Genomic DNA, 69,632 nt, shown 5'->3' on the forward strand with positions numbered 1-69,632 from the left:
TACATAGGAGTAACTTGGGGCGTAGAGTCATGTGGTGCAATCCGTTAAACCCTACACCTAATACTTTTCCCGCTAGAGGGCAGCAAAGTTCCAGCGACAGATTCGCCGGACCCCTAGGATTCCGCTGAAAATCCCTACATAGGGGTAACTTGGGGTGTAGAGTCGCGTGGTGCAATCCGTTAAACCCTACACCTAATACTTTTCCCGCTAGATGGCAGCAAAGTTCCAGCGACAGATTCGCCGGACCCCTAGCATTCCGCTGAAAATCACTACACAGGGGTAACTTGGGGCGTAGAGTAGCGTGGTGCAATCCGTTAAACCCTACACCTAATACTTTTCCCGCTAGAGGGCAGCAAAGTTCCAGCGACAGATTCGCCGGACCCCTAGGATTCCGCTGAAATAGGGGTAACTTGGTCGCCGGACCCCTGGGATTCCGCTGAAAATCACTACATAGGGGTAACTTGGGGCGTAGAGTCGCGTGGTGCAATCCGTTAAACCCTACACCTAATACTTTTCCCGCTAGAGGGCAGCAAAGTTCCAGCGACAGATTCGCCGGACCCCTAGGATTCCGCTGAAAATCCCTACATAGGGGTAACTTGGGGCGTAGAGTCGCGTGGTGCAATCCGTTAAACCCTATACCTAATACTTTTCCCGCTAGAGGGCAGCAAAGTTCCAGCGACAGATTCGCCGGACCCCTAGGAATCCGCTGAAAATCCCTATATAGGGGTAACTTGGGGCGTAGAGTCGCGTGGCTCAATCCGTTAAACCCTACACCTAATACTTTTCCCGCTAGAGGGCAGCAAAGTTCCAGCGACAGATTCGCCGGACCCCTAGGATTCCGCTGAAAATCCCTACATAGGGGTAACTTGGGGCGTAGAGTCATGTGGTGCAATTCGTTAAACCCTACACCTAATACTTTTCCCGCTAGAGGGCAGCAAAGTTCCAGCGACAGATTCGCCGGACCCCTAGGATTCCGCTGAAAATCCCTACATAGGGGTAACTTGGGGTGTAGAGTCGCGTGGTGCAATCCGTTAAACCCTACACCTAATACTTTTCCCGCTAGATGGCAGCAAAGTTCCAGCGACAGATTCGCCGGACCCCTAGCATTCCGCTGAAAATCACTACACAGGGGTAACTTGGGGCGTAGAGTAGCGTGGTGCAATCCGTTAAACCCTACACCTAATACTTTTCCCGCTAGAGGGCAGCAAAGTTCCAGCGACAGATTCGCCGGACCCCTAGGATTCCGCTGAAATAGGGGTAACTTGGTCGCCGGACCCCTGGGATTCCGCTGAAAATCACTACATAGGGGTAACTTGGGGCGTAGAGTCGCGTGGTGCAATCCGTTAAACCATACACCTAATACTTTTCCCGCTAAAGGGCAGCAAAGTTCCAGCGACAGATTCGCCGGACCCCTAGGATTCCGCTGAAAATCCCTATATAGGGGTAACTTGGGGCGTAGAGTCGCGTGGTGCAATCCGTTAAACCCTACACCTAATACTTTTCCCGCTAGAGGGCAGCAAAGTTCCAGCGACAGATTTGCCGGACCCCTAGGAATCCGCTGAAAATCCCTATATAGGGGTAACTTGGGGCGTAGAGTCGCGTGGTGTAATCCGTTAAACCATACACCTAATATTTTTCCCGCTAGAGGGCAGCAAAGTTCCAGCGACAGATTCGCCGGACCCCTAGGATTCCGCTGAAAATCACTTCACAAGGGTAACTTGGGGCGTAGAGTCGCGTGGTGCAATCTGTTAAAACCTACACCTTATACTTTTCCCGCTAGAGGGCAGCAAAGTTCCAGCGACAGATTCGCCGGACCCCTAGGATTCCGCTGAAATAGGGGTAACTTGGTCGCCGGACCCCTGGGATTCCGCTGAAAATCACTACATAGGGGTAACTTGGGGCGTAGAGTCGCGTGGTGCAATCCGTTAAACCCTTCACCTAATACTTTTCCCGCTAGAGGGCAGCAAAGTTCCAGCGACAGATTCGCCGGACCCCTAGGATTCCGCTGAAAATCCCTACATAGGGGTAACTTGGGGCGTAGAGTCGCTTGGTGCAATCCGTTAAACCCTACACCTAATACTTTTCCCGCTAGAGGGCAGCAAAGTTCCAGCGACAGATTCGCCGGACCCCTAGGATTCCGCTGAAAATCCCTACATAGGGGTAACTTGGGGCGTAGAGTCGCGTGGTGCAATCCGTTAAACCATACACCTAATACTTTTCCCGCTAGAGGGCAGCAAAGTTCCAGCGACAGATTCGCCGGACCCCTAGGATTCCGCTGAAAATCCCTACATAGGGGTAACTTGGGGCGTAGAGTCATGTGGTGCAATCCGTTAAACCCTACACCTAATACTTTTCCCGCTAGAGGGCAGCAAAGTTCCAGCGACAGATTCGCCGGACCCCTAGGATTCCGCTGAAAATCCCTACATAGGGGTAACTTGGGGTGTAGAGTCGCGTGGTGCAATCCGTTAAACCCTACACCTAATACTTTTCCCGCTAGATGGCAGCAAAGTTCCAGCGACAGATTCGCCGGACCCCTAGCATTCCGCTGAAAATCACTACACAGGGGTAACTTGGGGCGTAGAGTAGCGTGGTGCAATCCGTTAAACCCTACACCTAATACTTTTCCCGCTAGAGGGCAGCAAAGTTCCAGCGACAGATTCGCCGGACCCCTAGGATTCCGCTGAAATAGGGGTAACTTGGTCGCCGGACCCCTGGGATTCCGCTGAAAATCACTACATAGGGGTAACTTGGGGCGTAGAGTCGCGTGGTGCAATCCGTTAAACCATACACCTAATACTTTTCCCGCTAGAGGGCAGCAAAGTTCCAGCGACAGATTCGCCGGACCCCTAGGATTCCGCTGAAAATCCCTATATAGGGGTAACTTGGGGCGTAGAGTCGCGTGGTGCAATCCGTTAAACCCTACACCTAATACTTTTCCCGCTAGAGGGCAGCAAAGTTCCAGCGACAGATTTGCCGGACCCCTAGGATTCCGCTGAAAATCCCTATATAGGGGTAACTTGGGGCGTAGAGTCGCGTAGTGCAATCCGTTAAACCCTACACCTAATACTTTTCCCGCTAGAGGGCAGCAAAGTTCCAGCGACAGATTCGCCGGACCCCTAGGAATCCGCTGAAAATCCCTATATAGGGGTAACTTGGGGCGTAGAGTCGCGTGGTGCAATCCGTTAAACCCTACACCTAATACTTTTCCCGCTAGAGGGCAGCAAAGTTCCAGCGACAGATTCGCCGGACCCCTAGGAATCCGCTGAAAATCCCTATATAGGGGTAACTTGGGGCGTAGAGTAGCGTGGTGCAATCCGTTAAACCCTACACCTAATACTTTTCCCGCTAGAGGGCAGCAAAGTTCCAGCGACAGATTCGCCGGACCCCTAGGATTCCGCTGAAAATCCCTACATAGGAGTAACTTGGGGCGTAGAGTCATGTGGTGCAATCCGTTAAACCCTACACCTAATACTTTTCCCGCTAGAGGGCAGCAAAGTTCCAGCGACAGATTCGCCGGACCCCTAGGATTCCGCTGAAAATCCCTACATAGGGGTAACTTGGGGTGTAGAGTCGCGTGGTGCAATCCGTTAAACCCTACACCTAACACTTTTCCCGCTAGAGGGCAGCAAAGTTCCAGCGACAGATTCGCCGGACCCCTAGGATTCCGCTGAAAATCCCTACATAGGGGTAACTTGGGGCGTAGAGTCGCGTGGTGCAATCCGTTAAACCCTACACCTAATACTTTTCCCGCTAGAGGGCAGCAAAGTTCCAGCGACAGATTCGCCGGACCCCTAGGATTCCGCTGAAAATCCCTACATAGGGGTAACTTGGGGCGTAGAGTCGCGTGGTGCAATCCGTTAAACCCTACACCTAATACTTTTCCCGCTAGAGGGCAGCAAAGTTCCAGCGACATATTCGCCGGACCCCTAGGAATCCGCTGAAAATCCCTATATAGAGGTAACTTGGGGCGTAGAGTCGCGTGGTGCAATCCGTTAAACCCTACACCTAATACTTTTCCCGCTAGAGGGCAGCAAAGTTCCAGCGACAGATTCGCCGGACCCCTAGGATTCCGCTGAAAATCCCTATATAGGGGTAACTTGGGGCGTAGAGTCGCGTAGTGCAATCCGTTAAACCCTACACCTAATACTTTTCCCGCTAGAGGGCAGCAAAGTTCCAGCGACAGATTCGCCGGACCCCTAGGATTCCGCTGAAAATCCCTACATAGGGGTCACGTGGGGCGTAGAGTCGCGTGGTGCAATCCGTTAAACCCTACACCTAATACTTTTCCCGCTAGAGGGCAGCAAAGTTCCAGCGACAGATTCGCCGGACCCCTAGGATTCCGCTGAAAATCCCTACATAGGGGTAACTTGGGGTGTAGAGTCGCGTGGTGCAATCTGTTAAACCCTACACCTAATACTTTTCCCGCTAGATGGCAGCAAAGTTCCAGCGACAGATTCGCCGGACCCCTAGGATTCCGCTGAAAATCACTACACAGGGGTAACTTGGGGCGTAGAGTCGCGTGGTGCAATCCGTTAAAGCCTACACCTAATACTTTTCCCGCTAGAGGGCAGCAAAGTTCCAGCGACAGATTCGCCGAACCCCTAGGAATCCGCTGAAAATCCCAACATAGGGGTAACTTGGGGCGTAGAGTCGCGTGGTGTAATCCGTTAAACCATACACCTAATACTTTTCCCGCTAGAGGGCAGCAAAGTTCCAGCGACAGATTCGCCGGACCCCTAGGATTCCGCTGAAAATCACTTCACAGGGGTAACTTGGGGCGTAGAGTCGCGTGGTGCAATCTGTTAAACCCTACACCTTATACTTTTCCCGCTAGAGGGCAGCAAAGTTCCAGCGACAGATTCGCCGGACCCCTAGGATTCCGCTGAAATAGGGGTAACTTGGTCGCCGGACCCCTGGGATTCCGCTGAAAATCACTACATAGGGGTAACTTGGGGCGTAGAGTCGCGTGGTGCAATCCGTTAAACCCTACACCTAATACTTTTCCCGCTAGAGGGCAGCAAAGTTCCAGCGACAGATTCGCCGGACCCCTAGGATTCCGCTGAAAATCCCTACATAGGGGTAACTTGGGGCGTAGAGTCGCGTGGTGCAATCCGTTAAACCCTACACCTAATACTTTTCCCGCTAGAGGGCAGCAAAGTTCCAGCGACAGATTCGCCGGACCCCTAGGATTCCGCTGAAAATCCCTACATAGGGGTAACTTGGGGCGTAGAGTCGCGTGGTGCAATCCGTTAAACCCTACACCTAATACTTTTCCCGCTAGAGGGCAGCAAAGTTCCAGCGACAGATTCGCCGGACCCCTAGGAATCCGCTGAAAATCCCTATATAGGGGTAACTTGGGGCGTAGAGTCGCGTGGTGCAATCCGTTAAACCCTACACCTAATACTTTTCCCGCTAGAGGGCAGCAAAGTTCCAGCGACAGATTCGCCGGACCCCTAGGAATCCGCTGAAAATCCCTATATAGGGGTAACTTGGGGCGTAGAGTCGGGTGGTGCAATCCGTTAAACCCTACACCTAATACTTTTCCCGCTAGAGGGCAGCAAAGTTCCAGCGACAGATTCGCCGGACCCCTAGGATTCCGCTGAAAATCCCTACATAGGGGTAACTTGGGGCGTAGAGTCATGTGGTGCAATCCGTTAAACCCTACACCTAATACTTTTCCCGCTAGAGGGCAGCAAAGTTCCAGCGACAGATTCGCCGGACCCCTAGGATTCCGCTGAAAATCACTACACAGGGGTAACTTGGGGCGTAGAGTCGCGTGGTGCAATCCGTTAAACCCTACACCTAATACTTTTCCCGCTAGAGGGCAGCAAAGTTCCAGCGACAGATTCGCCGAACCCCTAGGAATCCGCTGAAAATCCCTACATAGGGGTAACTTGGGGCGTAGAGTCGCGTGGTGTAATCCGTTAAACCATACACCTAATACTTTTCCCGCTAGAGGGCAGCAAAGTTCCAGCGACAGATTCGCCGGACCCCTAGGATTCCGCTGAAAATCACTTCACAGGGGTAACTTGGGGCGTAGAGTCGCGTGGTGCAATCCGTTAAACCCTACACCTAATACTTTTCCCGCTAGAGGGCAGCAAAGTTCCAGCGACAGATTCGCCGGACCCCTAGGACTCCGCTGAAATAGGGGTAACTTGGTCGCCGGACCCCTGGGATTCCGCTGAAAATCACTACATAGGGGTAACTTGGGGCGTAGAGTCGCGTGGTGCAATCCGTTAAACCCTACACCTAATACTTTTCCCGCTAGAGGGCAGCAAAGTTCCAGCGACAGATTCGCCGGACCCCTAGGATTCCGCTGAAAAAAATACATAGGGGTAACTTGGTCGCCGGACCCCTGGGATTCCGCTGAAAATCACTACATAGAGGTAACTTGGGGCGTAGAGTCGCGTGGTGCAATCCGTTAAACCCTACACCTTATACTTTTCCCGCTAGAGGGCAGCAAAGTTCCAGCGACTGATTTAAAGGCGCGACCGCCCTCAAAGGCAGGCGCGGCCGCCCGTCCCGCAGATGATGCCAATTGTCATCTTTGCATCCCCCCCCCCCAACGCTGCCGTGCGGTCAATGACCTCGCCGAGGATCGAGGAGCTTCGGGGATGCATCGCCGAGACGAGCCACAGAAATGGGTGAAACACAAAGTGCCATCGTACGCAGATCACATTCCCTATCACCGTTCCGTGCTTCTATCCTCAGGATACTGAAATCCTTCTCCCCCACGCCGCAACCCCCCTCCGGGCTGGACAGGCAACTTTATCTCATGCGGGCTGCTCCCTTGGAGCGGCACCGCTGCTCCCGAGGGAGCGCACCCCGTAGCCGGGTGCAGTGAGTACCTTGGGGCTGGGTGGCCTGTCTTCTGGATGGGCTCAGCCCCGGTGACTCACTAGGGTGCCTGCCCAGACCAATGTCTCCCCCTATATCCTATCATCCTCTCGGCTCTGAAATGGTCCCATCGGACCGAAAGGGCCTAACCCAACAAAACCAAAACATTCTCGATCCAGACGATCTCGGGCGGTGTCTCATCGACAAAATCCATAAGCCAGTCAGACTGGAACGCCATGCTCCCGCTACCTTTCATACTCCAAATTCACATGTAAAAAAGGTCAAGATGTAGCAAAACGTTTATTCTAAATCTAAATCGTTTAGACACAAATCATTCAACACTCATCAGAACACAATTTTGCTCCGCGTCTAGCCACGAAAAGGGTTAAAAAAACTGGCATCTCCATAATTAGTGTCACCCCTTGAATTATTTTAGCTTCTACCAAGACGAGCAAACACTAGTTTTCACACGCTCACATCAGTCCACATCCAGATCTCTGTTCTATCCACACTACCGCTATAGATGTCGCTCTAACCACTGTTAGGCCCGGCCGAGTACCGTGGTGAGCAGCGCCATGCGCACATACATGCCATACTCGGCCTGTCGGAAGTATGCGGCATGCGGATCACCGTCCAGCTCGGTGCTCACCTCATCCACACGAGGTAGAGGGTGCAGCACCACCGTGCGCGGTCCAGCCAGTGTCATCAGTTGAGGGGTGAGCACCAGACGCCCGGCGCAGCGCTCGTAGTCGGCCGGGTCGGCGAAACGCTCCCGCTGCACGCGCGTCATGTAGATGACGTCTGAGTCGGGCAGCGCCTCCTCGCTCCTCCAGGGAGGTACAGTGGGTCTGCGTTACTCTGCTTCACCCCCTAGGCGGCCACAAAGTCAACCACCTGGGGAAACAGACGGGAGGCGTGTCAGGGAGGAGAACAGCGGCGACTCGATCTGACATTCATGCCGTGCGTCATCTTCTCGAGCTATGTTTTTCAAAGTAACATCTACTGTCATTTCACATGCCTATCATCTCGCTATGGGTTTTCAAATAAGAATCAGCTGTCCAATCTTGTTTGTTTGTTTGTTAATTGGGGCTTTAGGGCGCGCCGACTGCTGAGGTCATTTTGCGCCCATAACCACGTACTAATAAAACAAGTGTGTCACAAGAAAGAACCTTCTAGATACTAAGACTAGAAAGTAAGACTCGATATAAAAGAGCAAGGTAAGATAAAATAGCGTTAAAGTGTCGTCCTAGACAACTGACTAGATGTAAGGACTAGAGAGGGCTAGTTGGATTGGGTCAGGTCGAGTAAATCACTTGGAAGTTGATCGATCGGATAAAATAAAAGATGCTGCCGGATAAAACCCAGGGTGACTCGTCACCCAGTAAGCGGCGGATAGTGGTACCCGGAGCGATGCGCCCGAGGTAGCGTGTCCGGTTCGGTTCAGCGAGAGGACAAGATAAAAGCATGTGAGAGACAGTGAGAGGCACGGTACACCTGCGGGCTGCGACAGGTGGGCTGCTCTTCTCCGCGGAGGAGATGACCATGCGTTGCATACGTATGGCCGATGCGCAGCCTACATAAGACGACTTCGTTATGTCTGGTACTTTGCATACATGACGACCAAGGCTCTAGAGTTGGCTTGATATCTCTCAGCTTACTGCTCGCGCGCGAGTCCCACTCCGCCTGCCACTGCGAGAGCATGGAAGATCGTACAACGGGATAGTAATCCCGGGCAGGCAGAGGAAATCGCCGAGTGTAGGGCGCTGCGGCAGCGCGTCTCGCGGCGGCGTCAGCAAGCTCATTGCCTTGGATTCCAACATGACTGGGAATCCAGCAAAAACGGATAGTTTTTCCGGACTGCTCCACCGAAGTTAGCCGAGTTAAAATATCCTGAATGATCGGGTCGACAGGATTAAACCGTCGTAAAGCCAACAGACTGCTTAGTGAGTCTGATAAAATCAAATAGAAAAAACCGTCGGACACCTCAATAAAACACAGAGCATTAGCGTCGCCACGGGGGGGGGGGCAAGCGGGGCAGCTTGCCCCCCCCCCAACCTCGGACCGGGCACCCCCTGAGATCGATACAGATCCGATGAGATTTTGGAGTCGGGGAAAAATGGGGGTACCTTTCTGAGAATGCCTGTGAGGTCAAACTCTGTTGGAACGTGCAGTTCAAACCAAAGTCAGAGTCGCAGTCGCCAAAATCTTCAAGACTCAGACTCCAGACTCGGAAATGCCAATGCCATGATTCATGCCATGTTCCTAGTTGGTTCTTTATTACATTTTGTAGCTGATTTTCATAAATTTTGGAGTGCTGACACATAATTTTCGTTCAAAGCGTGACACGAAATCTACGGGGCCTTTCTCAACTCTCGTCAAATGTCTGCGACAGGCACAAGTACCGTTCAAGTGCCGCAAGGCTCATGAGCCTGCTTTTCACACAGGCTCCTAAGGAGCTCCACTGAGCTCTAAGAAGCTTTCGGAGGGCCCAAACCGGCCTCTGAGAGTCCCACTGGTGTCCATGTTCTCTAGAGGGCCCATACAGGGATCTTTGAGGACATTATACATACGTAGACCTCTGAAGGGCCACACGAATCTTTGAGGGTGCCTTCGAAAATTTCTGAAAACCTCAACTGGCCTATGATAGTTCAGCCGAACTTTTGAGGCGACATACTTTACTAACCCCAACCCGGCATCTGAGGGGTCACAACTCACGTGTCCCTCTGAGGGCCGCAACACATGTTTCTTATGTCCCTACCAACGTAGGGTCCTTAAGGATTAGACACAGACCGCGACGGTCCACACTGTTATTCGAGGGCTCCAGGCTCACCCTGGGCCTAGTCTCTTAGCGCCCGCCGCCCACACTGGCTTCTGAAAGCTCGTGTGCCCTAAAGGGCTTTCCGGGCCCACCTTAGGCTCGATCTCCGGGATCCTAAGCAGGCTTCTGAGAGTCCACACTGACCCTGAGTGGCCTGAAATGGCCTGGAAGTCGCAATCCTATCTCTAAAGGGATCCCTTGCCGCTATGCCGTGCGTAACTTTTGGTTCCGTTAAATATTTTTGGTCGCGTTTGCAGCGCTTCCCTTCACTCGAAAAAACCAGAAACTTTTTGTTCACACTCGAGTGAACAAAACACTTCTTCTCACTGCAGCAAAGATGAATGATGTACTTCCGATTCACACTTCCGACATTCTCTCTCTGTCTCCGCCGAATGCCCAATTCTTAGCTACAATCGGCGGCTGGGATAAGCCCTATGCATTTCACGTAAAACCTCGGCATGCATGCGTGAATGGATGTTTTAGCGAGGTGATCCGATTCAAATGGAGCGTTTTTCACCTTCTTCTGGGTAATGATCATGAGCGACGAGAGTCTGCACAGGGGCCCTCTGCAGTGCGTCGGCAATCGCAGCCACTGTAATTCTAACGGTCGTTTTTGGGTCCACGTCAAAACAGCTAGTGACTATTGAGCTAGTGACTTTTGAGCTAGTACAAAAGAGCTAGTGCTTCAAAACAGCTAGTGACAACACAGCTAGCGCCAAAATAGCTAGTAATGCAAAATAGCTAGTGCATTAAATCAGCTAGTGACTAAACAGCTAGCGTCAATATAGCTAGTAGAGCAAAATAGCTAGTGCTTCATTATAGCTAAGAAATCGCTAGCGTGGACTAATAGCTAATAAGCAAAATAGCTTATTCGTAGAGCAGCTATTATAGATTCTTTCCCGACGAAGAGTCCCCACGGGTAGAAGGAGCAGAAGAGCACCGTAGTTTGACAAAATTATTTGGAATGCTAGGAGGGCAGAGGACGGGATCCCTAGGACAAACAACAAATTAGAAGCGGGGCACCGGGGAATTAAAGAGATGGCATATCGCGGGAAATACATATTTACAGTCATAGATATCTTGCATTTTTGAAGCGAAGTGAATGGGAAGGGAACAGAGGTCCAACGAAATTGCTATTTTGACGATAGCTATTTCGTCACTAGCTGTCTTGAGGCACTAGCTCTTTATGCTTCACTAGCTACTTTGACGCTAGCTGTTTTGTTACTAGCTGTTTCTAAGCACTAGCTATTTTGCTTCACTAGCTATTTTGACGCTAGCTGTTTTGTCACTAGCTGTTTTGAGGCACTAGCTGTTTTGTACTAGTTCAGAAGTCACTAGCTCAAATGTCACTAGCTATTCTGACGTGCACCCTCGTTTTTATCCAGAAATTTCAAAATTTCGATTTTTTTTGTAAAAAAATGCATGCTATAGCTAGAAGGAAAACTTTGTCACCATCGGATTCCTCGCACCATTGCGCGTCGAATGATATGTAAAACGAGTGAGTAACGGCTGGGGAAAGGCAAGATTTAACACAAAACTTGATTTTGCCCCCCAACCGAAAATGTCTGGCGACGCCTATGACACAGAGCCTTTTCAATGGCGACTAGCTCTGAGGAAAACACCGAGGCGCTGGGTGGAAGGGAAAACGAGCGGGTGTCCCGACCAGCGACAAAAGAGCAACCCGCTCCCTCGGATGTTTTTGAGCCGTCTTTGTAGACTGAAATAAAACCATCATACGAGGCTATATGCTCCAAGGCTCTGGTTTGTGCTTCATAGGGCAGCAGGCTATCCTTTTGAACTTCGGAAAGCGAGAGGTCCACCTGCGGCGGGGCGTTTCTCCAGGGTGGAGAAGGCGTTCCCCAGATACGCCGAACGCCGCGCAAGGCTATATTCGATATAGAGAATAAACCTCTTATGCGTGCTGCAAATGGATGACTCGTCCATTACCAGATGAAGCAATGTGACGCGAAAAGACGTACGGGTACATCGGATGCGTCGGGAATTGGCGTAGTTTAAGAGCATAACGCATCCCCAGCGTCTGACGGCGGAGAGAAAGTGACGGAAGGCCTCAGCAGCTGTTCTCAGCGACGGTGAGCAGCCTGCCCCACACAACTGCTCAAACGGGCATCAGTGTTCATAAATATAGGTAGAAAAGAAAAACCACACCAACAACTTTATTACTAAAATACATGAACACAATGTTAGAGTTCCCAATGATGTGCTATCTTCTACCAATAACATCCGAATCACGTTACATTTTCCAAATTTCAGCGGCTTCTGCTCACCTGGAAGGCCTCTGTCCTGGAGTCGGCCTCTCTCTGTGCACAGTCCACCTGGGACAGCAGCTCAGGCAGCTCGGCCAGCCGGGCGCAGCCGGCCTGCTCGGCCGACACCCGACTGCGAGTGGCCTCCAGCCAGGTGACCAGGCCGTCCCGGTCGCCGCAAAACTTCTCCCACACCTGACAGTACACCGAAATCAATGAAAAACTACATAAATTGAAACTCGTACTTACGGAGTTAATCTAACATGATGCCCTGTGGTACTGAACACAAAAAAAAATGAGCAAAGTATGCAGAGCGGTGAGTTAGTTAACATTAATGACTATCAGCGTACATTTTTTATTCAGCTCCGTCATGTCAAACAGTTTTTTTTTCTTACAAACAAACAAAGAGCATGAAAGCGACCACGACGTCGATCGTGCCGCAGCCGCACCTGTTGCCGCTCGGCCAGCCGTCCGACGTGCTCGTCCAGCTGGTCCAGCAGCTGCTGCAGGTGGCGCAGCGTGTGATCGCTCAGCTCGGCCGGCGGCTGCTCCAGCTCGCCGCGCAGCACGGTCAGACCGGCCCGCTCGGCGGCCGGTGCCAGCGCCGCGGCCTCCGCCTCCAGCGCCGCCTGCTCGCTCTGAGAAAACACACAGAAGGGCGGGGATGGATTAGACGGCACGTGCTGACCGAGCGGGGACAATCCAGTTTCGAGGGTAGACATAGCTGCTGTGCCTGCAGGATTCTGGATCATGGTAGTTGATCAGGTAAATGCAATACTTCACACCAAGTTTGATGATGCTTAACCAAAAGTAACGAGTCAGCACAAAGCAGCATTGGCTTTACTAGCTGCACTCCTTTGCGAATGTTACGAATGTTCAGGGGCTGCCAACTACGATTGTCCATCGCGTTCTAACATGAACTAACACAAACCCAGAAGCAGAAACATCTACCTGCAGCCTCGTCAACAGATACTACCTTGCAGTCGACACCCACCAAAGTCTGCTCCACTCACCTGTAGCGTCACCAGATCCTGTTTGAGCTGCGGCACCTTCTCGGCGGTCAGGGAGTCGGACTGGAGTCGGTCCGACATCACCGATAACTGATCGCCCAGACGCTTACTGAAACACGTCACAGACATTTCGTCAGATTGGCTACCAAGAAAACATTCCCTAAAAAGTAGCCAAGGCGCTAGCCCACTGTCACGCTCGATTACTTGTTCAACTCGTCATATTTTCACATTACAAGTGTTAAAGTCACATTCCATCCCCCTATTACAGAGCTGTGAGAGGCCAGCTCTGCCCACAGTCCCACGGCATGGTGTGTGTGTCTGTGTCCTGTTAAACGGACCTTTGTGATGTCATGTCGGCCCACAGGCCCACGGCCTGGTGTCGGTCGGTGACGGCCGTCTGCGTCTGCCGCGCCGCTGCGCACAGCTGCTCAGAGTGGTCGCGCAGTTGGGCGTTCTCCTTAGACGGCCGCTCGTTGTAGAGGCTGGTGGCGTCCTCCCGAACAGACTTGCAGCTCGTTAATTTCTGAGGGAGCAGAGGCAGCGATACACCGTCAGCCAGGATTTACTCACCACCTGGAGGGCGCTATTCGCAGCTAACGCCCTATAAATATAGTTACCACAGGGTACCAGTCACACATAGTACCACAGCGCGCACATCATTACAATGGATTCCCGTTGATCATTTTTCATGGAAAATGGCAATATTTGAATAAGGAAATGGTAGCAAGATGAGAAGAAACAGCAATAATGACGTATGGTCCAACTAACACTTCACACAAGCCATTAATAAAATTAAAAAATCGTGGCTACTCCGGCTACATTTCGAATACGTGCGAATGCGTCCAAATCACGCCAAATATGCCATCGAAAAATAAAAACTGCAAAACACGTGAACAAATTTTTCTGGAACAAAGTTCCAGAGACCAGAGTAATGTATTTTACTCGAAGATGACAACCACAACATCAAATATTGAAAACTTCTAAACGATATTGTTCCAAGTCCGCAATTATTGTCCGCAATTGGAACACGTCCCAGTTGACGCATGATTGGTGTGCGTACGTTGCTTGCGCCGTTATTGAAGAGGACAAGCAGAACATAACGGAAATCACACAACTTGCTAATCGTAGCCAAATTGCAATGACTTATCCATAGACAGCATAAAACTATGATGTGCGAAGCCCCTTTTTCCCTTCTACCCCCTGTTCTCCCTGCCCTTCCACTTCTGGTCTCCCTTTCCATCTCCCCACCACCCACCTCTGGCTGGCGGCGTCGGCCGTCTTGGCCTGCCTCTGCCTCAGTGTCTGGTTCAGCTGGGAGACCTCGGTGCGCAGGGCAACCACGTGAGACCGGAGCGCGGCGGCTCCCTCCGGGTTCAGCAGGTCGGCCAGCTGGTCACAGCGCTGCTGGAGGCCGAGCACGGCCGACTGACGGCCCGGCAGCTCACTCACCGCCGGCTGCCGCAGCACGGGACGGGCAGACAGGAGAAGTTAGCGGGTGGAGTCGGTACGCATCTCATCTGGCACGCTGCTCTGACAAATTCAGACCATTTGCTCGCATTAACAAAAACAAAAACATGATTACCTTCAATACGATCCATTTTCACATAATTGGCATTCTTATTTCCCCACATACCACCAAACCAGCACTCACCCACATACAGTTCCACCTAACAAGTCGACCGACCTTAGATCTTTGACTAAAATACCCATTCTGACCTGCAGGGTGTCCACTGTCCAGCTCCTGGCTGGCGTCAGGCACGTCTCTCTCGGCGGGTGCAGCGGCGGCCCACCTCGTCCAGCCACTGACGCACAGAGGCCAGCTCCGTGTGGACGTCCCGGAGAGTGGTCACCAGGCCCTGGCGGACGAGAAACAATGGTCAGTGACGGGCGGCCCGTGAACCACGGGTCAGAGGCGGGCTAATGGGGAGACTGAAGTGACCACTGAACGGCCATGGCCGGGTCAACACTGCAGCAGTGCAGCAAAGCTGACTGAGCAACTGTACAGTATAAAATGAATCTAATCAATGGCCGGAGTCAGTCACCTACCTGCATCTGCTGCACCCAGGCGACCGATGTCTCGCGGACCTTTGTCCAGCGTGTGACCAGCGAGTCGGCCTGGTCCGAGACGTTAAACACCTGAACCATCTGGGCACTCTCGTCCACTATCACCTGAAAACAACGGCGATGGTGATGGTAGTGATGATGATGATGATCTGGGTTTTAGAATTAGAGTGGCAACCCAGCATACCAACCAGTTCCATATCACATCGCAATCAGTTTGAATGTGTAAGCGCGACTGAGCCGGAGAGGATATTCAGCATTTAGGTACGCCAAAGCAAAACTACGTTTTGGCCATTACACATAGACACCGTACAAGTAACCTGCAAGTCAACTGACTACAGACCACGTCCACCGTAACATATCCCTTAAGCCGTAACGGCGTAATATATCCCTTAGCCCCACAATGTGCTCGCAGTGGCACTGACCAGACTGCCGCAGCCTTTCCCACCTTGACGGCCGGCTCCTTGTCGACACACTTGGTCCTCAAAGTGCTGGCACTGCTGCAGTATCTGGGCGGCTTCCTCCAGCTCAGCGGGCCGCGGCAGGTCGGCGGCCACCTTCTCCTCTGCCCAGTCTAGCCACGGCACCAGCTCGCCCACCTGGCCGAGCGGTCAGACGCGAACTCAATGGAGTGACACGGGTGTCTGCAATGCACAGTCCCTCTCTGTTCTTCTAAAAACAGAATTGCCGCTCTCTTCCCGCACATACACGAATAAAAGTAAATACCAAAACGCGCTCCAATACGCGTTATTATGCACAACAGCACGCATGATGCGATAGCATCGATGACGAACCCGCAGCCGGCATTGATATGATATTAAAAAGTAGGGCCTATTTCTCCTATCATACTCACACCAGAAAAGATTTAATCAATCTGTGTTTCCCGAACCATCCGGTGTGGCCCACTAAACTGTTCCTGGTATTGTGCCAGGTTTGTACTCTCACCTGCTCCTGGTGCGTGTACCTGGTTCGTACTCTTACCTGCTCCTGGTAGGTGTGCCAGTGTTTGTACTCGTCCTCGAGCACGGCGCGCTGCTGTGCGGCCGCCTCGCTCATATGCTGTAGCGTGTCTCCAAGGATAGCCAGCTCGCTGCGAAACTGGCCGCCGTCGTAACCCTCTGTGGTGGAAGGGGAGCGGGTCAGTACCGCAGCATGTGATAATACATGCAACGATACATCCTGCTTTCTTCAGGTCTGATGCAATGCGATGATGGTGGCAGCTACAGACCGGAACGTAATAAATGCCGTCATTATTTACCAAACAGACTTATTTGTGATTATGGAAGCAAAGATTGATGTCATCTAACTGATCGATGTCATCTCTTATTCATATGACGAATTCGATATCACATCGCAACCAATAGGCAGTCAGATGAGTCCCATCGTGTCCCAAGTAAGGGGAAGCCTTTGCCGGGTCGCTCGCGAACACCGTTACCTGATTGTAGCGTGTCCATGAGTTCGTTCAGCTGCTGCCGCTCCTCGGCGTGCTGCTGCAGCTGCTGGGTCAGCAGCTGCAGCTGCTGACGGCGCGTCTCCGGCGGCATATCCAGGGTGCTGAGCCGCTGCTGGCTGCGCTGGGCTGACTGGAGACCCAGTCGCACCACCTCCACACGGTCACTGACCTGCAGGGCGAGTCAAGTTACAAGTCTCATACAGAGGTATCTGAAAGGTCACTGAACGTAAATAAAAAAAAATGATCCGGGAGAATTGAACAGCATTACTACACACAGGCGACCAGAAGTGTCTCCCAATGGCTGAGCTTTCAACGTCATCTCTTCAGCTTTCAAGGTTGACAGCAAATACAACTCTCATTGCTCCTACTCCGCCAGAGTCCCTGGTCGTGACACAGCGACTGCAGTGTTGCGCCTCTAGACCAGCCCAATCACTACACGTGGTCAAGTCTTCGCGCCCGTCGCTTACCTGCGCCCAGGTCTGCGCGGCACTGGTGAGGTTGTCCATCTTCTGCTGCAGCTGCTCCGAGACAGCGGCCACGTCGGCGTCACTCTCATCCACCTAAGCAAGGGTGGGATACGCTCGTCAGCACACAGAAACGCCAATCAGGGAAGCAAAAGGGACAAGCCGAATACGGTCTAGACAACCAGCAGACAATGAACTGAGGACAATAACAGTTAGTGATATTCAAACCATTCCCGACGCACTTCATCAGGACATCAGAAAACTTCTCTCGTCAGCGTTCTTCATAACCCACCTGCTGTTTCAGCTGCTGGGCGGCCTCGGGCGCCAGCCGGCCGCCGAGCTGCTGGGCGATCTGCTGCAGCCGCTGCTGCATCTGCTGCGCCCGCTCCGGCTGCTGGGTCTGTACGTGCGCGGCCAGCTCGGCCAGCGCCGGGCCCGGCTCGGCGGTGTCGGCGGCGGCGTCCAGCGCTGACCGGTGTGTCGCCAGCGCGCACTGCAGGTCGGCCCGCCGGTCGGCCAGCTCCGTCCACAGACGCTCAGTCTCTGACGGGTCGGAAGCCGGAAGGAGAACGGTCAGGCGGGTGTGACAAATGATTGCTACGCGAGTTAGACGGACGACGATTAGGCGGCCAGAAGAACGATAACGAGGCCGGTCAGATGTACAGGTCTCGCGAGATTAAGCGGTAGGTTTTGCACTTTTACATTTCCGGTTATATCTCAGAAACTAATCGATCTACGATGAAGCCATTTTACACGATCATGGCCGGCTTGTTACCCAACAAGTCGATCGCATCTTCAACACTTAAAAGTTTAAGACGACGAAGATATAGCCTAAAGTACACTAAATTTTCTAGGTGCAAAACCTACCGCTAAAACCCGCGAGACCTGTACCTCTGGACAAATAAGTACGCGACATATCATGGCCAAACAGATTGTTTGCATCAAACTGCAAAAACTTCTATTAATCCTTTCGCTAGGCCCACAGCTATGCAATGTGCATGTTATCTGCCGAACACGTGGTCGCACACCGCGTCACCCGCCCTTACCTGTGGCGCTGTCCAGTCTCTGTATGACCTCGGCGTTGCTCTCTGCCCAGACGAGCTCCAGTTGCTCCAGTGCCTCGGGCAGCAGTGCAGGCGCCTGGCTCAGGTCCCGGCTCAGGTCCCTGCCGCGCTGCACGGCCGCCAGCACGCGCGGCCGCTGCTCCTCGAGTCGCTGCACGGCGCGCTGCTGCTGCTGCCTGCTGTCGGCCAGCTGGTCGGCGCTCTTCCAGACGGTGGGTAGCTCCAGCCACTCAGTGACGCCCCGCTCAGCGGCCTCGAACCGGCTTCACGCGTCAGAGGAGCTGTTCAGCTCCTGGGAAAGGCAAACCATACGCAGGTCAGCACACAGCCCAACTCAGGAGGCCTTGAATCGCAAATCGCCCAATCACCCCCCCCCCCCCCCCCCCAGATCCCACCAGCTGTAGCCGTCAGGCCCCTCCAGTCCCCAACTTCTGAAGTGGATCCCCTCCACCTCCCAATAACCCTACCAGCACAGCTGTGGCCGAATCGTCTCTCCCAATCATGCACACCTCCTCCAGTCCTCATTTCCTCTCTCCCAGTGGCCAGTCCCCCTACCGCATCTCTGCTTTCTTCCACTCCCCACCTGCTGCATCCGCTCGGCGCCGGCAGTGAGCTCGGCGAACCGGCCACTGACGGCCGCCTGTTCCCTCTCCAACTGAGTGGTGTCCAGGGCCGGCACGGCACGCGCCGCCTCCAGCAGACCCGACACGATCTTGGTGGTGGAGTCCAGCAGGGAGCGGCAGTACAGCTGCCGGGAGAGCACCGTCTGCCGGGCGGGAACCAGCCGACAGTGAGAAAACGCTACGGGTAAGTGTGAAGTGGCCATGGGAGGTCGAATGGCGGGCTTGAATCGACATATTAGCAAAGCCAGATCTATGGCGAGTGCGGCTTATGTGAATTACACGAGCAGAATTCAGGAGTATAAAATACGTCATAAAGGACATAACACGTCCCATCTGATGGCTTCACGGTGAAACATTTAATGAAAGAACATTGAGTAGGTGACCATCCACGGCTCGAATCACGCATAAACATCATATGAAACACGCACTGCTGTTTCACCAGAAAATCTAAAAAATCCGTGCGTGAGAATACATTCACTGGCTGAAATACTTTCACCCAACAGCCATCCACCACTTCGTCAGATCCCTCTCCTACCCGTCGCCTACCACCCAGACAGAATTCCGCACCTGCAGCTGGTCAGCCCGCTGGGCCACCTGCCCGCCTCGGTGGCCGGCGCCGGTCCGTCCAGCAGCTTGGACAGCTCGTCCAGCCAGGCGAAGACCTCTGCCTGTCCGCGGCCGGCCGCTGCCAGCCGGTCGGCCGACTGGGCGCATACGTCCGCCTGCTGCTGGCAGCCCGCCTGGCCGTCCGACACCGACTCTGAGGAGCACGAGGGTGGAGTCGGTCAGGGGTGGCACATCACATATGCGGTGGTTAGCTCAACGCAAATATTTTCATAATTTACAATACGAATTTGATAGCGAAACGCAACTTATAATCACCACTAAGGGCATCAGATCTCTTCAAAACTCATAACTACGTCGACATTGCTAAATCATTTGGCAGTTAAGGACTCGGTCATTCTGTTCCGACCTACCCTAAGACAACCTGTCACCTCACGCAATGTGTCCATCCCCCAGCTGCCGCCTCACCTCTGAGCTCTCTCAGTGTCTGCGTCATCTCCTGTTGTTTCTCGGGAGATACGTCCTCGCCGAGTAGCTGGATAAGCTTGCCGGCCGTCTTCAGACCGGCTTCAACGTCGGGCAGCTCCGCTAGCAGCTCCTGAGGAGAATCAAATGAGAAACGGAAATTATTGGTGAATGGTAGACATGGTGCTGTGGAAATGTATAGAGATTATAGGATCTCAACCAGGCACTTCAGCTGCATGATTGTCTCGATGGAACAATATGTTGTTCCGATTGAAGGAAATTAGCACGAGTCAAAAGGCATACACACACATAGTCGGGTAAGATGAAAGCATCCTCATCTGCGCCTCCTATATCCTTATGTGCCCCCTAATTCTCCCCCTCCCACTTCCCACTCCGTTCCACCCGTCTTTACCTGTGCCTCCTGTCTCCCCTCCCCTCCCTCACCTGCGCCTCCTGCCTCCTGTGCGCCAGCTGCGGCTGTCGACAGTCCAGCGGCGCAGTCAGCAGCGCCTCGGCCGTCTCCGCCCAGCGCCGCGGCCGGGCCGTGGCCTCAGCAAACTCGGCCAGTCGCTGGCGGATCTGGCCGCTCTGCATGTAGCGCTTCACGTGCTGCCGGTCGACATGGTGCTGTTAGATTACTCACTCATGAGTCCGGAGCAAGCAAAGTGGGTGGTCAGGCACAGGATGGCAAGTCGGAGAACGGTGCGGATCCGGGACTAATTAGTTTCATTAAGGTAAAAAGCTTTTGCTGACATGAAAATGGATGAGACGGTTGTCATCAAAGCTGCAGTGGGACACTTAAGTACGGAAGAAAGAAAGGACACTAAAGTACGGTCCGAAACAAGATTAAACATATATTTAGATTACACACCGATGAATAAAAGTCATACTGGAGGAGCTCCACTCACTCACCTGCCGTGACCGACTTGAAAGTTGCCCAGACTGACAAGGAGGGCCTTCCAGTTGTCGACGTGTTTTATTCTCCGAAGATGAGGCACATTGTGCCGAATGGGTTCTCCATCATCGAATGTGCCATAGTAATCAGTAATCAGTTCATAATCAGTGGCTGTAAGAAGCTGTCTTTTTATCTGGTCTCTCGTTTGTGCCAGTTCCTCGGCACCTATGTCTTCTCTGGCGAGCTCTCCGGTGAGGAGACTCCGTGCGTACAGGCAGACATACAGCCCGCAGCTGATGGCGTCCTTCTGCTTCGGGATGTTGGTCGGAGAGAGGTACTTCCATTCCGACCACCTCATCGCCACTCCGGGACGGGACAAGGCCATGAATTTCTGAAGCAGTGCGACGTCGCTCCTCGTCATGCCCGGGCCAAGTGAGTCAAAACAAGCAATAATCTTCATGTCAAAGTTCACGACAACCAGAACCCAGTGGTTACCGCCCATGGTGTTCCCGGGCAGGATCCAGATGTTTCTTCTCAGCTGTTTATGTAATGTCACATGTTTTCTGGTGGCAGACGTCACGCCGTGTGTTTTCAGGATGTCCCAAAAATGACTAGCGAAAAGACAAGCCGGTGCTCCTGTTCTCGTGATTTCCGATCCGATGAACCCCGACAGGATGTTGTCATTCAACCAGTTCTCTCCGTCCAGGACGTCGATATCTTCCTGATACAGGAATCCTAGATGTTCGTTGGGTGTTGGCCTCAGCTTAGCCTCTTTGTCTTCATCTGTCTCAGTTTGCGAGTCCACTTCAAGTTGGCATGACGTGTTCATCATAACGTCTGGCTGGGGACCGGGCATAACGTCTGGCTGGGGACCGGGCCTATGTTCTCGGCTTGTTACCTTAGGCGATATCAAGTGCTGCAGGACGCGGGGCGGCGTCTTCCGCCTGAGGTACGTGGTCCGTCTTTTACCTACCAAGTTTTTATCTGACTTCTTCCACCCCTCCTCTTCTAGGTCAATGTTCGTTGCATCCAGTTCCTGTTCTTCCTTTCTTCTTTGTTTTTTGGCTACTGGGCGTGACGTTTCTTCTCCAGCGCTTGAGTGACCAGCTACAGGTAGCGCATGGTCACCCTCATCATGTTTTCTCTTTTTAACTGGATGCCCCTTCACATTGGCCTTTTTTGATCTGTCTTGCCCTGCGTGCGTCTTTTCCTTTCGTCCTCTTTTGGGCAAAGGCCGTGTCGGGATCAGGTCCGCCTTCATTCTTGCCGTCATGTCTTTCATGATGACCTTAACGAAATCAGCTGGGTGGAGGCGGCGGCGACCACGCAGCATTTCCTTCTTGAGAGTTCGCATGTAACTTTCCACGTGGGCGTTGCTTGTTGTCTGTGCTGATATCACTTGGCTCCAAAGCGGAGCCAGCGGCATCAGAGTGCCCAGCAGGTAGCTTATAAGGCGAGGGCAGTAGAAACGGTTTTCGACCTCTCCGGACTTATCCAGATGATCTTCGATCTCAAATCGCACGCGGTCAAAGTGTCGCCCAAAAGGCGTGCCTTTTCTCATGGTGGAATTTGCCTTCACATGTCCCTGCGGTGGCTCTTGGTGATCATCGTCTGGACCACAGTCGTCTGCCTGCTTTTCACTGACGTCCAGAGACGTGGGTTCTTGATGTGAAAGTGCCAATTCACACACAGCACGGAACAGTCTATCCAGAGATTCCATGGACCTGGCCTGTTGCATCTTCGCGAAAAACCACATAAACGTGGCCTTGCTTTCTTTGCTCAATTTGAGATTGGTCAGCTCCATCGACAACTGCTTGCTGGCATGAGCACAGCACAGGCTTAGGAGAGTGTCAGGTTTCTTGTCTTTTCCGTGGATATAGCGCCAGCACTTCTCAAGGTACAGTGATACAGAGCACTTGAGGATACCTTCGGCAGCCGCGTTCAGCAAGGCCCAAGAAAAATCAGTCACTATCCTTGGGGGCGTGAACTTTGCGCCAGTGACCAGCTTGAAGTCTCTCGCTAGCTGGCTGAGGAAGTGAGCTATCGTTGGTGCCGTATGACTTTCTGACAGCATGCTCGCCAAAGGGAAGCTTGTCGATGACTCATCTTCGGCTACTACCACATAGAACAAGGGGGCTTTTTCCCCCATCTTTCTTGTTACTGACCCGGTGGCGTCGATGTGGACAGTGGTGTGCAGTCTTCTGTATTTTCTGAGAAAATGCTCTCGGTATGTATGTATAACCAACGGTACCTTTCCTATGAGACGGATAGCACCAGGTAGCTTGGTGCTCAGGTGATCTTCATCCTTTGACACTTCCATCCGGATGGCGATATCAGTGCTCCAATCCTTTGAGAACCTTTTTTTGGCTCGCACCTCAGAAGCCGCCTGTCGCAATACATGAGCTGGTGGAGCTTTGGTAATGTTGCCATCCTTCAACTCAGCTTCTGGGGCGTCTTCCAACAGTTTTCCTCGGGTCTGGTGAGCGCCATACGCATCCACTTGCTCCCCAACATTTTCTCGATCGTATCCGGTCAACCAGCGATGGGCGAAGTAAGAGCCATGTTGAGGACTTCCACTTTGTAGCACATTGACCTTAAGTCGATCCGAAGGCCATGAACAGAGGGTTCCCATCGTCAGAGTGTAGGAATGACATCCTGGCATCTTGCATCTCGCTTTAGCGGTGAACATGTGACCGGTCGTCTTCCGCGATCCGGGCTTCTTCAGGCGACTGTAGTGAAACGAAAGAACACACGCTGGTTTGATCACATCAACCATCTTCTGACTCATCACTTTTGTCCAGCCTTTCTTCATTCTTCCCCTAGTGTACATACTATCCCATTCGGAAGGCGAGAGGGTCACCGTATAGCGCTTTACAGGTGGTTTCAATCTCGTTTCACCCTTCCGTTTCGGGCTAGCTGAACACCTTCTGTACTCGGGTTCTTGAAAGTCACGCATGGGACTCGGCATAGGAGTTGTATCGTCCAGTTCAGCGGCGTACTTTGGTGAGCTCTTAGGCGATCGCTCTGGACTTCTGTGGAGTTCAGGTTGATCTGGTTTACGTGCACAGTGCTTCTGTTCGAGGTGTCCGGACTCGTCAAGACAGTCATAGGCGGGACTCGACGAGAGCGCTCCATCCATCTCCACATTACGCAATGGTGAACTTCCGGCACTTGTCCTACGACTGCTGTTTGCTTCGAGTAGAGCTGGGCTGGATGCACAAACCATGTGCTCCAATGTTTCTGAAGTCCTCCCAGGAGACCCCGGCACTCGTGTTCCACACGCTTCCAACTCGGACATCACTGACAAGGGGCTTGGCGAAAGGTCAGGGGCGCTGAAGTGGTCAATCAGAGTTGGTTCCTGTGCTTCTGATACATGGTCCTTCGACTGGCGCAGCCATTCCTTGTGCTGACTACCTTGTGGTGCGTACGTTGAAGAGGTTGCCGAGTCCACACCCAATCCTTTCTCCGGGATTCTTTGGTAGTTGCTAAACGTGGGTTCAAGTTCGCGCTGTTCTCGCATCTGGTTCTCCACCCATCTGCTAAACCACTTAACTCGTCTATACGTCATGAATAGTATCAGAGCACGCTTATAACTCAGCCTACGCTGCTTCTGGTTTTTCTGCTCCATCAATATTCTCACCACTTGCTTCCAAAACAGCCAGTCGCCGATGGATGAGCGGAGATGGATGGACAGGAGGACACGTCGGAGGTCCTGCGCAAGAAAGGAACATGATGTTAGGATTGTGGCCGAGGGTCAAATATATTACATAGGGATGGGGCATATGACGGGTGTCACCTATTTTTTTTTTTGCACAAAATTTTGACAAGTGCCAATCTCAGGTGAATGATCACAGACCCATGAAATTTCGCACATATTGATATTTAGAGTCAACGATTGTGCATACGCCCATGATCAAATTCTGCTTTTCCGCGCACTATTCATTCACTTTGGAGGTTCACTATGAATCAAATTGATGTTGTGCAAAAATGTGGCGAATTTTTTTTTTTTTTAAACACGGCCACTTGACGGAAGCTTAGCTTGGGCCTCAATTAAAGGCAAACAGGTTTTCTGAAACACATGTCAACTAAATCCAAAAGACCCTTGAAACCTGAGGAACTGTCGGACATGCGGGCAAAAGGAAGTTTTGTCCCAAAACGGTAGATTTTGTGCCGAGAAGCACCTCCCCTTTGAAGGCTGCAAAGAGATAAAGAGATTTCCAAGTAAAACATTGGCGTATTATCCTTTGGCCCCATTTCGCCCACTCCCACCTCGAACTTCAGGAGAAACTCACCTCCAAAACGATCCATCGTGGAAGGTCTCGCTCGCCAGCCTCCATGACACACGACTGTTTACTACACGTCCTGTAAGAGACATAATATTTTGGAAATGCCATAACAAGGTGATACAAATCATGCAAGTTGTTAGAGGCTATCCAAAAACGATATAAGTCCTTTTAAAAATTGAGTATGTACCGGGTGGCCCAATAAAAACATTTCAAACTTTGAAGGTCTATATCTCCCGTTCCTATAAAGCTAACCAAACCAAACTTTCGCCACTAATACAACATTTTGTTGCGCAACAGTATTCATAGTTTTGAGACCGTAACATCATTTTGGTACCGACATGGCTATGTTGAATAAAGTGACGCATTTCTACGTTTTTTTTTTTTTTTTGGTTTACGAGGGACTGAAATAAAAGTTGTCCGGAAAAGTTGTCCCTCGGGTGGCTTACAGCAGGGGACGGCAATGCCTTAGACATGTACAGCCCACCGCTAAAGTAATGTAGGGAACTTTGCTGCCCTCTAGCGGGAAAAGTATTAGGTGTATGGTTTAACGGATTACATCACGCGACTCTACGCCCCAAGTTACCCCTATGTAGGGATTTTCAGCGGATTCCTAGGGGTCCGGCGAATCTGTCGCTGGAACTTTGCTGCTCTCTAGCGGGAAAAGTATTAGGTGTAGGGTTTAACTGATTGCACCACGCGACTCTACGCCCCAAGTTACCCCTATATAGGGATTTTCAGCGGATTCCTAGGGGTCCGGCGAATCTGTCGCTGGAACTTTGCTGCCCTCTAGCGGGAAAAGTATTAGGTGTAGGGTTTAACGGATTGCACCACGCGACTCTACGCCCCAAGTTACCCCTATGTAGGGATTTTCAGCAGAATTCTAGGGGTCCGGCGAATCTGTCGCTGGAACTTTGCTGCCCTCTAGCGGGAAAAGTATTAGGTGTAAGGTTTAACAGATTGCACCACGCGACTCTACGCCCCAAGTTACCCCTATGTAGTGAATTTCAGCGGAATCCCAGGGGTCCGGCGACCAAGTTACCCCTATTTCAGCGGAATCCTAGGGGTCCGGCGAATCTGTCGCTGGAACTTTGCTGCCCTCTAGCGGGAAAAGTATTAGGTGTAGGGTTCAACGGATTGCACCACGCGACTCTACGCCCCAAGTTACCCCTATGTAGTATTTTTCAGCGGAATCCTAGGGGTCCGGCGAATCTGTCGCTGGAACTTTGCTGCCCTCTAGCGGAAAAAGTATTAGGTGTAGGGTTTAACGGATTGCACCACGCGACTCTACGCCCCAAGTTACCCCTATGTAGGGATTTTCAGCAGAATTCTAGGGGTCCGGCGAATCTGTCGCTGGAACTTTGCTGCCCTCTAGCGGGAAAAGTATTAGGTGTAAGGTTTAACAGATTGCACCACGCGACTCTACGCCCCAAGTTACCCCTATGTAGTGAATTTCAGCGGAATCCCAGGGGTCCGGCGACCAAGTTACCCCTATTTCAGCGGAATCCTAGGGGTCCGGCGAATCTGTCGCTGGAACTTTGCTGCCCTCTAGCGGGAAAAGTATTAGGTGTAGGGTTGAACGGATTGCACCACGCGACTCTACGCCCCAAGTTACCCCTAAGTAGTATTTTTCAGCGGAATCCTAGGGGTCCGGCGAATCTGTCGCTGGAACTTTGCTGCCCTCTAGCGGGAAAAGTATTAGGTGTATGGTTTAACGGATTACATCACGCGACTCTACGCCCCAAGTTACCCCTATGTAGGGATTTTCAGCGGATTCCTAGGGGTCCGGCGAATCTGTCGCTGGAACTTTGCTGCCCTCTAGCGGGAAAAGTATTAGGTGTAGGGTTTAACGGATTGCACCACGCGACTCTACGCCCCAAGTTACCCCTATGTAGTGATTTTCAGCGGAATCCCAGGGGTCCGGTGACCAAGTTACCCCTATGAGGTCCCAATTTATCTGGAGGCTCTGGTCTACAATTATGGGGCACATGTGACAATCACGAATGTAAACAAAGGACTTTTGACTGCTAATTCTACAACTTGAATGTAAAGAAAATAACATTGCTATAATTTTGTTAATCTTTCTTTCTTAAATTGAAAACAAATTTTGTGTTTCAAGATAGAACAATGGTCATTCTTTTGGTATCTGTGACACCAATCTCCAGAAATCTCCAGATTGCGTTCCAGCGCCTCCAGTGAAACCTCTGGTAGAGCCTCCAGTCAAGAATTTCTACTGGAGGCGCTGGAACAGGCATGATTCCAGTTGCATAGTGCAGTGCAGGAAGAGGAAAAAGCTGGAAGCAAGTCCCAGCCAGATACCCAACAGCCAACTGATACAGGTATGGATAGATCTCATGGCCGCAAGGCCATTGGTAAGCTGGACGATAGCGTCTATGAAAAATGGGAACACAATTCTGTATCCATCTCTCGATCCTCAAGTGACACTAGTGCGGGTAGCGAAGGAGTTGTATGCAAGGGTGGACCTGGTAAAACATGCGGGCAAGCTGTTCAAACTGGTGAGTCAGGCGTTCTGTGCGATAGGTGCCACGACTGGTATCACTCGTCTTGTCAGGGAATCTCAAAACCAGCTTGGAGAGCCCTGGAGAGATACAAGGTGCTGGCCTGGCTGTGCACTAGTTGCAAAGATGAACTGAAAGGAAACAAAAAGCAGACAAACTTCAAATCCCTAGCTGACAAGGTTGCGTCACTGGAGGTGACCCTTCGTAATCATCTCTCTGAGGTTCAGAATTCCCTGAAGGAACAGCAGGCAGCCCTCGAGAAGCAGCTTGCAGATCTGAAAGCCAGGGAGGAGAAAAGCGCCCTTATCATGGACCAGTCACTGAAGGAAAACGAGAACTGTAAAAGATCATATGCAGACATGGTGAAAGGGTCATGTGAAGACATTGTGAGGAAGGTAAGTGACCAGATCTTAACGCTTCCCAAAGCTGGCATGCTGGGAGCAAGTAAGGTAGCTGCCCAGGAATTAACTGGTGCCCTGGATGACTACATGGACAAGGAGAAGAGAAAATCAAACCTAGTAGTCCACAACCTGCCCGAACAGTGTTCAGGGCCCCTGGCTGAAAGGGCTTCTCATGATGCAGAACTCTTCAGGATGATGATTAGGGAGGAAATGAAACTGAATGTCAATGTTCAAAAGTCCTTTAGAGTGGGAAAGAAAGTAGAGGGAAAGTCTAGACTGCTAATAGTCACCCTGGACAGTGTCTCGACGAAACATGACATCCTCAAGCTGGCTCCCCAGCTCAGACACTCTGATAAGTTTGTGAACATCTATGTGACTCCGGATTTGACCAAGAAAGAAAGAGAGGCCAACAAGAAGCTGAGAGACGAACTGCACAGACGCAAAGGTGCTGGTGAAACCAACCTCACTATCAGGAATGGCAAGATAGTCACGCTGAATCCAGGTACAGAGACAGAGAGGCAGACGCGGAAAACTTCTACCCAAACTGTGCGGGCTGTGGCGGCAGAGCTGGCTGCCGCTCCCTCTGGAGCTGGCAGTAACCACTCTGTTCAGCCTACCCAGGCATCAAACAAGAGGCAGACTCAAGCTCAAGTTGATGTGGTGGGTGCTGGTGCGGAGGCGGCTGTCGCCTCCGTGGGAGCTGTCAGTGACCGCTCTGCTGGCAATGAAGCTGGGGAGGCGGCTGTCGCTCCTGCGGAGGCTGGCAGTTACCGCTCCGCTCAGACTGCCCAGGCTCCCAACAAAAGTCAGATGCAAGTTCCCCAGGCTGTTACTGGAGTGGCTGCTGGAGTGGCTGTCGCCTCCGTGGGAGCTGTCAGTGACCGCTCTGCTGGCATGGAGGCTGGGGAGGCGGCTGTCGCTCCTGCGGAGGCCGACGATCGCCGCTCCGCCCTGGGCTCACAAGACACAACGCATGTACATCAGGGGAGTATCTTCACTGAAGATTGACTAGCAAGGAAAGTCAAGCAACAAGAGAAGCCAGGCCTGCATGTCCTCTACACCAATGCTGACCAATTTCCAAATAAAAGAGATGAGCTCTGCATGAAAATTGCCGGCGATGAACCAGACGCTATTTTGATCACAGAAGTAATCCCAAAAGCACAGTCATCACCCATTGGCGAGGCATTGATTTCCATTCCTGGTTTCACACTGTACACCAATTTTGATCTCTCACAGTCTGACTTGGGTTCCAGTGGTTTCAGAGGTGTCAGCCAGCATATACATCAGGACTTCTCTCCAAGCCACAGAGATAACACTTTGCCCAACGACCTTCATTGAACAGCTGTGGGTGCAACTTCCTCTGGCAAATGATGACAAACTACTAATTGGCTGTGTGTACAGAAGCCCTTCACTAAACACAAGAGACGGAGCTGATGAGCTGTGCCATCTCCTGCACTCTGCTCTTGAGTCGGGTCACTCACATGTACTTATCGGGGGAGACTTCAACATGCCCCAAATCGATTGGGAGAGTGGCTTCTCCCCAGCCCCGCCACTGGACATCTCGCACAAGTTCCTCGAGGCCCTGGACGACTGTTTCCTCAGACAGCAGGTCTCCCAACCTACCCGTTTCCGTCCTGGTGAGACCCCTCACATATTGGACCTGATTATAGCAAATGAGGACGGTATGGTACGAAACCTCAAACACGAAGCCGGCCTGGGGAAAAGCGATCACGTCATACTGCGGTTCGACCTGTTCTGCTACACTTGCCAACAAGTCCCTGCAGCAGATCATCCAAACTACTTCAAGGGGAACCCACAGAAGTTCATCGAGATGGTTCAGGACGCCGATTGGGACTCAATAGAGCCTCTGGCAATCGAGGAAAAATACCAGTTCATCATGGATTGTGTACGTTCAAGCGCTCTAGAGTGTTTCCCAAGAAGCAAGAGAAAAGACAGCCGTAAAAACATGTATATAAATGGCAAAGCTCTGCGACTTAAGAAGGAAAAAGAGAGGCTATGGGCGATCTACTCCGAGACCCAAAACATTCTCGACTTCACCCGATATTCCCGTTGCAGAAACCAACTGCGGGCCCTGACAAGGAAATTGAGGAGAGACCTCGAGGAAAACCTGGTCAAGAACCTAAAAACCAATCCTAAGGTCTTTTGGAGATACTCGAATTCAAGGCTGATGACTAAGGCGGGACTTGACAACCTCATAGATGCCTCTGGCTCCATTGTGTGCGACGACAGCGGTAAGGCGCAACTCCTAAACGCCTTCTTTAGTAGCGTCTTCACTGATGAGGATCTGTCCACCATCCCAGAGCCAACCAGCCAGTTTGCTGGTACGCCCATTGATACAGTCCCTATTACAGCCGAAGCAGTTCGACATAAACTTGACAACCTGAAGACTGACGCTGCCCCTGGTCCTGACGGCCTGCATCCGAAACTGTTGCAGCTTGCCTCCGCGGCCTTGGCTGGCCCGCTGTCCAACTTGTACCGCGAATCCCTGGAGCAAGGTATTCTCCCCTCGATTTGGAAGTCAGCTACAGTGGTTCCAATCCACAAGAAGGGAAGCAGAAGTACCCCGGGGAACTACCGACCCATAAGCCTGACGTCCATCCCATGCAAGGTCATGGAATCTCTAGTGCGCGATGAGTTGGTCGAATTTCTGACATCCACCGGCCAGCTGTCTAGACACCAGCATGGGTTCCGTCCCCGAAGGTCCTGCTGTTCCCAGCTGCTGGAGGTGCTGGAGGACTGGACTAAGATGCTCGAACAAGGAGATGCGGTTGACGTGGCATACCTGGATTTTCGTAAGGCGTTCGACGCGGTACCACACATCCGACTTCTGAAAAAGCTTAGGTGCTTTGGGATCTCAGGCAAACTCTTGAAGTGGATTGAGGTCTTCTTATCCGGGCGCAAACAAGAAGTGGTCGTGAACGGATGCCACTCGAAACCAACTGCCGTCAGGAGTGGTGTACCTCAAGGCTCAGTTCTGGGGCCCTCTTGTTCCTGCTGTTCGTTAACGACATACCCTCTGTGGTCGACTGCTCAGTAAAGTTGTTTGCTGATGATACGAAGCTCTACCGGTCAATACAGCAAGAAAGTGTCTCCCGCTCAGTAGCCGCCGAGGTTGCGGGGCTGGCTGTCGCTCAATCCAGAGCTGGCAGAGACCACCCCACCCAAGACACCCAGCCGGCGAGTGATGAGCAAAATCGTAACCCCGTCAGTACTCTGCCGCAGGCTGATGCGGAGGGAGAGGTGGCTGTCTCTCCTAACGGAGATGTCAGGAACCACTCTGCCCAACCATCGCCCATGCAGCTGGCGCGAGACCCAACGGTAACGACATCGCTCCAAGGCGACATTGATGATCTAGTGGCATGGTCCGACCGCTGGCAGCTCCCATTCAACGAGGGGAAATGCAAAATCCTGCACCTGGGACGCAACAACCCTCGGGTCAAATATGCCATCCGAGGAGTTGAGCTGGAGGTGGTCGAAGCCGAGCGCGATCTTGGTGTCTTCGTGGACTCATCGCTCAAGTTCCGCAAACAGGCTGCTGCTGCTGCGGCGAAGGCCAACCAGATCCTAGGAATCATAAAACGGTCATTCGAGCTTATCGACAAGTCCACCCTCCCACTGCTGTACAAAACACTTGTGCGCCCACACTTGGAATACGGCAACGTGGCATGGGGCCCATTCAATCGCTCCGACCAACTCCTGATCGAACGTGTCCAGAGGAGAGCGACGCGCCTGGTAACCCAAATCAGACACCTTCCCTATGAAGAGTGCCTACGAGAACTGAAGCTGCCTTCGTTGTTCTATCGGCGGCGGCGAGGCGATATGATCCAAATGTACCAACTGATGCATGGAGGTGTTGACCTGGCTCCGGAAGAGTTCTTTACTGCTTCCACCGACGGTCGTACTCGAGGCCACTCGCAGAAGGTCCAGAAGCCCAGAGCCACCACCAGACCAAGGAGGAAATCGTTCAGTGTGAGCAGGGGCTTCCGACTTTATGTTGAGCCATAGGGAAGGCTCCGGCGGTGCACTCCGGCCCATATGACGTCACTGCGTTTCCGCTTCTTTCCCGTTTTCTGAGGGCTTTGGTAAATAAATTTCGCAGTTTTTGGTCCAAATCGATTGAATTGTGCGTTTTTCACATTGTCTAAAGATACCAGTGTGTTGTTTTACTTGGTTTCTGCGATAAAGCGTAGCAGTAACTTAAGCACAAAGTGAGTTATTTTGCAGCTGTTTAAGGCAGCTTAACAAGTCTTCTGCGTATATGGCGCGTGTGTGACATGAACCGATTTGAATTTTTCTGCAGAAATATCAAGGCCCTATGTAGACAGAAATATGCATGTTGTCATTTCAATGATTGATGTTGTTTTGAGATTGTGATGCTTTAAAATGTAAGATTTTATTTTAGATAACTGAATCAAGATGCCAGCCTGTGCTGTAGCTACATGTAAGGTCTGGAGTGGAGGTTGGTCGAACAAGAAAGCTGAAGCCTCATTTTTTAGATTTCCAAAGAATCCCGAAGTCCAGGCTGCGTGGGTGCACATTGACATAGGTGTTACCGCCAAGATCAATTCAATGTAAAAAAAAACGCTGTTGTGTGCTCTGAACACTTTGTTGAGACTGACTATGATCCATCATATCTAGTCAAGAGAACTCTGATGCCAAATGTGAAGCCTTCACTGAAACCAGATGCCATCCCTTCAAGGAACCTACCCTCAGCCTCATCACTGTCAAGGTGTGTTTTTATTAAATGTTAAAACTCATGTTGCCCATGATAAGGTAGTTTGAGTATTAGCTTTTATGAATATGGTTGTACGTCAGGTTTTTTCTTTGTGTTCTTTTGTCGTTAGAATAAGATGTATGCCGTGCCTGCAGTTGGGATTGTTTCCACCACTGAGGCACATAGGCTCATTACAGCCTGTTGATATCATATCACATGCCCCTCCTACTTTCTTAATTTCCTTGACATCATTCCTGGTTCACCGTCAATTTCATAATTTTGTAAGTTTCAACTTTCACAGTAGGTAGCTACCTCATGGGTGCTCAAGAACAGGGCCCAGTTTTTGTGGTTCATCTGTACTGAAGGATCAGTCTGCAAATTATGGCAGGGAGCTTGACACTGTTCTGGGCTGAAAGCACAAAATCGCACCCAATGTGCACTGATCTCCTCTGCCCGGACCCTGCAGAGATACTCAAGCTTCCTACTTCTTTTCCCATTTTTCTGCCTCAGATCTTCTCCCTTTTGCCCTGACATCCCTGAATTCTGAAACCTGCCCTGTTCTGATGTCTGCATTATTCAGATCTTGTTTAAATCTGCCACATTTTGCTGTCAGGCTAAAGGTGTTTCATTTTTATTGTAATCTAAAATAAATGTTCTATCTCTGTTTGTTTAGGCCAGGAGATGACACCAGGGGAGGCCGACTCGAGCAGAGGAAGGAGAGGGTGGTGGTAAAACAGCTTCTTGAACAAGGGCCTGGACAGATGGAGATCAGTGGCAGCGACAGCAGGTAATACTACCTATGTCCTATGTTTCATCAAATTTAAATCCTTATTTCAGACTCGTGAACATTTTAATATAATCGGTTTCACCTTTAAATTTCACCATTAAATTTAAATTTCACCTTTACTCTTATAAGTACTGTTATTTTTAGATATGCTTGCATGTTTACACACACTTATATCATCGAGCTCTGATGTAGTATTTATTTTAGCGTGAGCTACAGTGTTTTAACTACTGACTTCGCCTCTAAGTGGATTATGTCTGTCGGCGATACAGTGAATAAACAATAAACAATGTTTGTCTCCTACCCAGCGATACGTAAGAAACTCGTCATCACGGTAGTGAGAAACCAGATCGGCCATATACTCTGAATCAATCGTAATTGATGCATTGTCTCGTTTCAGCTTCGCGATCCAGCCGACGAGGAGGCTGCCGAGCAGCACGAGCAATGGGAGGCCGCCTACCAGTCGGCGATGGGCCAGCCGCCTCTGCCACCCGCCCCTCCTGCTCACGAGGACAACAGTCCGGACACAGAAGAGGCCGGGCCATCCAATACTCGACCGCGGACCGCTGAACTCGGCGTCAACCGCGAGGCGCTCGCGTTCGTGGCCGGCTATGTGGCATTCAAATGCCGGCAGATCCGCGGCGACCTCGGCCAACCGACCTCGTCTTCTCTGGCGCCAGCGTCCGTACCGAGCCGCTGGCTGGAGACAATCAGCCGCGGCAGCCTGTACGTCCCCAGCCAGTGGTGGATGGGCGTGGTGGAAGATTTCAACGACACGTTCAGTGACGTGATGGGGCCGACCGCGGTCAAGACGCCTGGCATCGTGAAGCGCCTGACAGGCTGCGTGCTCGCCCGAGCTCCAGGGCTGGACGAGCGAATCGCCAGGAAGCTGGCAAGCACGCGGCTGCACCTGCGACTCCGCTGGCTCAACACCGCTCGAGCAGCAGCTGAAGCGGAAAAGTACCAGCTGAGGAAGCTAGCCCAACACGCGAAGAGCAAGCGGTAGTCGGTGCGCTCACCTCCTACGCAGACGAGGCCGTCGGTCGGCACGTTGCCTTCGGACATTATAGGATGTGCAATGTGCATACTTCTGTTTGGACAGAGCGGCGGCGCCTGGCCGCCTGCCAACCTGTGACCCCGCCAGTTGGCCGGCTGACATTGGCCGGATGGGGCCGGTCGGTGCGCTCCTCGTGTGTGCGGCCGGTGTGGTGGCGCGACGGGTGATTCTCGACGGGTGATGGGCGAGTGAGACGGGTGATGGGCGAGTGTTGAATGATTGAGTCGCGTGACTCGGAGCCGGTCGGGGTGAGTGACTCTGAGACGGTGGGGTGGTTGCTGCGGTCGCTGTCTCGCCCCGCCGTGCCGAGCAGCGGCACGCCGAGGACGAGAGTTCCAGCCGAGTGATATCGGAGTCAGCCGCGGCCGTGCGCTGCTTCAACAGCCTACCTAGTTCGACATCTGGTACTGGCTCCGGTGGGGGGTCGTAAGTGTAACGGTGGCAGGACCTCTAGTGACAGTCACTCAGCTGATGACTCTGCTCACCTAGATGTTTCTCGGATCAGCGAGGGCATGGACTCAAGTGCGGCCGTCTCTGGAGGTTCAGTGAACCGCCGACAGACGGGGCTGGACAGACCTCGCTGCTGGACTGTGCGCGGGAGTCGGTGGTCCAGCTGGTGTACCTGTCTCCACCGTTGCGGAAGGAGGGTGTACACAGTAGCGGTGGAGGCGGCGCTGGAGGTTCAGTCAGCGGTGCCGACCGGGTAGCTGGGCAGGCGACTACCGAGAGAGATGCCCGGTCCTGTCGGCCTCTCCACCGGACGGACGGCACACGGGCGGGAGATCTACTGGACGAGTTCGGCTGAGTCCGCCCCTGCCGGTGCCACGCCACAGGGCGGCTAACCCGCGGCGGGTCTAGTGAACTGGGGAGGAGGGGGAGTGGCAGTGAGTCGCAGAGGGAAGGGGCGATGGTGGTGACACCCTGACATTCTAATGTTCAACCTACTGGACGCTCAGTGCCATTGCCAGAGCCAGATAGTACAGGGAACGGGTCGGGCCGGCCCTGATGTCGCCAGGGCCGGGAACCGGTTAAGAAGGGACGGGACGGTGTGTCTGGAGAGGGTTTCTCATCTGATCAGGTGATGAGCTTGGGAGGTTCGGATGTGACTCGTGTGTCCAGCCAGGTGGACATTACATAGAGATTGTTATTAGAGATGAGTAGTTTCTTACAGATGTTGTCTCTGCTGTGAACACGGTGAACTGTTTCACACTACGGTTTGTGATACTGAAAGCTGTGAAATGCTTTTGATGTTGATTGAGTTTCGTTCTGTTGAAGCAGTTCCTAGTTCTACTTACTATTTGTAATGTGCTATGACCGTCCGTGATGTTTTCCGCGGCCTGATGTGGACGTCATCACGAATGATGCCCGAGGCGGCTGACCGATGTTGTACTTCAATCCTAGTATTCTGATGCCTGTGATCTAGAGGGTACTGTGGTAGGGTACTTCATCCATCGGCGTCACTTTTCGGCACGGTGTTGTGATTGGCCAAACTGGCCGTTTGGTGATCTTGAATTCTTGAGGACACTGACAGTCTAATAGATCACCGTATGGTGACTGCTGTGCTCCCTCAGAGACATCTGGTGACTAGCCACTAAGGTTCCTACCCCTGGGACATGTCACAGAGGACAATCTGCCGACGCTGTTTTCCCTGTTCCACCCACCAGACGACGTCGCGCCGCACATCATCAGGATAGGCAGCTGTGAGCCGTCTCTGGCCACGAACAGCCGGTCTCGGTGGTGTGCGTGTGCCGGCGGCCGGCGCTGTGCGTCGCCTATGACCAGCAGAGGAGTATGCAGATGCACACGGTGTGGCGTGTGCGGCGCACCGAGCCCACCGAGTGGTGGGCGCCCGACGCCGGCGAGCTCACCATGGCCGCCACGCCGCACTCGCTCTCGCGCTGTCGGTCGGATCGTCCCCGGGCTCGGCGCACGGCTCGTAGATCAGGTCCGAGGGAGGCACGCCGCTGCCACGCAGTAGGAACAACAACCGTCTGAACGTCTCCGCGGCGCTGCATAGCCTCTCGGCCGGACCTAGACAACCTGGACAAACATACGCGGATAACGATCCCTGGCTCCCTGCCGACCGACATTAGCCCAGCTCTGCCGTGGATTTTCATAGTGCATTACCTTCCATGATTGTGATTGTCGGGAGTATGTATAAGTCAGACAGTTTCGAAATTTTAAACGAATAACATGTGTTCACAAGTCGCTCTAAAGTATCATTGAACGAAAAAAATCGATGAAATCGACGTATTTTCCCCGATGTTTTGAAGTTTTTGAAGATGCTCTTACGCAATAGCCGAATGACGGCCTCGAGCTTCAGAAAGTCAGTGACGTCATTTTCGTCAGCTGAGCAAAAGTAAACAAACGCGAAATGCTGTTACCTCCTATATACGGCCTTGAGTGTGAGGGCAGTCAATGACTGGAATGGCTTGCCGCAGACGGTAGTTGACGCTGCCAATATCGAGCAGTTCAAATCAAGATTGGATGCCCACTGGGCAAACATCAGGTACATGGTACCTGATAGGAGCTAGAAAGGTCCAAAAAGGTCACGAGCTCGATGAGAACGGTTCCCTACAGGCCAAGTGGCCTCTAAATTCCGATCAAATTAAGGTAAGGTAAGGTAAGGTAAATTCAGCAAGCTTTCGCGACAAATTGAAATTCTCCACACCTCCCCTCCCACGACGACAAAATCACTCAAGTTTATACAAAAAAGGCGCAGATGATTCATAGACAAGCAGCAGGCTCTGTTCTAGGAATTTGTAATCAAACGGCAGTTGCATAGCAACAGGCAAATTTCTCAATAAACAGCTATTTCCACAAGGACGCCATTTAATTGCGTCCCAGAAAAGCTATTCCTGGCACCTAAAAGCTGACTCGCCCCAAAATTGGTCCTCAGCACCTATTTGGTGGATACCAGCACCAATCATGGAAAATGACCTTAATTAGCTGTTTCTGGCACCTATTCATCGGTACGCCTTACTCTTTTTTCTGAATCTGGCACCTAAATGCTGAGCGTAGCACCAATCTAGTAGAAAAATGAACTACTGGCTGGTAGAATCATGTTGTTCTGGTATAATGACCCCTGGAGTCTAGCCCAAAGGTTGCCAGTGCAGCTACACTCTAAGACAGCCCCGTAGTGATCTCAGCATTGTATATGACGTTTAAGTAAGCAAATAATATTGATTTGTTTGAAAAAAACAATGTCATTTAAATATTTAAAAGCATTTATTTGTAATGCTTAAAGGGGAACATTTTTGTGAGTAATTGTCTCGATTTTGACCATTAAAACGGGTATTGTATCTTTTGACGTCATCAAATAGTTCCAAAAAAGAAATGTAATGTTTTCATTCCGTTCAAGGCCGCTGAAGAAACGCGGGATCTTGCGTGGGACATTGTCCGTTGTTTGCCGCGCAGAGTTGTGCCGTGGTTGTGCCTTTTTCATCCGTTTCTTACTTATGTCATATGTGTGCATGAAGCTTTGATTTTGTTTTTGGTTATTGTGTGGCCGGTCAGTCAAACGCCCCTGTAGAAACCGGATGCTGCGTTTGATCGAGATGGAGTCAGACGATGATTGCAGAAAGCTAATAATATTGAAAAGAGGGCCGGTTGCGTGGCATATCTGTTCAGAGTTTACATTTTGCTTTACTCCAGTTTATGACCTGAGAGCCTGGCTGGAAGTGACGGATCCAAACTTTTCACGTTAAAATGGCTGAGGGTGCAATAATCTCTAGTCTCTACCTAGCGGGCTGGTATAGGAGCGTCTTGCTATGCTGCACCATAGCTGGCTCTTTTGATTCTCTTTTGGCTAGAAATGGCATTAATCATTATCTCCACTGGCGAAAATGGCACTTGACATCACCGAATGCAACGTTCATGTTTGTTAGGATACATAAAATCAGGAAGATTACGCGAATTAGGTAGGCAAACGTGGAATAAAATAGGTGCTGGATGTTTTGGTTTTGGTGCTGAATCAGCAAACAGCAAATACGGAGTTCAACTAGACGATCTGGCAACTTTAGGCTGTGTGGAAGCAATTAGGTGCCAGATTCAGATATTAGGGTCGAATAAGCATTTTGGGGCTGATCAGCAATTAGGTGCCAGAAACAGCTTTTTAGGGACCAGAAACAAATATTCCCCTTTCCACAACGCGTTGCCCGGAGGGCTGTTCACGGACCCTGTGTGCGGTCGGACCGCACACAGCCTCCAAGCTCCGCCCACTGCGCCCCTACGTCAGCCTTGCGTCACCGCACACAGCGACCGCTGTGGCCGGTCGGGACTGGCCACAGCGGACCGTCCACCGCACGCAGCCGTGACGTCAGAACCGCCTACCCATCCCCTACCCCCACGCCTGCTGGACGTACCGCACACACCGCACGCAGCAGTGTGCGGTGCCCGTGAACACCCCTCTGGTAACATGAAAAAGATTAATTTCTAAGGTGGGTATTTACTGTTTTCGAACATAGCGTTCCTTTGAGTGACTCAGGATAGGATTTGAATTTTGATATAGAATATAGATATTTTACCACGGTATATAGAGAACTGTATTTTACCGCCTGAATGTGACCTGTCCCATGCTGCATGACAACAATTTCACAGCACCTATCCAGAATGTGTGTGTAAATGGCACAAACCTGGGTGACGTGTTGCATGCTGAGGTACCTAAGGTTTTAAAAGTTATGTACACTCCATAGATGGGCTCCCAAACAAGATGGATGAACTGTTGGTGAGAATTGAAGATGATAAGCCAGATATAGTGGTCCTCACTGAATGTGTACCTAAAGCGCAACGAAGACCACTGTCACTGTCATTCTTTTCAGTTGGAGAAGACTACACAACATATCTCAACTTTGATCCGGAACTAGAGAATTTGGGACTGCTAAGCATAAGAGGTGTCGGAATCATGGTACGGTGTGAGCTAAGGCCAGCAGAGGTCAAGTTTGGCAGTCTCTTTCAAGAAGCTGTGTTTGTTAAGCTTAAGTTGAGGAACAGCGACATGTTAGTGCTCGGTGCTGTGTACAGGAGCCCCAGCGGGGACGGCCATAGATCCACAGAGGCCCTGTGTACCCTGTTGGAGGAGGTGTGTGACAGTCAGCCAAGTCACCTTGTACTAGTTGGCGATTTCAACTACAGAGAAATTGACTGGAGTCTGGGAATGTCAACTGCAGGAGACCAGCACTACACGCACAAGTTCATCCAAACCATCCAGCACTGCTTCTTGAGTCAACATGTGTGTTCACCAACCCACTTCATGCCCAACCGAACACCAAGTCTCTTGGACCTGGTCTTGACGTCAGAAGAGAGCATGATACAGGACCTGAACCACCGGCCACCTATTGGAAACAGCCACCATGACTGCTTGATTTTCAAGATAAGATGTTATGCTGATGTATCTTCGAAGCGTGCTCTTGTGAAGGATATGAGAAATGCGGATTTTGAAAGCATGGCCCATGATATTGAAACATCAGATATAAGTCACAGGGTGCAGAACCTAGGAGTTGAAGAGGGTTGGAACTGTCTAAAGGAATTGATAAAGTGTCTCGAAGCAAGGTACATACCAATGAAGACTGTAAGGAACAAGCGACAACCATACAGTAACAACAAGCTGATACGAGCCAAGAGGAAGAAGGACCATCTTATGGACTCTACCGCCGCTCTGGAGATGGAAGGTCGTTGGCGGATTTCAAACGGGCAAAGAATGACTTAAGGAAGCTGTCAAGAAAACTTAGAAGACAACATGAGAACAACCTGGCGAAGAATGTCACAAGGAACCCTAAATGCTTTTGGAAGTATGTCAGGTCTAAACTCAAGACGAAGGCGAGAGTAGAAGAGTTGAAGAGAGAGGACAACTCAAGAGCCCACAGCGGTAGAGAGAAGGCAGAGACACTCAGTCACTTCTTCAGTGGTGTGTTTACTGTTGAAGATCAACATACTCCACAGGCTACTTCCAGGTTCAACGGTACCAGACTAACTGAGGTTGAGATATCTGCACGAGAAGTGAAGAAGAGACTAGAGGCACTGAACATAAACAAGTCCCCAGGACCAGACGAGCTCCACCCACGGATCTTGAAGGAACTGGCGAGCCCACTAAGCCACCTCCTGAAGACAATCTTCCAGAAATCGCTGGACTCCGCAGAGCTCCCGGCGGATTGGAGAGCTGCAAATATCGCGCCCATCTTTAAGGCTGGTGACCGGAGTCTGCCTGGAAACTACCGCCCAGTGAGCTTGACCTCCATCTGCTGCAAGGTGCTGGAGTCTTTTGTAAGGGACGCTCTGCTGGATCACCTGATAACGGAGAACGTACTGTCTGAGCACCAGTTTGGGTTTCTACCTGGACGATCCTGTGCACTGCAGCTGCTGGTGGTAATTGAAGACTGGCTGAGAACTGTTGACGAGCGCAGTGCTGTGGATGTCATTTATCTTGATTTTCGCAAAGCCTTCGACAGCGTGCCGCACAGGAGGCTCCTGCTGAAGCTGAAGGCTTGCGGAGTTGATGGGCCCTTGTTACACTGGTTTCAGGCCTTTCTCGGCAACAGGAGACAGCGTGTTGCTGTTGAGGGACACTTCTCAGAGTGGACTGATGTCATCAGCGGGATCCCGCAGGGGTCTGTCCTGGGACCTGTCTTATTCCTGTTATTTATCAACGACCTACCGGACGCCATCAGCAGCACCGTCAAGCTGTTCGCAGATGACGCCAAGGTGTACAGGAGGGTGTCCAGTGACATTGACAGAGGTCTTCTCCAGGACGACATATCAGCACTGGAGGTTTGGTCAGCTGTGTGGCAGCTCCCCTTTAATAGGAGTAAGTGCAAAGTCATGCACTTGGGGAGCACAAACCCTGGTTTCGAGTACCGGATGGCCGAGACTGAGCTGACCGTTGTCAAGAAGGAGAAGGACCTCGGGGTGCTCGTTGATGATACCCTCAAGTTCCATGAGCAGACAGTTGCAGCAGTGGGACGCGCCAACAGGATTCTTGGACTCATCAAGCGCACATTCCTGTCACTGGACAAGACTACACTGCCCATCCTCTTCAAGACCATGGTGAGGCCCCATCTAGAATACGCCAACTCAGTCTGGGGACCGACGTCCAGAGGTGATCAAGACGCCGTGGAGAGGGTGCAAAGGAGAGCGACAAGGTTCGTCCACTCCGTGCGACATCTCGAGTACCAGGACAGGCTCAGGGAACTGAAGCTCCCCAGCATGTACTACAGGAGGCTGAGGGGTGATGTCATCACAGTGTATCTGATGTTGACGGGACGCCTGAAGGTGACAGCTGGTGACCTGCTGGAACGAGAACCGTCCCAGAGAACGAGGAACCACGGTCTGAAACTGAGACAGCCCAGAGTCAACACCCAGCTGCGTCAAGTCTCCTTCTGTTCGCGCGTCATCTCGGCCTGGAATGGACTCCCAGCGGACGTTGTATCTGCCCCAAGCGTCAACGCCTTCAAGAATCGACTTGACAAGTTCTGGGCGCACCGAGTCTACGAACTGAGACCAAGGCAGTGAAGAAGACGCTTGACGAGTAGGAAACGAAGTCACCGAGAACAAGACGGAACTAAGAAGACATTGAAATGCCACTGATCGGAAATCACCCAGGTCCCTCAGGACCTTTCTTTTCCGTATATACCTAACCTAACCTAACCTAACCATTATTTCATAAATAAGGCAGTGTATACATAAATAAAATAAAGGAGGTTCAGTTGGAAAGTCATTTGGATTAAGTGTCTTGTGTGAGCTGGATACATTTTCGTGTTTGTACATAGCCTTGGTTTGTACATTCTGTGGATTTTGACCGATTTTCAAACATTGGGCGTGCTGCTGCGCCTCGAACCTCAGACTGTTATAACTGGAATGTGTGCTCTCACCACACTGAGTCCAACGCCATACTAACTGAGCTATGTGATCAGCTAATGATAAATTCAATGGAAAGAATAAAGCATGGACTGAGTGTCTACAATATGGCTATGATTTAGCATTATTGATGAGCTATTATTGAGCTATTATTGAGCTACACTCACACTGTTATGAGCTGCACTTAAACGTTAATCTGAATCGCTTGACAAAAAAGAATACGTACATACCGACTACCGTCCACTGTGGGACAAGCATTGCACATGCTGATGCTGGATCAATCATGCTCACTGCTCTTGTCAGTCTTGTCATCATCCATGTCTGCTGGCTGCTCCTGATTTTCACCTGTTGTTGATAGGATAAATGCTTGATTATAAATGCTTGAGGCCGGGGCAAACTTCTTCCCCGCTGCCCCAGCACTTGTCAAGTTGTCATTTATCTGATTTGCTTATGTTTATGTTGTTTCATGTGTCTCTCCATTCATTTCTGTATTACTTACTTCTAAATCTATTTCCCCATAGATACTGTATGAGATAATTTCCAACTGCTGTAAACAAGCCTGCATTTGTCATGAAGCTATTGAATTACCAGGTGGTGTTCGCCAAGCCCCCAGGTGAGTGTTGACCATTTGTTTATGACCAATATTTGAAGACATAGGCCAATGGTCCTGGTTTGACCTTGGTTTGCTGAATGACAGGACCGTCGGCGATATCTTAACACTTTCACAGACTTCACTTCACTAGTTCCTCTGGGACAGACAGTTGTGGCCACCTGGCATGCTCCTGCGTCTTACGTATCACATACGCCCTACCTGTTCTGCACCAGGTGTCAACGGCGCACCTGCCGAGGACAACTTCCGGTACGAGAGCTGCGAGTACCCGGCCGACCCGCCGCCGGGTCACGTGCTCGTACAGAACCTTTACCTGTCCGTGGACCCAGCTCAGGTACGGGTTTGACTTGACGGGGACGTTCAGGTACGGGTGTGACGGCCGACGGAGATGTTCTTCAACTGTGTGTGAGACCTCTGGTCACGGACGGGCGTTCTATTCAGCTGTAGCCGTTCCCCGCTCTATCAAACTGTCGCTGGGTTATGTACGAGCATGATATCTTAATACCCCCAGTTTAGCTTAGTTTTCAGCTGACCAGGGGAATATCCTCGCTCGTTCATGAGCTTACTGCTTAGCCCAGCTGCCTAACCACTAACCAGTGTCCATTTACATACCTACCGCAATATCATCGCTCCTACGCTTAGCACCTATAGGTTTTATTTCGCTCTCATTTGGCACGCTTTCAGCGCGGTAGGGCCGGAGGCTATACCGTGATATCGTTCACGTGTAAAGCTGTGTTGTGGTTGTCGAGCGCTCTGGTTGCTATGGAGACCGCCGCCCATACGATGTTTCCCAACTAGACCCGCTATCGACTCTTGCAGAGATGTCAGATGAACGAGTCCACGGGCGCCGAGTACCTGTTGCCATGGCAACTGGGGCAGGCGATCCCCGGCCTGGGCGGCGTGGGCAAGGTGCTCAGCAGTAACGACGACGGCTTCAGCACCGGGGACATCGTCATGTCCGGCTTCTTCGAGTGGCCCTGGAAACTCTATTTCACCATCGAGGCCGACAAGATCATGAAGGTCTGTAGAATATGAGTCACGCAGCTCTACGAAAAAAAATATGGAATTTAATATTTTGGTATGTTTCATGGTTTCCAATCAGGTTTTTTCTCCTTCATATTCCCTCAAAAGATTGTTTGTGGTGTGGTGTGGGCGGTTTCTTTTCATAATAATCGAAAGTATGGTCGTGTCACGCCAGCAGCTAGGAAATGAAGTTCGATGGCCGCCCATTGCCGACATTGCTGTCACGAATCACGCTGGCGCGACGATCGGCGCTGGCACTGACCTTGCCCCATCTGTTACACCTCCAAGGTGGACGAGCGTCTGGTCGGTAAGCGGCTCTCTCTGCCTATCTCGTGCCTGGGCCTGGTCGGGCTGACGGCCCTGTTTGGGATCACGGAGCGCTCCCAGTTGCGCTCACTGCCTACAGATGGCAGCATCAGGCGCACCCTGGTAGTGAGCGGGGCTGCCGGCGCCTGTGGACACATTGCCGGCCAAATCGGCAGGTGGGTGTATACTGTATAGTGTATAGTGTCAACGCGTGGGTAAGGGAGGCCGGCAGGTGCTTGCAATGTGGGTCCCGGACTCCCAGTCCCGTGACGTGGGTGATTGGATGTCACTGTCCTTCTCCTGGCTTCTTTGGGATGACAGTCGAGACTAGGGACTGGGAACACTGGGTGTGGACTTGAGGTTTGTGTGCTATGCTTTCGTATTTTAACAGTTTGTGCTGGTTGAAGCTATTTTACAGCGCCCCAACCCCCTGAGACTTGTGGCCTGTGGGCCTCAGACCGGAGAGTCTCTGGCCCCCAGCTCCTCTCCCCGGCGGATTGTAGTGTCTGTGACCTCGCCTTTCTACCCTTCAGTCCAATGACCAGTGTCCCCTGGCCCATGCCCCTCCCCTCTCCCATCAGACTGGAGGGCGCCGACCGGGTGGTGGGTATCTGTGGCTCGGACACAAAGTGTCAGTTCCTGACGACGCAGGCCGGCTTCGACGCCGCCATCAACTACCGCTCGGAGGACGTCTCGGCCCGGCTGGCAGAGCTCTGCCCGGACGGCGTGCACAGCTACTTTGACAACGTCGGAGGACCCATCAGTGACGCCGTCATAGCGCAGGTCAGTGCGATGGAGGGGAGGGGTTGCTAGGGTCAGGGTGGGGAGAGGGTCGGTTGAGAGGCGTATGGGGCGGAATAGGAAAGGTTTGGGTCAGTAAATTGATTTTCAAGGGTTGGCGCTTGTTTGATACAGATGAAAATATAGCTGAAAATGTAATGTTTGGGTCGAATTGTGTCGTGATTTTGCACTATTGACGTGGCACGTGATGTTTTTTTTTTTATATTCTGAGTTGAAGGCATGTATTTTGAAACATTTTGTTTCCCAAAGGATACAATTTTATACAGCTGCCTTCATGGCCCCGTTCCCAAAATGTAGAAGTCGATGTATTTCTGGTATGGGTTTAATCAACCATCTCACCCCCGGCTGATCCCCCCCCCCCCCCTCCCTCGTTATTTCAGATGGCCCCCGGCGGCGCTGTGGTGCTCTGTGGCCAGATCTCGGCCTACAATACGGACGCACCCTACCCGCCGCCGCTACGGCCCGAGGTGCAGCGGCTGGTCGACGAGCGAGGTATCGTTCGCGAGAGGTTCCTCGTGCTCGAGTATCAGGACCGGTTCGCCGACGGCGTGGCGCGCCTGGCCCGATGGCTGGCCGCCGGAGCCATCAAGGTAGGAGGTGCGGTGGGTGCAGAGTGAGCAGCTGGGTGGGTGGGTGTCTGTGGGCTCAGTGGCGGGCTCAGATTGGGACACGGCTGACGGAAGGCAACCGTCGTTTTTGTAGTGGTTGTGGTCGTGGATGGGTCTTGTAAGGAGCTTGAATGATAAGTTTTGTTGTTATTTGGTTATCCCGATAAATTGTATGATCCGATAACGTACATGGAGCCTTTTTATTCCGATAACGTACATAGAGCTTCTTTATTGTTTTCATGGGCCGCGGGTCCTCGAATTCAGCCGGGCCTTCTCTTCCCAACTGGGTCGGGTCGGGCTAGCGGTGGAGTGTTCTGCGGTCTCGGCGCTACCTGATAGACCTGCTGAATCAGCTGGTTCTTCACTTCCTTCCAGGTGTTTGAGACAGAGGAGGACGGTCTCGAGAACGCCGGCAAGGCCTTCTGTTCGATGATGTCGGGCGGGAACATCGGCAAACAGATCGTGAAAGTCAGTGACGCATAGCCGCCGCTTCCGCTGCCGCCGTACAGTGCTGCCATCTACACTGATGCTAGTGGCATCTGGCGGCAAACTTCCAGACTAGGAGGGAGTAGCCGGTAGGTGAGAAAGATTCAGCGAAGCTGTGAGTGTGAGGCTCGGGCGATAGGCATTGGTGTGGAAGTGGTGGCTTTGTGATAGTCATTTTCTCAGCCTGTGTGTCCTAGGATTGGTTCGAGCTTCGGTTTATGGTCCAGCGTACTTTTGACGTGACGGTAACGTATTGTTTTCGGGTCAATATTCAGTTGTGGTAATCGATTGTGTGTTACAATTCCCTTGTATGGTGCTGGTACAAAACATGTCGGCTTAAGCTGCCATCTTATGTGTTATTGATTTAATCTACATAAGCATTTGTCCTTTTGCACCATTAAATCCATAAGGACAAAGTAAGAATGCTCAGTATAACGCATTGTTTCGTTATAAGACATGAAGTATCAATTTATGTACAGTATACACCTTCACATATCCTGGAAGTTATAGAATTTGATATGCCATACTTATCACATACTATTGGTTACAGTTTTCATCTAAACTTTTTTAAGACGAGTTGTCCATGCGGCTACGCTCTGTCACTGTCCGACTATATTGGTTTATTCTAGACACGAGCTACTTTGATTTGAACTGACGCCGGCGTTCAGCTGAAATCAGTTGCCAGAGAGTATTCGAACAATGTATGGTTTAGTGTCCCGATTCTTGTGTTATGTGATAAACGGTACGCTGTGTCTTGAATATATTCATCCCCACTGACATATTTGACGCTCAGTTGCTGCTATTAGCTTGTTGTTTTCTGGTGATGTCCGCCTTGTCATTCGCCCTTTCCATGAAATTCGATGCCTTTCTTGCTCGAGCATTCCCATTCCCCAAATCGATTGTGTTGCACTTTCCTTTTCAGCTTGGGTAACGGTTTAGCACTTAATGAAATTGTTAGGGGTATGCGTGTTAATATTTTCAGGCGACTTTCCGCTGTTCAATGGGGTTTCGACTTAATGGAGCTGTAAATGTCGAGCACACCTACTGATGAATAATTCATGTCACCAGTATATTATATTGTCCAGGATTTTCATGTTTCATGATTGAATGATCCTACTCCTAGACCCATTCCCTTTAAGGAGATGGATTGGGATTACAGCTGGGAGTCGGCATAGCATTTGTGGTAGGTGAACATTTATGCATATCATGTGACGTGTGTGGTGTGATTGGTAGATAGGTCAATAATTCGCTGGGCGAACTTGAAAAAGCTCGCGGTCGGTAGGACTCGAACCTACGCTCCCAGAGGGAATCTGATTTCTAGTCAGACGCCTTAACCACTCGGCCACGACCGCTGTGAGAGAAGGGAGGCAGATTGGAAATATTGTATGAGAAAGCTGAAGCCATATTCCACTTGCCTGGCGTTGCGAAAAGTATTGAATGACTAATATGCAATAAAATAGGTATAAATTCCATGTATTTTAAGAATTCACACGGTAAATTAATGTTGATATCATTTTGCAACATCTTTTCTCGCTCAAATATTCAAGGTCAAATATCATATGAGTGTTGTTTACAAACAATCACGCAGAAATAAATCAATTGTGGTTCCAGTTTGCGGAGTTTCCGTACATTTTCTACCTGAAATGTGGGTTTCTATATATTTTCAATGAGTATGTGCATATTAAAGCGCCTGTAAGGCATTGTTTTAAATCGTGAATTGCGGCATAATTGATAGATCGGCCGATTTACAAAAGCCCGTTTCTCTCGATCCTCTGATACACATAACATAGGCTCCCCGTAATGTAGGGGATTGAGCCGAGGGGCTGCGGAATGATTGTTTCGACTTCATCCTTGGACACTGAAGTTGGAACATTATATAGGTATTATACGGCCTTGGTTAGAATTGCTGTCTTGCCTGTTAGAAGGTGTATTTTTTCACAGTCGCTTCAAATGTGCGTGCTGGAGGTTATATCTCATCATAATTTCCCAATTTCAACTCGATCATAGCTACTTTTTTGCCTAGAATATTGTTATTCTGGTTCCCGTCACCGTCGCAGATGCTACGCTAGCTGCTCCGCTGGCACCTGGCGGTGATGGAGGGTGACGTGGATGCCTTCCTGGAGGAGGTGCGCTCGTCGGAGAAGCTGCTACAGGAGCTGCAGGAGCGGCTGAGGGCTGTCGGTGCGGAGAACGAACGCCAACAGGAGGCCGCCGCCACCCTGAGAAAGGAGCACCTGGGTCTCGGCGAGGAGCACGAGCGTGCCGAGCAGGAGCTGGCGGCTGTGAGCTCCAGCGCGCAGCTGCAGGACGTGCGACTGAAGAAGGTGCTGGAGTACCGGGAGCGCGTGAGGCGCGACCTGCAGGAGGCGGAGACGGAGCTGGCGACGGTGAGGACCGAGGTGCAGTCAGAGGTGGATCAACTGTGCACGAGCGCCGGTGAGCACCTGAACAGGTTTGGTTTGAATGGGGTTTATCGCACCGAAGCTAAGCAAGAGAAGCTGAGTGAACTATCTAAAACAAAGGCGCTCACAGAGCAGCTTTCTTGCTCTATAAAAGAGTTACAGAAGCACGAGGTAATACTGCAGCAGGAGCTGCTGAAGCTGGCAGACACCGAGAGCGAGATCGAAGCGAGGCGTCGGAGCCTGCAGCAGCCGCTGGAGGTGCGTGTCCGCGTGCAGCAGCTGCAGCAGACGCTCTGCCGGCTGGTGCAGGAGCAGCGGGACGGCCGGCACGTGCAGCAGCTGCTCACCGACATCGGAGACGCTGAGGACGAGACGACGTGCCTGCGCTCGGCGGCCACGGCCATGTCGACCGAGCTGCAGCGGCTCGAGCAGCTGCTCTGGTTCAACAACATGGAGAAGATGAAGCAGCGGATGCGCGCGACGGCCCGGTGTGCCGGCCAGTACCACTGCGCCGGCTCCGGGGCCCTCAGGGAGGAGGCCGGCCCCGGCCGAGTGCCAACACCGTCACCTGTCAGCGTCGCACCGGCGAGACCGACGTGGCGGGAGAAAACACACATGGCGGCGCCGATGAATGAACCCAGGCCTCGTCAAGCTCCGATACAAACTGACATTGACGCAGGTGTGGAAACTTCCTGTGCTGATGACGGGTACGAGGAGCTGGACCTGCCGCAGGACTGGTCTGCCTCAGACGTGGATCAGTCTGATGACCCGATGGCTGATGGTGCTGCTCCGACACCCAGTGTAACGTCTCCTGCGCCTCCGGCAGCCGCTACGACAGCCTCAGCAGGCAGCGGTGGCGGACCGTCCCGTGCGCAGCTGGCTCAGCGTCGCTGGGGCGCGCGCCGCGCTCTGATGATGACCCGCCGGCAGCCGACAGCCGCTCCAGCCGCCCCACCTCCTCCGGCGCCTCCACCGCCTCCCTCTGCGCCTCCCCTGGCCTCAGTGCGCCCCCAGCAGCGTCCGCCGCCGTCCAGCCCGCTGCCCGAGCCGGCGCCGGCGCCTTGCGCTGCTCGCCGCCAGTGGGGCCGCGCCGCCGCGCCGGGCCGTCTCAGCTACCGCGGGCCACAGCCGCTCAAACGCAGCACCACTGACTTCCGCACGGGCCTACAGAAACTGAGAGAGGAGATGGCCGCTGCCGGCGGCGCGCAGCCACCGGCCGAGACACAGAAGAGGGTCCGGTTCGCCCCCGAGGAGGACTTTGATGATGAGGATTTCCTGTGATGTGATACTGTGTGGTCGCAAACTGTTCGCTATGGTAATGTGGCGAGGGTTGTTTGATTTCATGTGAGGAAAGCCTGTTATCAGTCACGGTGTCTTGAAGCTGTTTCGCTTCATATGATGCTTGCCTTCTATTGGGTGACGTGCGTTTGCGCCCTAGTGTTTGTTCTTCAAATACTTATGTCAAGTGTTATCTGATTACCGAGTAGTAACACGTTACACGAGTTTGCATATTATTATGCAATACCTCTAAAATGTAGAATCTTTCCATGAATTTGTTGTGTGGCTATTGTTATACACGATATTGAAGTTAACGGTATTTGTCATTATTTGAATTTAGCATTTAGTGTGTGAGCGTGGAGGGTAAAGTGATGAATACGACGCAACAGTGTCATGTCTGATGACTGCAGTTTGACTAGGTTACCAGGTAAAGCTAAGTAATATCTATCATACCTGTCGCACACTATTAGCTGTGTTGATTAGCATTACGAAATCTCTAAATCATTTATATCGTCTACTCGAGTATGTCAATTACGCTCGTGCTGATTTCTTTACCGGAGTAGGTACCTAGTGATCGCATTATCAAAACTATGTTACTTTCGAGGAAAATTGGTGATTGACAGGAATAATGATCATCGTATTAACTTAGGCATTCATCATTTCATTAGTGACATCGTGTATGCTCACCTCACAATATAACAAACCACTAACCAGATTGGTGAACAGAACCAGTCGCGACAGTTAGCACGGTGCGTGCTGCTCACAATACACCATTGGAGCTGCACGCTCTCCTCCAATAACGTTTATAATACCCGCGGCAGGGTTCCTGGGCGAGCGCCGCGGGAGTGAACCACTGCCGGTCTGAATAGGACAAAGGACACTCGGCACGAACAATGATGCCCTGCTGTCTTTGTCGGTTGAGCGACCCTCCAGAGTTTTATTTTCTGACACTGTGTGGCGGTCTGTGGGACACGTTCAGTGGCGGTTTGGGACTGCGGTCCCGTGAGGGGATGCTAAGAGACTGCAGAAGGTAGTCGGAGCTCGGATGCATCCAGGCACGCGTCAGCGTATTTTTAGTGTCACTGATGGATTTTTAACATTGTGGGTAAAACTGCAGTTATCCGAACGAGCGCTTGACATGCTCAACAACCACGGGAGTTTCACTCGATGCCGCAAACTAAGCGCCTCGTCACCTCCAAGTTCCCAGATCTCGACCTCTGTTCTTCTGCATCCGATAAGCGTTAACACGCCTCCCAACCTTCCATCCATTCCCCCCATACTGGCGACAACGGTCGTCAAGGGACAGCTCATTTGGCAGCATTAGCGTGCCGGCCGGCCGCTTTGCGCGGCTAACGAACGGCTAGCTGCAGCTTACCGCGCCGCGATTGTCGCCCCGCGGCTCAAATGGCGCTGAGACCACCCTGAGCTGCACTGGCGCCGAACGAAGCGTTTCCGGCGCATTTCGCTCTTTTGGGCGCTAACGCCTAACTGGCTGAGATTCCCTCGCTGACGAGCAGGCAACTATTTTCCCTTTTCTCTTCGCTCTTAAAACACCTGCATTGTCTGACAAAACAAATGCCAAATCCTGACTCCTGAGTCAGGACCCCAAAGTTGGTAGGTACAAAAAAAACTAATAATAATATTAGAAGCTCTAGCAGGTTCCAATTTTCCCAGCGCACATGGTCAATTAGCTGACCATGAAGGTCAACCAATGACCAAGGACCTAAAAGCTGGGCATTATCAGCTTCTTCCTGTCACAAGCAATGCACTTTTTCAACAAGCTCTATAGCTCGATCAGGGTCCGATCGGCTGGGGCGTGCGATCAACACCCCAGGGGCGGTCGCAGACTTGGAGTTTGGGGGGGGGGCAACTTGGCAAAGGGGCCCCTGCGCTGACCCAGGGGGCCCGGTGCTAGCTTAAAGGGGCCCATGGGCGTAGTGCACGGGTGCAGAAATCCAGGCCATAGCCGGTGAAGCGGGGGGGGGGGGGGGTAGGGAGCGGCACCCGAGCGGAGGCTCATTGCGAGCTTTGAGGGTGTACCATGTCGAAAAAATACCGATGAGTGCATTTTGAAGTATTGATATTGTCAATAATTCACACATCTGTGAATGGATTACCGCAAAAGTAAAGGCGGCTTAGGCGGCTAACTTTGCCATTTTCTAAGATCACCGTGCTAAAACCTTTGACAGTGGGTCATCGGTATCTGTTCACCGTTCAATCACATGTGTTCCGTTTCATCTTTTTTTTTTACTTGGGCACAAATGTAAGTTTTGAAGATCATTACAGTAGCAAATGCTTCGAAAGATGGATAGTGGGCAAATATCCTAAATTTTCGTGCTGCATGGAAAGCAGTGTTGCTGAGAAAAGGGGGGTTTGTTCCAGATTGTTGTGGATGCAGAATACATTGTCTGCACCCTCTGCAGAATTATTGTTGGTGCAACTGCGCCCACTGCACCCATGGTTCCTACACTTATGAGACCATCGATAGCGCTTCGGCGATACCTATCGCCTAGAGGCTGCAATGGGGCCCTTAGAGTACGGTGTCAGACCCCCCAGAGGCCGGCGTTGGACCCAAGGGTCAGCGAAGGGCCTCAAAGGCCCAGGTAGTGCCCTAGAGGCTGATGTGGGCCTTCAGAGGCAAGTGCATGACCCCCGAAGGTAAGGCATGACTATGAGCCCCCCAGAGAACATAATAGGGCCATCAGTGGCCGGTGTAGAGACCTCATAGGCCAGTTTGGAGCCCCTCAGAGGCTAGTGTGGGGCCTCAGGTGTCGGTATGAGGCACTTAAAGACCGTAATGGGTCCTCAGAAGCCGGCATCGATCCTTCAGAAGCCAGTACGGGGCCCTCAGAGGCACATAAGGGTCAGTTTGGGTCCCAGAGACAGAAATGGGACCATCAGAGGCCGATGTGGGACCTTTAAAGGCTGGTTTGGGCCCTTAGGGGCCAGTTTAGGGCCCTCAGAGACTAGTACAGGGCCTGCAAAGAGCAGTTTGAGACCATCAGAGACCTAATTGGGCACTCAGAGGCTAATGTGGGTCCTTACAGGCCAGCATGGAGCCCTCAGAGGTTAGCGTGGGGGCCCTATAAGACCGACATGAGCCGGCGTTGGACCCCATAGGCCAGTAGAGGGCCCTCAAAGGCCAAGATGGGCTCTCAGAGGCCGATGCGGGCCCTTAGAGGCCGGCATCGGGTCTTCAGAAGCTCGTGCGGGGCCCTCAAAGGCTAAGGTGGGTCCTTACAGGCCAGCACGGGCCCTCAGAGGTCAGTGTGGGGCCCTAAAAGACCGGCATGGGCCGGCGTTGGACCCCAGAGGCCAACAGAAGGCCCTCAAAGGCCAAGATGGGCCCTCAGAAGCCGATGCTGACCCTTAGAGGCCGGCATCGGGTCTTCAGAATTCAGTGCGGGGGAGGGCCCTCAGAGGCTAATGTGGGCCCTTACAGGCCAGCATGGGGCCCTCAAAGGTCAGAATGGGACCCTAAAAGACTGGCATTGGCCGGGCGTTGGACCCCAGAGGCTAGTAGAGGGCCCTCAAAGGTCAAGATGGGCCCTCAGAGGCCGATGCGGGCCCTTAGAGGCCGGCATCGGGTCTTCAGAATTCAGTGCGGGGCCCATAGAAGCTAATGTGTGTCCTTATACAGGCCAGCATGGGGCCCTCAGAGGTCAGTGTGGGGCCCTAAAAGACCGGCATGGGCCGGCGTTGGACCCTAGAGGCCGGCGGAGGGCCCTCAAAGGCCAAGATGGGCCCTCAGACGCCGATGCGGGCCCTGAGCGACCGGCATTGGGTCTTCAGAATCCAGTGCGGGGGGCCCTCAGAGGCTAATGTGTGTCCTTACAGGCCAGCATATGGCCCTTAGAGGTCAGTTTGGGGCACTAAAAGGCCGGCATGGGCCGGCGTTGGAACCCAGAAACCAGCGGAGGGCCCTCAAAGGCCAAGATAGGCCCCCAGAGGCCGATATGGGCTCTTAGAGGCCGACATCGGGTCTTCAGAATCCAGCGCTTAAGGCTGGGCTTGGGACTCGAGAGACAGAAATGAGGCCACCAGAGGCCGGTGTGAGGCTCTCAGACGCCGGTTGGGCCCCTAAGGCCGGTTTAGGGGCCCTCAAAGGCCAGTGGAGGGCCCTCAGAGGTCAATGTGGGTCCTCAGCGGTCAATGTGGACGCATAACCGCCACTGAAGGGCCCTCAGAGATCAGTGTAGGACCCTCAAAGACTGGTATGGGAGCTGTTAATAGCTGGCGTGGGTTTGTCGAGCCTCGTAACAATCGAATACGGGCCGGGGCCCCATACGGCCATGGGGGCCCATCGGTTGTTTGGGGGGGCCAAATGATATGATGGCCCCCCTGATTTGCCTTTGGGGGGGGCCATGGCCCTGATGCCCCCCCCCCTGCGACCGCCACTGCAACACCCTCCCCTATTGCGTTAGTGCACCGTGAAAATGCCAATGCGGGAAACGGTTAACGAAAAAGGGCATCTGAATGATGCATAAGCCAGGATCCGTCAACACCAATACGCATGTATGGCGTCGCAGCGTTTCCTGTGATTGTATCTCATGAAGCACGATACACAGGGGCCTACCTGACGAGATGATATTCGCTCGACACACAATACCAGGGAGGAGAGGGGTCATCCCGCGGCTCAGTCAACCGGACATTAGCGGATAACCACTGGCCGCAATAACCCACGCCGAGCGACGGGAGGGCCAGAGGGGTGAAATTACACCCTGCTGCCGCACCTGGCTACAGGCATTATTAGTAGAAGATGAACGCACCGTCGCTAAACGGGTGGGCAAACGCACTGCCAGCGGCAAAATAGCCACGGCACAACTGGTTTGGTTCGGATATGGTGGTGAAACGAGCTAGGAACATACAGACCTGCGCTTGTTTTTCTTCTAAAATTAGGTAATATGTTTCCAGGGATATGTTTCTGTATGTACTTATTGTACAGCCCACCGCTAAAGTAATGGTATACCATTACTGGGTTTTACCAATCTCAACGGTTGGCTTTGACTGGCGATTGTTTAATGCGGAGTGATCGAAAAGAAGATGTCAATAGCTAAAGTTGCAGCTGCAAGGGTGACGATACATATAAGCTACATTCAAAGTTTCATTGTAGTCTGGCTAATCGTTCCTAAGCTTCAGAAGCAGAACATACCCATGACTGAAACCCCACATTACTTCTGCTGTGGACTGTACCTAACTGACTATTGTGCGTAGTGCGGCTATTTTCTATGCTATGCTGTGCCGTGTGCGTAAAAGTAATGTGACGCATAACGCCTCATCTACATACATGATGCAAGCCTACATACCTAGACATCTTCCAATACTAAGCTACATAGACGGCTGTGAGGCTTCTATTCTGAAAGTCACGGTGAAAAGAATGCGAAAGGAAGCACGGTTCGTAACCTCGCTTTTTCAGAATAAATAGATACGGAAATGTTCATCAAGACAGCCCATATTCAGCCAGATTCACTTCAGCCTGGATTCAGCCCAGATTCGGGACACCTCAGATCGAGCTGAAACTCGCACACAATGTAAGCCGTGACATGCCCATTACACAATCCACAGTCCGAGTCATTCAGTGGCACTCTCAGCCGTTTGACCTACAGAGGTCAGCAAATGTCACGTGGCCCAAATTTGCACAGCAGATTGTGGCCCACCCAGTAGAGCTAGAGCGCTAAAAATGGCACCAATCGACTCGCCAGCTTCTAATCTTACTTTCCCAATACCCATTTGACCTCTCAAGGTCATGTTATGAACTAAGGTCATTTGTGGGCTAATGCCGAAAATACACTTGCACAGCAGTTCTCGAGTAGAGGGATTGACCGAATTCCAAATCAAAGCACATCATCGGGGGTAGCCCATATGCCGTAGTAACTTTTCGTAAAAACCGCTTCTCGATATGTGACCCCGTTTGACCTCGGCAGGGCAAAATGTCCAAATAAACGACACTCCATACGTCCCAGCCCGGATTCAGCCCAGATTCGGGACACCTCCGATTAACCCGCGCCCGGCTGGGGGTCCTGGATTTCCACGCCCTGCTGGGGGGGGGTGTTTGAACACCCCCCCCCCCTGTAACTCGGCTCCTGGGCCACGTAGCGATACGCGGAAGGCGGCGTTCGAAAGAGCGTCAAAAATAATGACGAAATCACCTTGGTCAATTTTTTGGTCAGGTCAAAGGTCAGGTCACCAGAGGTCATTGAAGGCAAAATTTCGCCGATTTCCAGGTCGAATGTCGAAAATTTCCAAGAAGCCAACGCATAACTCGAGAACCAATAGAGCTACAGCGCCGTGGAAAAGCGCATTCGATAGCCCTATTAAAGCCCTTTCTGAGTAATTCTCTCAGATTTGACCTAACGTCAACGGTTTTGCCTGCAGGGGGCAAAAACTGCAAAAATAACCGATTTTTTTCTGAAACAGTTTTTCTGCAATTACTTTTGACCCAAGCCTTGTACGAGCTTACTTTTACCGGCATTGTGTTCCTCTCGTCAAGACGCATCGAATGAACTATAAGTTGACCTTGAAAGGTCAACTTGAAAATTTGACCTCAGGTCAACGTCATGACCTGACCGGAAAGGGTCATGTTGCATATCAGTCGATCCGTATCGTCGAGCTGAACACATCTAAGGCGTTTTCATCGCTCTAGCATGCCTCTATCAAAAGTTATTTGCGAAAAACTGTTAGATACCATTCGTGACCTAAGATGACCTCAGGGCATAAACAAGGGTCACGGACACCATTTTCATGTTCAGTGTGTCTAAACCACTTGTAATTCGGTGTTTGGGAGTGTTTATAATGCCTTTTGTCCAAAAGAGGCGCATTTCAATTTTCTCCCATTGAGAGAAAAAAAAAAACACTTTTAAATGGCCTCCTTACAATGAAATACCAAAAGATGAAATAATGAAATAATTATTGATGATTTCGACCACAGGTCATTATCAAAATAAGCCAGACAGAACTTTTTCTGTCTGGCTTATTAGCTTATTAGATATTAGCTCTGGCTTATTAGCTATTAGCTCTGTCTGGCTTATAAGCCAGACAGAAAAAGTTCTGTCTGGCTTATTTTGATAATGACCTGTGGTCGAAATCATCAATAATTATTTCATTATTTCATCTTTTGGTATTTCATTGTAAGGAGGCCATTTAAAAGTGTTTTTTTTTTCTCATAGAACTTATACCTATGCCTTACATATAGCAAGTGCTTCAACAAGTAAATTTCTCCCATTGACTTATAATGGGGAGGTCGCAAAATTGACCTGACCTTAGGTCATCGATATCAAAATTCTGAGATATACATTTTGTACATGCTATTGCTCTTAGCAATTGCTGAAAGTTTCAAAGCGATCGGCCACTCGGTGTAGCTATGACAGACATTGAAACTTTTTATGAGGTGAGGTCACTTCAAGTGACCTGGTGACCTGACCTTGAATGACCTTGGTCTGAAATTTTCACAACATGTGTAGAATTGATGTATGATAAGGTGTACCAAAAACGGCGGCGGTTTTTGAGATATTCGCGAACCCCCCCCCCCCCCCCCCAGCAGGGCGCGGGATAAGCTGAAACTCGCACACAACGTATAGGTCCTGCCATGCCCAATCCACAGTCCGAGCCATTAGGTGGCACCCCCAGCCGTTTGACCTACAGAGGCCAGCAAAGGTGACGTGGCCCAAATTTACACAGCGGTTTATGGCCCTTCCAAGTGGAGCTAGAGCCTAGAGCGTACCAAACGACTCGCAGGCATCAGCTCTTACTTTCCCAGTAGCAATTTGACCTCCCGCAGTCTTGCTTTGACTTAAGGTCATTTGCGGACTCTGTCGAAAAAGTGATATGGAATGGCTTTTGCGAACACATTTTACGTTAAAATGGTGAAATCCGTCCCGTGGCTGAATTGGCAGAGCGATAGACTCCCGTTGGTCAGTGATGACTGGTCAAGAGTGAGGGTCCGTGGTTTCGAGTCGCTGCGGCACTAGATATATATGGGACCCCTGATGGAGGTGGGCTGCTGTTGGTGGGAGCAGCCGTCGCTGGCGAAGTCAGGGAGCGGTGCAGACCGTGCCCGCTATGTGAATATAAGAGTCAGGATGTGCAGGGATTTAATTAAAAAAATAGATGTGGGATCTGATCCCTCGGCCTCGGATCTTGATTTTGAGTCCGATGTGGCATCGATCGCTACATACATACTGATGACTGATGAGATCGAAGATCTAGCTCATCGATTTTGTCGATGGTTCCATTGGGATCATAACCCTCGCCCTGGCAGGGGGGGGGGTCGATGCGACCCCCCCCCCCTAAGGTTTTTCGAAGATAGCGTAAAAACGGCGGCGCTGCGCGCCGCCAAATTTGGCACAGCCTATGGGGCAACCTTTTTACATATGACCTGAAAATTTCAGGTCCGGGTGACCTTGGGTCAGGTCACGAGGTCAGAAAAACCGGTACAAGGTCATGGTCAAATTTCAATTTTCTTTTTGCACCTGTCCAACTCACAGTTTTGGACTGATTTCCTTCAAACTTTCAGGATGTGCTAAGTTCACCGAGTTGTATAACATATAGTCCGGCTTTTTTGAGGTCACTGACCTGAGGTCAGTTAGAGGTCATTATGTCGTAATGTTAAGCCTATGGGAAAATACTAAATTCGGAAAATACTGGAGATATACGCTTCGTTCTATCACTTTTGTGCTTTAAAACCACGGTACTTAACAGCAGGTCACTTGGTGCTTCTTTGTTTGGTGTATTTATCCATGGGTCAGGTCAAATGAGGTCAACTGAGGTCAAATGACGTTTTTGCCAATACACTGAAAAAAATCGGGGAACCCCATTTCTTACAATCTGACACCACATACTCCAAAATACTCCTAAATTAGGCTCCGTTTTCATGATTTTAGGATGTCATGGGTGTTGTGACACCCGACACGGGAGCCCCATTACCTTTTGACGCTGCAAAAATGTACATGACCCCCTTGGGAGAGGTTCGGCTAGCGAACTCCCCAAAAATTGCAGGCCAAAAAATTGGAGTGTCGCTGAGACACCCCCGTTGAAACCCCTCTGGGGTGTCATTATCCTGGAGTGACACCCCGTGTTTTCAGCTTCAAATCCTACCGATAGATGGCGCAAACTAAAGTTGGTAAAATCGGGACCTGTTTTTCACGAATGGCTGGTGCATGTTTGGAGCTAAGGCAAAAGCGTGCATAGCGTAGAGTGGCCAACTATATCATGATGATATCTAGACTGATTACCGTGTCTACGTTGGTCGTGCACACTACAGGGCGCCGCAAGGCCGCGAACGGAAAGAGTAACTCCTCACCCGGTTATAAATATAGTCTGAGATTCTCGTTCCGAAGGAGGCCCCGTAGCCGGGTGCAGTGAGTGCCTTGGGGCTGGGTGGCCTGCCCTCTGGACGGGCTCAGCCCCGGCGACTCACTAGGGTGCCTGCCCAGACCAATGTCTCCCCCTAATTCCTATCATCCTTCCGGCTCTGCAATGGTCTTGTCTACCGAAAGGGTCTAACCCAACAAAACAAAACAAACAAGTTCCGAAGGACATTTAATCCTCGCCGGGAGTTTTTCGGAAGTATAGGGGAGTGAAATTTCCCTGAGAGATTCCCTGCTGAAGGCGCGCGGTTCCCCGCGTGGGGGTCAGGAACAATATGGGGAGTTATATCAGAAAAATAGGGGAGTTGAGCTGCTATATTTTACACCCTAATTTGGGAGTTTGACACCCTGTCGGGTGCTTAGGGACCAAAAAGGGGTGCTCGGCTGATATTTGAGGGGTGTCACCTGCAGTCTAACGGAACCCCATGTGGGCCGGCGCTGACCCCCCTTTAGCGGCTGCGACTCCCCACTATGCGTCGAAACCCTCCTGGGGTGTACGCCAAACACCCCATTTATAATAGCTCAGCGACTCCCCTCAAAACACCCCACTCGGGTGTTATTTTTGACATGACCGTCAATACCCCGTACAGGGTGTCATTTTTTCTTTCAGTGTAACTTGGCACATAATGACGCTAGAGCTTAAAAAATGGTACCATTGTGTTCCTGGTAATCAGCCGAATCGAATGATATGCGATATGATGCAATTTGGTTAACTTGAACTTAACTTATTAATTTAAGTTTGCTTAAAATTTAAGAAAAACTTTAAGTACACTTAAGCAACCTAAAAAGTATAGCATTCGACGCGCCTTAACGTGCTGAGTTGACTGGTGCTTTTCTTTTTTCTCTATCTTAATTAGATCAAAAGTTATAAGCGAAAAACTTTTGACCTGTTTTTAGCGAAATTTTTACATTTATACCCCCCCAAACCCCCCTAATTATTGACCTAGAGCAACCAAATTTGCACAGGGGCGAGAACTCCAGGGGGCCCACCTACCTACCAAATTTGGTGTTTTAGGTGCCATAGGGCCAATCGCGAGGAGGGGGGGTCGCATCGACCCCCCCCCCCCTGCCAGGCCGTGTTATGAAAAATGCCCTGCCAGGGCGAGGTATAAGACTCTTTCTCGAGCGATCAACTGTATATAGGGCCTTGGATCAACTGGAGTCATGGCACTAATGTGTTCTATTGTTGTTGTTTTTTTTTTTTTTTTTGCTTTTTTAGGGAAGTCAATTTTTGAAGAACGTTAATTACGTTTCTGCTGTAAGGACCCAATTACCTGTTGGGCGATTACTTTTTGGAACGCAAATATCAACGCAATATAGGGTAAGGTGCCTAATTAGCTACCCACTTAATTTGAACCGTCATTGCTCACGCTCTGTGGGTGCCATTGTGTTACTGGCGTGATTTTCGGAGAGATCGTTCATTTTTCTATTAAAATATAGTCATTTTCTGCCCCAATATTCACTAACATATTTGTAGTGAGCATTTTGACAAATAATTGCAAAAAACGCTAATAGGGAACTCTTCCCGATTAGCGACCGGGGAGGGTCGCTAATAAGTCTATGGGTTTCCCCATACTAAAAAAGGCAAAAAATGCGACGCCTGAAAAGATGAAATATGATCTCAAAAAGGTAACCTATACGCAAAGCACTCAATCATTCGACAGGAACTTTCGTATATCGTTATCGTATATCGTATATCGTTCGTCAGGCGCATCAATAAATAATCATTTTCATTCATTTGGTCATTTTCCGAGGAGAAGGTCATATATTCTAATGATACTTCCTACATTCGACAGGAACGTTTATCCAACACATTTACGTAAGTAAAAACTGATCACGTGATGCACCGAAGGCGAAAAGAAGGCGGAAACCCAAATTTTTGCGGGCTATCTTGTATGATATTCGAGGTCCGCGCTGAATTCGGCACCCCTGCAGTCGGTGACGACATTTGGCATCCCCTGCCACACATTGCAAGCTTCAGAAACAGCTCATTTTCATTTCTCTCTTTTCCCCTTTCTTTCCCTTCTTGAGCTATCTGCGACCATGTCAGGCGCAAATAGGAAATATGAGTTGCGACACGTTTTTAACCGCCATGCTGTGCACAGTTGAGCGATTCACCATAGGAAAACGGCAATCAATTAACACGCGCAGTGGAAGGGGGGGCGGATTTCACCCACCCCTCCTGTTTTTCGCCAATAACTCGCGCCGCAAACATAATATTAATGTGAAATTTTGGCTACCTGTCTAGAATTGAATTGCGGATCTTCTCGTGCAAGGAATAACAAAATCGGTTCACAACTTAGGCAACAGCGGTGTAAAGTTAAACATCCTGCCGCGGCGGCGGCGCGGCGGCGCGGCGGCCGGCGCTAGCCGTTACGCGCCGCCTGAATTGTAGACTGTGCCGGGGCGGGACGGTACCGTCTTTACATCGCGCTCCTTACCGCTGATTAAATTAGATTCGCGTCAAATTTGGTGAGAAGACTGAGAAATGTACAGGCAATCATATGGTCAAAGAATTTTGAAAATCGGCCGGTAACAACTTGAGTTATCAGTGTGTAAACACAAAATTGTGATTGCCGCGTTTCCCGCGTCGGTCGATCCCGCTTCAGCCGGCGACATCTTACCCTTAGTAGGCTTCTAACTGCCATATTCATTGTTGGATTAACTTGAAATTCACCATACATACTCACAAAGGTTTGGTCTTTCGTATAGTGAAAGAAAAAAGAAAATCGGCCAGTAACTTTTTGAGTTATCGGCGTGTAAACGCAAAAAAGTCGCAAATATGGCAGATTTGACCACATTTGACCTCATTTGACCTTGAAGATATTGACCTAGGGTCATGAAATTCACACACAACAGAGTTCCCCATGGCCTCCACCTACCCTCCAAATTTCGTCTTTCTAGCTCCAGTGGGAGCTGAGATCTTAGGGGGGGGGGCGACATCCGCCCCCCCCTTCCACTGGGCGTAGTAGGGGAGAGTGGGGTAAGATGCCCAGGGTGGGAAAGACGCCCCACCCCCTCTAGCGGCGAAACAAAGAATTGAACCCGGAAATTAATGTTATTAGCGTAAAGCGGAAGCCTGCCTTGTTAACTGCACAAAAATTTGCGAAGCTCAGTTGGGCAACGGCTGGCTGGTGAATGCATGTTTTTTATTTGCTGCTTTCGAAAAATATTTTGGTGTCAAAACATTGTAAATATCAAAGAAGGTAGATAATTTTTGCGTCCCTTGCTATAGTCGTGATACATTAACATGCGTGTACTGTGTCCCAAACAGTTTGTTTCAGGGTGTAGTTTTATGGCTAACAAATTGTACTGATTTAATGTTACTTCGGTACCTTGGGGTAAGATGCCCCCTGTCCTGATGGGGAAAGACGCCCCCCTAAATCCGTAGGCTGTCCTTCAAGCAGCCCGTCAAATCATTTATTACATGCTTGTGATGAGAGACAAAAGCCGATCTGAGACTAATGAGAGTCCAATACGGTCGGGTGCTCCTCATGCCGGTCTCTCGGCCCACACAGCGACTTTTTGGGCGGCATCTGACTCTGAGAGCCCTCACGACGGCCTCTGTGGGCCCCATTATTGGCTCCAGGGCCCCTCACGACATCCTTTGAGGGCTCCCACGTTGGCTCCACGGGCCGCGCTGGCATCTGAGGTCCCCACGATGGGCCCGAGGGCCCTCAAGCATCATGAAGACCTATAAGGGCCCCACAGTGGTCTCCGAACGCCACCACGGAAGCTTGTTTGGCCGCGCTGGACTATGATGACCCTAACGATGACCTCTGAAGCCCCTTACGACCACTTTTGAGGGCCCTTACGATGACGTTTGGTGTCTACTGCAGGCTCGAAGGGACTAATGATTCGTTCAAGCGATTCACGTGCCCATTTATGTCACTTATAGTGCAGGGGGCATCTTCCCCAACGCCAGGGGGCGTCTTTCCCACCCGGTGGGGTAAGATGCCCCCTTTGACTTCTTCAGGAAAATGCTTAATAGCAAAAACAGTTATCGTATTTCAGGCACGAAAGTGTGATATTTTTGGAGAAAAATGATGTCGGCTTCCGTTGAAACTCCAAGTTTTTGCTTTCCGATCGTCATTTTCGAATAATATATGACAAAGTAAAACCCTGGGCATCTTTCCCCACTCTCCCCTACTCGCAACCCTTCCACTGCGCGTGTTAAAAAAGGAATGTCGATTCAGAATAAAAAAGGTGCATCATTTTAATGTGCATCGCTTTTCATCAGAGAGGGCCCAAACACACACGTTTTGGATAAGAAACTCGTCATTTTTATTTAAACTCACCTGAAACGTCCCACCAGAAACATCGACAACCGGAAAATAATTTAATTTGATAACCAAAGTACCTATGGCTGACTTTTTGACGAAGTTTTTACCCCGTTTTCTCCTGCCAGTTTTTCTGTAGGGAGGTAGGTCGCAAATCGGAAAGGGTCGCTAATTAGGCACCTTACCCTACCTATACTGATTTGACGTCATCTAATTCAGCAGTTCCAAGCGGGTCAACTACAAAACCAGAGCATTCATGAGTGTCGAGTATATTGCACATACTTGCTAATAAAATTCAATAGATATAGCGAAACTATAACGGTGTAACGATGCAGGCTGAATTGCAATGCATGTAAATGGGTGCATTGGATTTGGAAGCAACACAAATGAAAAATTATTCTACCTGGATGGATGTTGGTCGATATATAAGTATGAATAATGATTATCATTTCTCCACTCAATCGCACAATCATTTCAACAAAGCACAGGGTGACCAGGTAACATATTACCTCAGCTCAGCTCAAAACCAAGGTACAGGGACCCGCAGTTGCTACTGTACACATATATTACCAATTTAGAATTGCGCTATTATTTGCTAAGTGCTGGCCATTGGAGAAAGGAAATGTAGTGCAAAGTATGGAGGAATAACACATGTTTGCTCCTAGGACGTATGTTTTGTATAATTCCTCTTACCACAACAGATATTCTTCCAAAACTACAATCGTGCTATTTTTCCGCGCCGGCTGCCTCCCCAGAGCCCGTCCTTGGTATCGCCTATAGCTTCTGTTCCCGCTACGTGAATGAAAGTCACGTGACTACTACAGGTTTGCGCTCAGTACTAACACACCTAGCCCGAGGGCCGGTCCGTAGCGGGGAGGGGTAGAACGCCAGAGCTCCAGCGCAGTGGAGGTGGTGGTGGCCCGTATCATAAAGAGGCAACCGTAAGCAGAACTACAATTGCCGCAGTTTAAGATTATGATCAAGTTTTCTTTAGATGTATTGATTGACAAGTAAGTGCAATGCTTATCCGTAATCCGATATAATAAAACGGTGTCCAAGGCCTTGGAAGAACTATAAAACATATTCAGCAGCGTATACATTTCTGATACAGGCCATGACCTTTCACCTTGCCTCCGGGGAGGACCGCCCAGGAAGCCACATACCGAACGAATCGAAGCCTCGCAGCGCGGCGGCAGAGGAGGCGGATAAACCATCGCCAGATATTTCGCTTACTTATGTTTCCAGAAGAAGGAGGGGGGGGAGGGGGGTGGAGGGTGAGGGCTGTTTTCAACCCACTCACCAATCCTTTCCTTATTAACTTATAGCTTACCGAAAAATGCAATACAATGGTGGCCGTCACGAGATGTAGCGAAGAGTGCCTCAGCCACACCGGTTTTGAGTAAACTTTAAGCATTGGAATTCAGGCCAGTGATCCTGAAGCATTATTTTATGTTTGTCGTGCATAAGCTGGGATGACGTGGTTCAAGTTAATTGCGAAGAAACGGTTTTAGTTTCAGAACATTTATGAGGCTAGTCGCGCCAAATAGTATACGTTTGTTACAAAATGTCATAGAATGTTGACGTGCTATCAAGATGATGGAATTTATTTGACACAAGAAGTCAAAAAGTGGCATCGTTAGCCATCCTCCATACCTATAAATCGATTCGTCACCTTGGTTCGAGCTCAATAGTTCTTTTCGCGGATGATCGGTTTCTTTTTCTTTTTCTTTTCTTTTTTTTTGGGGGGGGGACAGATTATGAGCCAGTAACCACCCTCCCCAGCCCCCCCAAACAACAATTGTTGACAAATACTGTGATGGCCTAAAAAATGTCCTCACTCTCCCCTATTTGGGGCTCTCAACTTTGATTTGTTAAAGTTTTTTGTCTGTTCATTATAAAAGCTGTCAAATTTGCCATATCATTTAACTTTTATTGAGTTTGTATTTCACACTTATCTAAAATGAACAATTTTGTCACTGGCTTCTTTTATGAATGGAATTGGATGGTCGCATGAATGAACGAATGAATAGCTCCATTTGAGCATCAGCTGAAATCAATCCTAAAATTTAATCTACCAGTCTGCAACGAAAAGGTTTAAAAACCAGTGCAAGTTAGGTGCAGTTTCTAATCTATGCCGTTTTTATTAAGTGTCTCATAGCTCCTTAATCTTGAGCCGCTTCTCTTACGATTCATCTTATGTGGTGCTTAGATTGTTCAAGAAGTTATAGTATTCGAGCTCGTTGGTTTTAAAAACTGCTATCGAAGTAAATTAAAGTACTTCGGGCTTCGGCACTTAAAAAACAATCGATATTTAACCCTCACCCACTTAGGCATTTCTTTCCAGCGTCTTACATGTAGCGGAGGGGCGTAGAAACCCTCAGCCATTCGGCCCTTGATAAAAATAGCCAGAGCTTCGCTGAAAAATAAAAAAAGAGCGAGCTGCTCGTGACGAGAGAAATCCGATGATTTGAGGGTCCTGGTCATCGCTGACGAGAGAAAGCCAATTATTTTTATATCCTGGTCAATGCTGAGATCCTAGGTCACTGGTTGACCTAGATCAGGTTAATAACCCAAAAGCACGTAAAAATGGGTCCTGCTAGAATTTCTACAAGTGAAGTTTGCTGGGACTTGGCTTGCTTCTGACTCCGAATTTGCACTTGCTTTGATCAAAGATGATGTAGGTATCAAAGCATTTGGGGTAGGACGGCTTACGCCAGATCACCCATTAGGCGTTCTGCCACCTATCCATAGAATGTTAACCAGCACTTACAGCCTTGCAACATATTGCATAGGCACTATAACTGATACCTAAGTATGCCAGTTTTCAAATGCTAAAATGAGTGCTAAATTTCAAACCAACACTTCCTAAAAACCACAGTAAAAAGGTGTGAATTTAAGGAAGTTAACCGATATCATTTCAAGTAAATGACCTTAACCCTGAGTTTCACGTGACCTTGGCACCCACAACAATCAATGAGACAAACATTAGATAGTATATTTCACATGTTGTCACGTTGCTAATTACGAAACGACTATGGAAACACACAGAAGATGTGCGCTGACTTTCAATTGCTATTCTGGCCTGACATGATCTTGGGAAAAATAATCACAGGTTAAAGGTAATTTGGTTCAGGGATTTAAAATTATCAGTCAAGATGCAAAAATGATCAGGGCTATTTAATTTTCCGGGAAGTTGTAAATTTGATTAACTCCAGGGCACCAAAGAATCGTCGCAATCCTTCGCTTTGCCGCGAATCGCGATTTATTGGTTAAAAAACAGGGGGCGCGGTCTACCTCTACTTATATGTGTAGTGAGGGCTAATATTCATTTTATCTGTGTTGATGAATATGCAACAATTTCTACATGAACTGAGACCAGTCAATGTGAGTATGTTTTTCTCACGGACAATGACAATATAAAAACAATGCGAATAAAACCAAACGTTTCGGACAACAACGTGCCTTCGTCAGTGGAAAAAAATAAGTGTATAGGTTTAACATCGATGAGAACTATATGCGGCACCGTCTCGGTCTGGCCAGCCGGGTTGCCGATAAAATACACAAATGTTTATAAGCTTCCATGATGTGCTTAAAAAACTGCTGAAAATATATCTTAGAAAATAAAGATAACTACTTCATCGATTTTATCGAAAGAAAACATGTATGCCTAATTACTTATTTCTTGCCACTGACAGAGGCATTTTTTTTTTTTGTGCGAAACGTCTGGTTTTATTCGTATTGTTATTGTATTGTCATTCCCTGTGAGAAAAAAGGATAACTCTTCAGTTAGTAACCATAACAGCGAAACGGCTTAATGTAACACAATTCACTGTGTATACGAGACCATAAGTCCCTAAAAATAATCCTATTTACAACTTTATAAAAAGATACAGCTTATACACTATACAGCTTAGGCATACAATTTTTTCTGCAATAAGATAATATTCATTTATCTCCACAGAATATGGCAAATTAGTGACGCTGAAGTTCGCTTTTGAAGCGTCTCCTCCACGCATTCCACAGCTCTCGTGCCATTTTGGATCACGGAACATGGCTGGGCGCAGGACAGGCCGTCTGCGAGCTTGGACGGACCACGTGATCACCTCCTCCCCTCCCCCTCACTCCCGTCCCCTTCCCCAGCACGGCGTCCGATCTAACCGCGCCCCAGGCAGTCGGCTCGGTCCGACCCTCCTCTGGTCGAGCCACGGCCCGGTGCCGCCTGAGTTTGTGCCGGGTGCAAAACTGGAGCAGTAATTAGCGCCGGAACTAGTAGTCAGCACGACCATCGTCAGATGGCAGGAGTAAATGGAATAAGCGGTTCCAGGTTTTAGAAGGAATGGGGCAGGAAAAAGCGCTGAAAACAATGTTTTGCTGATATAGCCATAAAAAGTTCACTGAATTAGGAGAGCAGCACATCAGTTTAAAGCCTTTCAGATGGTGGTTTTAATAAGCACACAATCATTTCCCAATTCGCCTCCAACGGTGTCACAGGCAAAGGATACGCTGAAATACTAGTGTGTACAGAAGCAACTGCGGGTCCCTGTACCACATATTGAACAATGACAAAACATGGACAGATGGACACCCACGCACGGTTCTGACAAAAAAAAAAGACGTGGCTGGCCGACTGCGCGAGGCGTCAGTTCTCATCGCGACGCGTCAGATCTCGTCGCGACGCGTCAGATCTCGTCGTCGGTGGAAGGCGGTGTGTCGGCGTCGGACGAGGACGATTCCACGGGATCGCAGCCGTAGCAGCGGCCGCCGATGTCGCGCCAGCACTCGTGGCAGTAGCAGAAGTTGCAGTACGGATTCGGACAGTCCACGAACAGCGGCGTCTCCGTGTCCTTGCAGACCAGACAGTCGCGCCGCGCGCTGGCGCACAGGCTCAGCCAGCCGCACAGCGAGGGACACTCGAGTCGCAGCGCGGCCAGCAGGCTCAGCTGCTGCGACAGCTGGTTCTTGCGCGCCTCGCGCCGCGTTCGGTGTCGCATGAAGCGCAGGTAGCCGCGTCGCCGGCGCAGCGTCTCATTGTAGAGGTAGAGCACGCGACGCTTCTCCCTCTTTGGGTGGAAGAAGCCGCAAATTGCTCGCCGGCTACGCTGCAGAAGGCTCTCGTACACGGTGAGGCCGACGATAGCCGCGTACAGGGAGAAGGCGCGCAAATAGACGGTGACAGGCAGAAAAGTCGGACGTGGAAGGCACTCACGGTTATCCACCGCCTGCTGGATCGTGAACTCCTTGTTGAGATGCTTCTTGAGCAGGTTAGCGATCATCTTGAGGAAGCCTTCGCCGCGGTAAATCATGCGGAAGTCGTGGTGCCCTGACTGGTAGATGGTGATGTATCCATGACGTCGAAGCAGATCTAAGAATGAAGCGAACATCCAGTCAATGATGAATATCATGAAGACGGAAAGAAGCTCGGCTACCAGGATGGCTGAAGTGCGCAGCAATATTTGCTTTTCAGTCTTGGTGAAGCCGATGTAGAACGTATCGATCAGTTCATTCCGCTCCATCCGTTTCAATGGCATCAGCGTTTTGCGGCCACGTTTCCGACGGCGTGCATCGATCTTCCGGAAGTAAGACGTCACATATTTGTTGTCATACTGAATGTCATCCAGGTATTTGTTGTGGTATTTGAACGCCGTGACGAATACATAAATGAAGAAGAAAGCAGCGACTCTCTTGATAATATCCACGACCTCGTTGAAGAGCGCCTTTTTCCTGTATATCTCGTGTCGGATGTTTGCTGAGACGTCTTGGATATCGTCCACAACTTTCCGTCCTGGGATCTTCTGACCCACGGCGTACGCGGTTTGGAAAGGCGTTGCAAAGGCCGTTGACGCGTCTTTTGCACCGAGATACACTTCACCAAAGCCCGCTTTCTGTCCAGCTCCGGCAAGGTCACATTTGGAGGAGGGATCCACAACCTTTGCCATGGAGCAGATGAACTCCAGCTTAAACATGAGGCAGAAGGCCCAGGCGATCAGAGGACTGGTCTTCTCCCAGCAGTCGTTGTACTTCTGCTTCATCGTCTTGCGGCACGTCAAGATGCCGGTGGTGAAGACATCGTTGCACATGGCCTCTAGTTTGTGATCGAACTCGCGTTCGACCTTCTCCTTTGGCGTCTCGTTCTTGGGCGCCTTGTACTTCTCAGTGAGCTGGTCCGTGCGAGGGAAGGCGTCGACAGTGGAGTCGGCGTAGGCGGCATCCTCCTCCAGCTGGGGCAGCATGCCCGTGTCCTCCATCGAGCTCACCAGAGGCTTGGCCGCCTTCGGCACCAGCTGCGAGATGGACTTCAGCTTGTTCATTCCAAACGAGAGGTCGG

General features: G+C 50.7%; 5 protein-coding genes and 1 non-coding gene across 12 annotated transcripts in view; 3 read left to right on the forward strand and 3 right to left on the reverse strand.

Moving 5' to 3' along the window:
* Positions 1-7,122: 7,122 nt before the first annotated feature.
* On the reverse strand, positions 7,123-24,826 carry LOC122379726 (microtubule-actin cross-linking factor 1-like). Its single transcript, XM_043362131.1, has 19 exons — positions 24,788-24,826; positions 20,068-20,232; positions 19,627-19,756; positions 19,197-19,354; positions 18,555-18,737; positions 17,954-18,224; positions 17,200-17,450; positions 16,911-17,003; positions 16,426-16,612; positions 15,972-16,108; positions 15,439-15,589; positions 14,976-15,098; positions 14,646-14,785; positions 14,185-14,384; positions 13,268-13,452; positions 12,933-13,038; positions 12,369-12,557; positions 11,941-12,114; positions 7,123-7,731 (listed from the first exon to the last, which is right to left on the reverse strand). Exons 1-12 carry the CDS (start codon positions 24,824-24,826, stop codon positions 15,058-15,060), a joined length of 1,806 nt encoding a protein of 601 aa, XP_043218066.1. The 3' UTR covers positions 7,123-7,731; positions 11,941-12,114; positions 12,369-12,557; positions 12,933-13,038; positions 13,268-13,452; positions 14,185-14,384; positions 14,646-14,785; positions 14,976-15,057.
* A 1,955-nt stretch (positions 24,827-26,781) lies between these two features.
* LOC122379699 (prostaglandin reductase 2-like) lies at positions 26,782-46,759 on the forward strand. Of its 6 annotated transcripts, none has more exons than XM_043362093.1 (8): positions 26,782-27,140; positions 42,670-42,761; positions 42,974-43,092; positions 43,578-43,778; positions 44,070-44,263; positions 44,669-44,870; positions 45,269-45,478; positions 45,872-46,759. In XM_043362093.1, the coding sequence occupies exons 2-8, from the start codon at positions 42,719-42,721 to the stop codon at positions 45,977-45,979; spliced, it is 1,077 nt and encodes a 358-aa protein (XP_043218028.1). In that variant the 5' UTR covers positions 26,782-27,140; positions 42,670-42,718; the 3' UTR covers positions 45,980-46,759. The 6 variants fall into 6 exon arrangements, with proteins under 6 accessions (XP_043218028.1, XP_043218031.1, XP_043218029.1 ...); XM_043362096.1 differs by lacking the exon at positions 26,782-27,140 and adding an exon at positions 37,690-37,723; XM_043362094.1 differs by lacking the exon at positions 26,782-27,140 and adding an exon at positions 38,470-38,736.
* Positions 32,050-35,537, forward strand: LOC122379701. 2 transcript variants are annotated; one of them, XM_043362100.1, is made up of 3 exons: positions 32,050-32,183; positions 33,130-33,243; positions 33,641-35,537. In XM_043362100.1, the coding sequence occupies exon 3, from the start codon at positions 33,710-33,712 to the stop codon at positions 34,244-34,246; it is 537 nt and encodes a 178-aa protein (XP_043218035.1). In that variant the 5' UTR covers positions 32,050-32,183; positions 33,130-33,243; positions 33,641-33,709; the 3' UTR covers positions 34,247-35,537. The 2 variants fall into 2 exon arrangements, with proteins under 2 accessions (XP_043218035.1, XP_043218034.1); XM_043362099.1 differs by having other exon boundaries at positions 32,078-32,471.
* Positions 46,760-47,252: 493 nt separating the features above from the next.
* On the reverse strand, positions 47,253-47,334 carry Trnas-aga. Its single transcript has one exon. It is a non-coding gene; the product is annotated as a tRNA-Ser (tRNA).
* A 187-nt stretch (positions 47,335-47,521) lies between these two features.
* Positions 47,522-49,976, forward strand: LOC122379703 (protein enabled homolog). Its single transcript, XM_043362102.1, has 2 exons — positions 47,522-47,627; positions 48,040-49,976. The coding sequence occupies exon 2, from the start codon at positions 48,076-48,078 to the stop codon at positions 49,663-49,665; it is 1,590 nt and encodes a 529-aa protein (XP_043218037.1). The 5' UTR covers positions 47,522-47,627; positions 48,040-48,075; the 3' UTR covers positions 49,666-49,976.
* A 17,883-nt stretch (positions 49,977-67,859) lies between these two features.
* LOC122379736 (protein sneaky-like) overlaps positions 67,860-69,632 on the reverse strand; it is a 2,376-nt gene continuing 603 nt past the window's right edge. Inside the window, exon 1 of the mRNA XM_043362139.1 lies at positions 67,860-69,632. This exon is cut by the window's right edge and continues 603 nt beyond it. Coding sequence (XP_043218074.1) covers positions 67,987-69,632 — 1,646 coding nt within the window. The 3' untranslated portion in view covers positions 67,860-67,986.

Source organism: Amphibalanus amphitrite, unplaced genomic scaffold (genome assembly GCF_019059575.1).
Source record: "Amphibalanus amphitrite isolate SeventyFive unplaced genomic scaffold, NRLGWU_Aamphi_draft 000083F_arrow, whole genome shotgun sequence".
Lineage (NCBI taxonomy): Eukaryota > Metazoa > Arthropoda > Thecostraca > Balanomorpha > Balanidae > Amphibalanus > Amphibalanus amphitrite.

What these genes read in the sequence shown, in the direction of transcription:
- LOC122379703 (XM_043362102.1), top strand. Translation starts at nt 48,076, where the DNA reads ATGGAGGGTGACGTGGATGCCTTCCTGGAGGAGGTGCGCTCGTCGGAG.
- LOC122379701 (XM_043362100.1), top strand. Translation starts at nt 33,710, where the DNA reads ATGGGCCAGCCGCCTCTGCCACCCGCCCCTCCTGCTCACGAGGACAAC.
- LOC122379726 (XM_043362131.1), bottom strand. Translation starts at nt 24,826, where the DNA reads ATGGATCGTTTTGGAGGTGAGTTTCTCCTGAAGTTCGAG. An exon ending in ACAGGAGGCAGGAGGCGCAG is followed by an intron (nt 19,757 to 20,067) that starts GTGAGGGAGGGG and finishes GATTCTCCTCAG; the next exon opens with GAGCTGCTAGCGGAGCTGCC. An exon ending in GAGACTGGACAGCGCCACAG is followed by an intron (nt 17,451 to 17,953) that starts GTAAGGGCGGGT and finishes CCGACCCGTCAG; the next exon opens with AGACTGAGCGTCTGTGGACG.
- LOC122379699 (XM_043362093.1), top strand. Translation starts at nt 42,719, where the DNA reads ATGAAGCTATTGAATTACCAGGTGGTGTTCGCCAAGCCCCCAG. An exon ending in AGGCCGACAAGATCATGAAG is followed by an intron (nt 43,779 to 44,069) that starts GTCTGTAGAATA and finishes TACACCTCCAAG; the next exon opens with GTGGACGAGCGTCTGGTCGG. An exon ending in TGGCCGCCGGAGCCATCAAG is followed by an intron (nt 45,479 to 45,871) that starts GTAGGAGGTGCG and finishes ACTTCCTTCCAG; the next exon opens with GTGTTTGAGACAGAGGAGGA.